Source organism: Salmo salar, chromosome ssa18, assembly GCF_905237065.1.
Source record: "Salmo salar chromosome ssa18, Ssal_v3.1, whole genome shotgun sequence".
NCBI lineage: Eukaryota > Metazoa > Chordata > Actinopteri > Salmoniformes > Salmonidae > Salmo > Salmo salar.
This window is the reverse complement of record NC_059459.1, coordinates 38,603,945-38,675,436: the sequence shown is the minus strand read 5'-3', so window position 1 is coordinate 38,675,436 and position 71,492 is coordinate 38,603,945. Positions and strand designations below refer to the sequence as shown.

The 71,492-nt window shown below is 43.0% G+C and overlaps 3 protein-coding genes across 5 annotated transcripts in view; 1 reads left to right on the top strand and 2 right to left on the bottom strand.

Moving 5' to 3' along the window:
• Positions 1–18,377, bottom strand: part of LOC106577419 (cytochrome P450 4F3) — a 20,079-nt gene extending 1,702 nt beyond the window's left edge. The window contains exons 1-13 of one of the 3 annotated variants that reach the window (XM_045701102.1): positions 17,952–18,377; positions 16,007–16,244; positions 14,901–15,045; positions 12,943–12,996; positions 12,301–12,428; positions 7,226–7,347; positions 5,444–5,590; positions 5,097–5,302; positions 4,076–4,205; positions 2,522–2,655; positions 1,297–1,361; positions 1,100–1,182; positions 1–920 (exon numbers count right to left, since the gene is read on the bottom strand). The exon at positions 1–920 is cut by the window's left edge and continues 1,702 nt beyond it. In XM_045701102.1, coding sequence (XP_045557058.1) covers positions 743–920; positions 1,100–1,182; positions 1,297–1,361; positions 2,522–2,655; positions 4,076–4,205; positions 5,097–5,302; positions 5,444–5,590; positions 7,226–7,347; positions 12,301–12,428; positions 12,943–12,996; positions 14,901–15,045; positions 16,007–16,244; positions 17,952–17,974 — 1,653 coding nt within the window. In that variant the 5' untranslated portion in view covers positions 17,975–18,377 and the 3' untranslated portion in view covers positions 1–742. Of the gene's footprint in view, positions 921–1,099; positions 1,183–1,296; positions 1,362–2,521; positions 2,656–4,075; positions 4,206–5,096; positions 5,303–5,443; positions 5,591–7,225; positions 7,348–12,300; positions 12,429–12,942; positions 12,997–14,900; positions 15,046–16,006; positions 16,245–16,856; positions 16,997–17,951 lie in introns of those variants that run through there. The other 2 variants (XM_045701104.1, XM_045701103.1) reach the window with 2 other exon arrangements.
• Positions 18,378–24,450: 6,073 nt separating this feature from the next.
• On the bottom strand, positions 24,451–44,665 carry LOC106595486 (myosin heavy chain, fast skeletal muscle). Its single transcript, XM_045701101.1, has 41 exons — positions 44,610–44,665; positions 44,086–44,131; positions 43,729–43,956; positions 43,235–43,381; positions 42,867–43,023; positions 42,281–42,308; positions 41,911–42,019; positions 41,704–41,796; positions 41,468–41,528; positions 41,229–41,327; positions 40,607–40,710; positions 40,032–40,170; positions 38,180–38,298; positions 37,858–38,007; positions 37,590–37,760; positions 37,061–37,364; positions 36,450–36,514; positions 36,269–36,356; positions 36,036–36,153; positions 35,764–35,887; positions 35,247–35,383; positions 34,352–34,607; positions 33,870–34,112; positions 33,394–33,570; positions 33,150–33,295; positions 32,868–32,958; positions 32,160–32,549; positions 31,936–32,062; positions 31,643–31,761; positions 31,313–31,509; positions 30,980–31,163; positions 30,678–30,843; positions 30,229–30,353; positions 29,744–30,052; positions 27,640–27,843; positions 27,365–27,490; positions 27,055–27,225; positions 25,610–25,714; positions 25,426–25,521; positions 24,830–24,961; positions 24,451–24,568 (listed from the first exon to the last, which is right to left on the bottom strand). The coding sequence occupies exons 3-41, from the start codon at positions 43,942–43,944 to the stop codon at positions 24,548–24,550; spliced, it is 5,814 nt and encodes a 1,937-aa protein (XP_045557057.1). The 5' UTR covers positions 43,945–43,956; positions 44,086–44,131; positions 44,610–44,665; the 3' UTR covers positions 24,451–24,547.
• Positions 44,666–66,681: 22,016 nt separating this feature from the next.
• Positions 66,682–71,492, top strand: part of LOC106594791 (myosin heavy chain, fast skeletal muscle) — a 17,854-nt gene continuing 13,043 nt past the window's right edge. Inside the window, exons 1-12 of the mRNA XM_045701100.1 lie at positions 66,682–66,725; positions 67,207–67,252; positions 67,380–67,607; positions 67,954–68,100; positions 68,312–68,468; positions 68,964–68,991; positions 69,253–69,361; positions 69,476–69,568; positions 69,744–69,804; positions 69,955–70,053; positions 70,843–70,946; positions 71,383–71,492. The exon at positions 71,383–71,492 is cut by the window's right edge and continues 29 nt beyond it. Coding sequence (XP_045557056.1) covers positions 67,392–67,607; positions 67,954–68,100; positions 68,312–68,468; positions 68,964–68,991; positions 69,253–69,361; positions 69,476–69,568; positions 69,744–69,804; positions 69,955–70,053; positions 70,843–70,946; positions 71,383–71,492 — 1,124 coding nt within the window. The 5' untranslated portion in view covers positions 66,682–66,725; positions 67,207–67,252; positions 67,380–67,391. The remainder of the gene's footprint in view (positions 66,726–67,206; positions 67,253–67,379; positions 67,608–67,953; positions 68,101–68,311; positions 68,469–68,963; positions 68,992–69,252; positions 69,362–69,475; positions 69,569–69,743; positions 69,805–69,954; positions 70,054–70,842; positions 70,947–71,382) is intronic.

The window sequence follows — 71,492 nt, the reverse complement described above, 5'->3', positions numbered from 1 at the left end:
ATATTAAATAGCTATTCCTATTTGGGAAACCAGCAATTTGAGCAGCGCGCATGGCATTAGGCCTGGTTGATTATTGAGTTGTGGCTGTCAGTGAAAAACATCTAAAATGTGTTTAAATAATGTGTCTGGAGACTAATTTAAAACGTTGCAACAAGAAGGGGAGGGGTGTGTGGCGAAAATATGGGGGTCTCTCTCCAGAATGTTCTCCCTGCTGTCTCCTGACAATTCTTGCACTTTCATTGTTGTGAATTGTTTGCTCTTCGATTGTTTGTTTTGTTCAATTCTCCATTATATATGTAACCAGTAGGTATAGTAGATGTACCGTTCATCCTGTCATTTGGTTCCATTCATTTCTGTTAATGCATGTATTACAGTCATTTACCGTTCTCCTTCCCGGAGTGGAAACGTTGTTTTCAGAGTTCACAACCTGATACACGTGTGAGAAACAACAAGTACCGGTCCATCTGAGAGAGCAATGAGCATGTATGTGGTTTCTCTGCCCTGATAACGTTGAGTCATAGCTCAAGTCTAGACAGATAGAAAGGGAGGCTGAGTAGAGAGATTCATGAGAACCTGCATTTTCATCAGGATATTTCACTGTTTTATTTGTCGGCTTTAGGCCTATGTATTTTACAGTTTTAAGGTGTTCTTAACGTTTCGTATACTCAGTGTATGTTTATACAGTAAAATCATAAACAGTTTCTCTATGTCTGATCCATAGAGGAGACATGGAGGTCAGGGGTTAGTCCTGGGGGGTGTCCAGGGTCTCCAGCGTCAGCCACAGCCCCCCCTCGGCCCTGAGCACCAGCTGGGGTAGCCTCCTCACCTCCACCCCCCCAGGGGTCAAACGGAACCTCCTCAAGGTCAGCGCCACCACCACACGCAGCTCCGCCATGGCAAACTTCTGACCTATACAGTTCCTATAGCACAGAATGATCGATGACGGTTAATACTGTATCATCATAGCCTGGTCTCCGGATCTGTTTGTATTGTCATGTCAGCACAAACGGATCAGGGAACAGGTTCTAAACATTAGGCTATGTTATGCCTGGGCTGTGATGATAATGTGTATAAAGATAATGTAAATTAGAAACCATACCTAGGTCCTGAAGAGAAGGGTATGAAGGCATGGGATGAACGGTCCTTTGAGTTCTCAGGGTCAAAGCGCATGGGGTTGTAGACCTGGAGAGAAGAAGAGTGAAATGCCATCAGACTAAAGTGAGCCTGTCAGCATCACTGTGACAGAATATAAGGAGCTAGTCAGAGCCCTGAGTGTAGATGGAAAACTGTACTAACATCTGGGTCAGGCCAGATCTCAGGGTTGTGATGGGTCCCATAGATGCTCACCAGACAGATGCTACCTGAGGTGGAAAGAGACATTAGACATTAGTATTAGCAATGCACATGCTCCGCCTACCTGAGGATCTGTCTTCCTCAGCTATTTCCTGTGTTTACGTTGCTATTCAGATAGGGTAGACGGAGCAGGTGGGGTAGACGGAGCAGGTGGGGTAGACGGAGCAGGTGGGGTAGACGGAGCAGGTGGGGTAGACGGAGCAGGTAGGGTTGACGGAGCAGCTGGGGTAGACGGAGCAGGTGGGGTAGACGGAGCAGGTGGGGTAGACGGAGCAGGTGGGGTAGACGGAGCAGGTGGGGTAGACGGAGCAGGTAGGGTTGACGGAGCAGCTGGGGTAGACGGAGCAGGTGGGGTAGACGGAGCAGGTGGGGTAGACGGAGCAGGTGGGGTAGACGGAGCAGGTGGGGTAGACAGAGCAGGTAGGGAAGAGAGCAGGTGGGGTAGACGGAGCAGGTGGGGTAGACGGAGCAGGTGGGGTAGACGGAGCAGGTGGGGTAGACAGAGCAGGTAGGGTAGACGGAGCAGGTAGGGAAGACAGAGCAGGTAGGGTAGACAGAGCAGGTAGGGTGGACAGAGCAGGTAGGGTAGACAGAGCAGGTAGGGTGGACAGAGCAGGTAGGGATGACAGAGCAGGTAGGGTAGACAGAGCAGGTAGGGTGGTCAGAGCAATTTGTTGGTGGTTGTAGCCCTGTCCCTCCCCTTTATGTTAATGTATTCAAATATGCAAATATACCCAAATACACCCTGTGGTCTGACCAGTCCCCCTGACCTCACCCTGTGGTATGACCCGTCCCCCTCCCCTCACCCTGTGGTATGACCCGTCCCCCCTCACCCTGTGGTATGACCCGTCCCCCTCCCCTCACCCTGTGGTATGACCCTTCCCCCTCACCCTGTGGTATGACCCGTCCCCCTCCCCTCACCCTGTGGTATGACCCATCCCCCTCCCCTCACCCTGTGGTATGACCCATCCCCCTCCGCTCACCCTGTGGTATGACCCGTCCCCCTCCCCTCACCCTGTGGTATGACCCATCCCCTTCCCTCACCCTGTGGTATGACCCGTCCTCCTCCCCTCACCCTGTGGTATGACCCGTCCCCCTCCCCTCACCCTGTGGTATGACCCGTCCCCCTCCCCTCACCCTGTGGTATGACCCGTCCCCCTCCCCTCACCCTGTGGTATGACCCGTCCCCCTGGCACCGTGATGTCCTTAGTATATTGTCTGGTGACAGCAGACACGGGGGAGTGCAGTCTCAGAGACTCTTTGATACACATGGTGGTGAAGGGGAGGCTGCTCAAGTCCTCCCTGCAGAAACACAACACACCAGTCACTCTTTTATGGATCATTCACACATACAGAAAGGACTGGTCTGTTTTGGGAGTCTTGGCCTACAGAGATCCCAGACTCCTCTTATTGAAGTGGTATCTTCTCCTTGTATCATCTCCTGGAAAGACCTAGACCGATGAGAACACATTCCTGCCTTTTTGAGATGAAGAGAGGATGGAACTTTACATTATTACAAATGTGACCTATTTGAGAAAAACCTGTGGTATGACCCATTCCCCTCCCCTCACCCTGTGGTATGACCCGTCCCCCTCCCCTCACCCTGTGGTATGACCCGTTCCCCTCCCCTCACCCTGTGGTATGACCCGTCCCCCTCCCCTTACCCTGTGGTATGACCCGTTCCCCTCCCCTCACCCTGTGGTATGACCCGTCCCCCTCCCCTCACCCTGTGGTATGACCCGTCCCCCCTCCCCTCACCCTGTGGTATGACCCGTCCCCCTCCCCTCACCCTGTGGTATGACCCGTCCCCCCTCCCCTCACCCTGTGGTATGACCCGTCCCCCTCCCCTCACCCTGTGGTATGACCCGTCCCCCTCCCCTCACCCTGTGATATGACCCGTCCCCCTCCCCTCACCCTGTGGTATGACCCGTCCCCCTCCCCTCACCCTGTGGTATGACCCGTCCCCCTCCCCTCACCCTGTGGTATGACCCGTCCCCTGACCTCACCCTGTGGTATGACCCGTCCCCTTCCCCTCACCCTGTGGTATGACCCGTCCCCCTGACCTCACCCTGTGGTATGACCCGTCCCCCTCCCCTCACCCTGTGGTATGACCCGTCCCCCTCTCCTCACCCTGTGGTATGACCCGTCCCCTTCCCCTCACCCTGTGGTATGACCCGTCCCCCCTCCCCTCACCCTGTGGTATGACCCGTCCCCCTCCCCTCACCCTGTGGTATGACCCGTCCCCCCTCCCCTCACCCTGTGGTATGACCCGTCCCCCTCCCCTCACCCTGTGATATGACCCGTCCCCCTCCCCTCACCCTGTGGTATGACCCGTCCCCCTCCCCTCACCCTGTGGTATGACCCGTCCCCCTCCCCTCACCCTGTGGTATGACCCGTCCCCCTGACCTCACCCTGTGGTATGACCCGTCCCCTTCCCCTCACCCTGTGGTATGACCCGTCCCCCTGACCTCACCCTGTGGTATGACCCGTCCCCCTCCCCTCACCCTGTGGTATGACCCGTCCCCCTCTCCTCACCCTGTGGTATGACCCGTCCCCCTCCCCTCACCCTGTGGTATGACCCGTCCCTCTCCCCTCACCCTGTGGTATGACCCGTCCCCCTCCCCTCACCCTGTGGTATGACCCGTCCCCCTGACAGAAACAAAGACAGACAGGCAAGCAGACAGACTGACAGACGGACAGACGGACGGACGAAGGTGCTGACCAGTCTAAGTCCTCTGTCTCTCGGTCTTGTAGCAGGTCGTTGACCTCGGCTCTACAGCGGTCCTGGTAGTCCTGATGCTGAGACAGGTTATACAGAACCCAGCTGATCCCGCTGGCCGTGGTGTCATGACCTGAGAGAGAATAAAGTCTCAAATAAAGTGGTTTATGATAGGATATACTGCCAGGGTGTAGACAGTAGTTTATGGTAGGATATACTGCCAGGGTAAATACAGTAGTTTATGGTAGGATATACTGCCAGGGTAAATACAGTAGTTTATGGTAGGATATACTGCCAGGATAAATACAGTAGTTTATGGTAGGATATACTGCCAGGGTAAATACAGTAGTTTATGGTAGGATATACTGCCAGGGTAAATACAGTAGTTTATGGTAGGATATACTGCCAGGGTAAATACAGTAGTTTATGGTGGGATATACTGCCAGGGTAAATACAGTAGTTTATGACAGGATATACTGCCAGGGTAAATACAGTAGTTTATGGTGGGATATACTGCCAGGGTAAATACAGTAGTTTATGGTAGGATATACTGCCAGGGTAAATACAGTAGTTTATGGTAGGATATACTGCCAGGGTAAATACAGTAGTTTATGACAGGATATACTGCCAGGGTAAATACAGTAGTTTATGACAGGATATACTGCCAGGGTAAATACAGTAGTTTATGACGGGATATACTGCCAGGGTAAATACAGTAGTTTATAGTAGTATATACTGCCAGGGTAAATACAGTAGTTTATGATAGGATATTCTGCCAGGGTAAATACAGTAGTTTATGATAGGATATACTGCCAGGGTAAATACAGTAGTTTATGCCAGGATATACTGCCAGGGTAAATACAGTAGTTTATGATGGGATATACTGCCAGGGTAAATACAGTAGTTTATGACAGGATATACTGCCAGGATATACTACCAGGGTAAATACAGTAGTTTATGATAGGATATACTGCCAGGGTAAATGTAGTAAAGGATAGGGTGGATCTAAACACTCGAGGATCACCTCCAAACATGAAAGTGTCTGCCTCTGCTTTTATCTCCTCATCTGTGAGACCATGGCCCTCCTCATCCTTTGACAGCAGTAACAAATCAATGAAGTCTGCTACTCTTTTCCTCTTCTCCTCCCCCCCTGTGGTGTCAGTGTGGCTCTCTGGCTCCCCCTGGTGGAGAAGCTGTGCTCTGCGCTCCTGGACAACAGTCCTGGTGAACCTGTGTATAGGGTTGTAGAATTTGAGTTACTTTCTGAAAATTCCCAAGTATTCCAGAAATCCTGTTTGGGGGAATCTTGGATTTACAGCTTCCAGGTATCTTCCAAAAGGAATTTCAGGGAAATCTTCAGCCAATTCCTACCTGTGTACTACATTGCAGGCCTGTTTGAAGCGCTGTCCCTCTGGGGACATCCAGTACAGCCAGTCCCAGTGATGCAGGATACGTCCTCTCCGCTCTATCACCAAGGTGCTCAGCTCAAAAATGGCTGCTATGTACTCACTGGAACTCCTGGACGAAAGGAAAGGAGCCATCAGACAGAGTTAGATAGAGGAGGAGGGTAGAGGGGAGTATGGAGACAGAGTTAGATAGAGGAGGAGGAGGGTAGAGGGGAGTATGGAGACAGAGAGACTTAGATAGAGGAGGAGGGTAGAGGAGAGTATGGAGACAGAGTTAGATAGAGGAGGAGGGTAGAGGGGAGTATGGAGACAGAGTTAGAGTTAGATAGAGGAGGAGGGTAGAGGGGAGTATGGAGACAGAGTTAGAGTTAGATAGAGGAGGAGGGTAGAGGAGAGTATGGAGACAGAGTTAGAGTTAGATAGAGGAGAGTATGGAGACAGAGTTAGAGTTAGATAGAGGAGGAGGGTAGAGGGGAGTATGGAGACAGAGTTAGAGTTAGATAGAGGAGGAGGGTAGAGGAGAGTATGGAGACAGAGTTAGAGTTAGATAGAGGAGGAGGGTAGAGGGGAGTATGGAGACAGAGTTAGATAGAGGAGGAGGGTAGAGGAGAGTATGGAGACAGAGTTAGATAGGAGGAGGAGGGTAGAGGGGAGTATGGAGACAGAGTTAGAGTTAGATAGAGAGGAGGGTAGAGGAGAGTATGGAGACTAGAGTTAGATAGAGGAGGAGGGTAGAGGAGAGTATGGAGACAGAGTTAGATAGAGGAGGAGGGTAGAGGAGAGTATGGAGACAGAGTTAGATAGAGGAGGAGGGTAGAGGAGAGTATGGAGACAGAGTTAGAGTTAGATAGAGGAGGAGGGTAGAGGAGAGTATGGAGACAGAGTTAGATAGAGGAGGAGGGTAGAGGAGAGTATGGAGACAGAGTTAGAGTTAGATAGAGGAGGAGGGTAGAGGGGAGTATGGAGACAGAGTTAGAGTTAGATAGAGGAGGAGGGTAGAGGAGAGTATGGAGACAGAGTTAGATAGAGGAGGAGGGTAGAGGGGAGTGAAAGAGGTGTTCTGCTGTACTAAACAGTTGTATTTGAGGATGAGCTGTATAAACCAATAGATGAAACACATTAATGTGCCCTGCTAAGAGAGACTGGCCAAAATGCTGCAACATACAACACACAACACATGTAAATAATGTGTCCTTGAGGTCACTTGAGGTCGCCCTTCCACAGTACAGTAAATATCACGTATATGATAGCCTTATATTACAGCCTGTATGGCAACTCTGATCTTATAGAATAGAAGTGGAGTGAGATGGGATCTTGTCTCAGTCAGTAACAGAGGTAGAAGGTTACTGGGCTCTTGTCTCAGTCAGTAACAGAGGTAGAAGGTTACTGGGCTCTTGTCTCAGTCAGTAACAGAGGTAGAAGGTTACTGGGCTCTTGTCTCAGTCAGTAACAGAGGTAGAAGGTTACTGGGCTCTTGTCTCAGTCAGTAACAGAGGTAGAAGGTTACTGGGCTCTTGTCTAGTCAGTAACAGAGGTAGAAGGTTACTGGGCTCTTGTCTCAGTCAGTAACAGAGGTGAAGGTTACTGGGCTCTTGTCTCAGTCAGTAACAGAGATAGAAGGTTACTGGGCTCTTGTCTCAGTCAGTAACAGAGGTAGAAGGTTACTGGGCTCTTGTCTCAGTCAGTAACAGAGGTAGAAGGTTACTCACTGCTTCTGTATCAGTCATATTAAACATAGACTACTCACTCCTGGCAGTTGCTGTTGTAGCTGAAGGTACATCTGAGCAGACTGTCCAGAGTCATCAGGCTGATGTGACTGAACATGTCCTGGCGGCTCTCTCCCTCGGCCACCAGGCGGCGCCACTTAAACTGACGCCAACCAACAGGGGAGAGACCATAGAGTTAGTTAGAGGAGTCATCTTTGTATCTGTCCCATTAAGGTGTCAGTGACAGTCTCAGCACGGGCAGCGTCACTATCTCCATTTTGAAGTAGTCTATTTTCTTAGTGTTTTTAAAAAGCATAAAGCTAAAAAGCTAATATTGGTGATTTACAGCAACCTGCAGTGCTGGAGTCCTGAATCATATCTTTTGTCATTCATTTATTGTGGCCACTAGATGGCAGTGATATAGCTTAAAGCCATTTACAAACAATGCAACCAGGCGACAATGCTCTGATATTTGGCTGATCACTTAGAACCTATAGGAATCCCCACCAAGTTGACTTCTTTAAAATGGTGGAATCCCTCAACGGCAATGTACATGCTAAAACAGGTTATGTCCATGATTAGTCCAACTAACTCTGGGTGAAATTTTTGTTGCCTACTTCACTGCATTGGATGAACCGTTTAGAAATTACAGCAGTTTTTTTACATAGTTCCTCCATGTTAAGGGGAACAAAGGTATTAAAGCAGTAAAATGTTTAGTATTTGGTCCCATATTCAGAGCACGCAATGATTACATTAAGCTTGTGACTTGGTTGTGTTTCAGATCATTTTGTGTCCAATAGAAATGAATGGTAAATAATGTATTATGTCATTTTGGAGTCACTTTTATTGTAAATAGAATAGAACATGTTTCTAAACACTTCTACATGAATGTGGACGCTACCATGATGATGGATAATTAAGCAATAAGGCCTGAAGAGGTGTCGTATACGGTCAATATACCACAGCTAAGGGCTGTTCTTAACTATCACAAACCACCGAGGTGCCTTATTGCTTAATAAATAATCATCATGGTAGTATCCACATTCATGTAGAAGTGTTTAGAAATATGGTATATTCTTATAAACTGGTTACCAACGTAATTAGAGCAGTAATGCTAAATGTTTTGACATACCTGTGGTGTACGGTCTGATATACCATGGCTTTTAGCCAATCAAAATTCAGGGCTCAAACCACCCAGCATATTATCCTGAATGAATCATGAATATTGATGAGTGAGAAAGTTACAGATGTACAAATATCATACCCATAGTCCCTGTGTTATAGTCCCTGTGCCCAAGAAAGCGAAGGTAACCTGCCTAAATGACATCCGCCCCGTAGCACTCACAATGATAGTGCTTTGAAAGGCTGGTCATGGCTCACATCAACACCATCATCCCGGAAACCCTAGACCCACTAATTCGCATACCACCCCCAACATATCCACAGATGATGCAATCTCAATGGCACTCCACACTGCCCTTTCACACCTGGACAAACGGAACACCATAGTGCCCACAAAGCTCATCACTAAGCTAAGGATCCTGGGACTAAACACCTCCCTCTGCAACTGGATCCTGGACTTCCTGACAGGCCGCCCCCGCAGGTGGTAAGACACATCCACCACACTGATCCTCAACACAGGGGCCCCTTAGTTGTGCGTGCTTAGTCCCCTCCTGTACTCCCTGTTCACCCATGGCTGTGTGGCCTAGCATGACTCCAACACCATCATTAAGTTTGCAGATGACAACAGTGGTAGGCCTGATCACCGACAATGATGAGGCAGCTTATAGGGAGGAGGTCAGAGACCTGTCAGTGTGGTGCCAGGACAACAACCTCTCCCTCCACGTGATCAAGACAAAGGAGATGATTATGGACTACAGGAAAAGGAGGGCCAAACACGCCACCATTCACATCAATGGGGCTGCAGTGGAGCAGGTCGAGAGTTTCAAGTTCCTTGATGTCCACATCACCAACAAACTAACATGGTCCAAACACACCAAGACAGTCGTGAAGAGGGCACGACAAAACCTCTTCCCCCTCAGGAGACTGAAAAGATCTGGCATGGGTCCCTGGATCCTCAAAAAGTTATACAGCTGCACCATCGAGAGCATCCTGACCGGTTGCATCACCGCCTGGTATGGAAACTGCTCGGGATCGGACCATAAGGCGCAACAGAGGGTAGTGCAAACGGCCCAGTACATCACTGGGGCCAAGCTTCCTGCCATCCAGGACCTATAAACCACGTTGTGTCAGAGGAAGGCCCTAAACATTTTCAAAGACTCCAGTCATCCAAGTCATAGACTGTTCTGTCTGCTACCACACGGCAAGTGGTACCGGAGCACCATGTCTAGGTCCAAAAGGCTCCTTAACATCTTCTACCCTCAAGCCATAAGACTCCTGAACAATTAATCAAATGGCCTCCCGGACTATTTGCGTTGACACCCCACCCCCCTTTGTATGTACACTGCTGCTACTCGCTTTTCATTATCTATGCATAGTCACTTTACCCCTACCTACTTGTATCAACCTGTACCACCGCAGATTGGCTCTGTTCTGGTATCCCCTGTATATAGCCTCATTATTGTTATTTTATTGTGTAACTTTTTCTTGTTTATTTTTTCTTGTTTAAACTTTAGTTTATTTAGTAAATATTTTCCTAACTCTATTTTGTAATGGTGAGAGGTTAGCATGTCTTGGAGGTATGATATAAAATGCTAACCTCCCCTGTTATTGTAATGGTGAGAGGTTAGCATGTCTTGGAGGTATGATTTAAAATGCTAACCTCCCCTGTTATTGTAATGGTGAGAGGTTAGCATTTTATATCATACCTCCAAGACATGCTAACCTCTCACCATTACAATAACAGGGGAGGTTAGCATTTTATATCATACCTCCAAGACATGCTAACCTCTCACCATTACAATAACAGGGGAGGTTAGCATTTTATATCATACCTCCAAGACATGCTAACCTCTCACCATTACAATAACAGGGGAGGTTAGCATTTTATATCATACCTCCAAGACATGCTAACCTCTCACCATTACAATAACAGGGGAGGTTAGCATTTTATGTCATACCTCCAAGACATGCTAACCTCTCACCATTACAATAACAGGGGAGGTTAGCATTTTATATCATACCTCCAAGACATGCTAACCTCTCACCATTACAATAACAGGGGAGGTTAGCATTTCTTGGGGGGTATGATATTTGAGCATTTGTAACTTTCTCACTCATTATTATTCACGATTCATTCAGGATTATCCATCATCATGGTAGCATCCACATTCATGTAGAAGTGTTTAGAAACATGTTCTATTCTTATTTACAACAAAAGTGACCACAAAATGACACAATATATTATTTACCATTAATTTCTATTGGGCACAAAATAATCTGAAACACAACCAAAACAAAAAGCAAATGCATCCAACAAATGTTTTGAGTCACAAACTTGATGTAGTCATTGCGTACTATGAATATGGGACCAATTACTTCACTTTTTACTAGTTTGCTCCACTAAAATGGGAGGACTATGTACAAAAACTGATGTCATTTCTAAACGCTTCACCCGATATGGATCCAAAGTTTTCAAGTATAGAGCCAAAATAAGTAAAAATGCTTCACTATCACAATACTTACAGAGGGCAGTTTAAAAACAGAGAAGCTGCTGCTGCAAAAAAAAGAATTTGTAAACTATACTACTTGTTTCTCTAACATATTTAATGTTACGGGCCAAATGAGTTGACTGGTTGATTGCTACTTAAATGAACCCACGAAATGGCTGCTGTTGCTCCATAGACTCACATGCATGATGTCGGAGGAGTGGTTGAACCCACGTAATGGCTGCTGTTGCTCCATAGACTCACATGCATGATGTCGGAGGAGTGGTTGAACCCACGTAATGGCTGCTGTTGCTCCATAGACTCACATGCATGATGTCAGAGGAGTGGTTGAACCCACGTAATGGCTGCTGTTGCTCCATAGACTCACATGCATGATGTCAGAGGAGTGGTTGAACCCACGTAATGGCTGCTTTTGCTCCATAGACTCACATGCATGATGTCAGAGGAGTGGTTGAACCCACGTAATGGCTGCTGTTGCTCCATAGACTCACATGCATGATGTCAGAGGAGTGGTTGAACCCACGTAATGGCTGCTGTTGCTCCATAGATTCACATGCATGATGTCGGAGGAGTGGTTGAACCCACGTAATGGCTGCTGTTGCTCCATAGACTCACATGCATGATGTTGGAGGAGTGGTTGAACCCACGTAATGGCTGCTGTTGCTCCATAGACTCACATGCATGATGTCGGAGGAGTGGTTGAACCCACGTAATGGCTGCTGTTGCTCCATAGACTCATAGACTCACATGCATGATGTTGGAGGAGTGGTTGAACCCCTATGGAGCTGTTGCTCCATAGACTCACATGCATGATGTCGGAGGAGTGGTTGAACCCACGTAATGGCTGCTGTTGCTCCATAGACTCACATGCATGATGTCAGAGGAGTGGTTGAACCCAGGTAATGGCTGCTGTTGCTCCATAGACTCACATGCATGATGTCAGAGGAGTGGTTGAACCCACGTAGTGGCTGCTGTTGCTCCATAGACTCACATGCATGATGTCAGAGGAGTGGTTGAACCCACGTAATGGCTGCTGTTGCTCCATAGACTCACATGCATGATGTCGGAGGAGTGGTTGAACCCACGTAATGGCTGCTGTTGCTCCATAGACTCACATGCATGATGTCGGAGGAGTGGTTGAACCCACGTAATGGCTGCTGTTGCTCCATAGACTCACATGCATGATGTCGGAGGAGTGGTTGAACCCACGTAATGGCTGCTGTTGCTCCATAGACTCACATGCATGATGTCGGAGGAGTGGTTGAACCCACGTAATGGCTGCTGTTGCTCCATAGACTCACATGCATGATGTCGGAGGAGTGGTTGAACCCACGTAATGGCTGCTGTTGCTCCATAGACTCACATGCATGATGTCGGAGGAGTGGTTGAACCCACGTAATGGCTGCTGTTGCTCCATAGACTCACATGCATGATGTCGGAGGAGTGGTTGAACCCACGTAATGGCTGCTGTTGCTCCATAGACTCACATGCATGATGTCAGAGGAGTGGTTGAAGATCTTCACATAGTTCTTGAGGATGTCGAAGTGGAATGCAGGAGTGAGTAGACGTCTACGACGAGACCAGTCCTCTCCGTTACTCAGGAGAAGACTCTGTCCTGTATGAGAATATTACTGTAACTGTGACCAGGATAGAGAATCTAAAAGTACTGTATATAGTATAGGAAATATTACTGTAACTGTGACAAGGATAAAGAATCTGAAAGTACTGTATATAGTATAGGAATATATTGTAACTTTGACTAGGATAGAGGATCCTAAAGTACTGTATATGGTATAGGAAATATTACTGTAACTGTCACTAGGACAGCGGATCTGAAAGTACTGTATATGGTATAGGAAATATTACTGTGACTGTCACTAGGACAGAGGATCTGAAAGTACTGTATATGGTATAGGAAATATTACTGTAACTGTCACTAGGACAGAGGATCTGAAAGTACTGTATATGGTATAGGAAATATTACTGTGACTGTCACTAGGACAGAGGATCTGAAAGTACTGTATATGGTATAGGAAATATTACTGTGACTGTGAGAGAGGATTTGATTTCAGAGTGTATTGTATAGTCCTGGGGAAAGTAAATGAAAGGTGTTCATGTTTTGTACTTACCCAGCCATGGTCTCAGGAACCCATAGAACAGCTCATCTTTGACTGTGATGGAAGCTGCAAGGATGGACAAATGGTGAAAGAGATTCAGAAAAAGAGTCACTGCAGGTCTACTGGCTAAGGAGAAAAGCAGAGAGCATGGCAACAGGAAATATGGGTGCAGAGGGTGTGAGTGAGACCTGTTCTAAATGACACGCTAGCAGTTAGGGGGGTTATAACCTGTTCTAAATGACATACCAGCAGTTAGGGGAGTTATAACCTTTTCTAAATGACACATTGGCCATTAGGGTGGTTATAACCTATTCTAAATGACACACTAGCAGTTAGAGGGGTTATAACCTGTTCTAAATGACACACGAGCAGTTAGGGGGGGTTATAACCTATTCTAAATGACACACGAGCAGTTAGGGGGGTTATAACCTATTCTAAATGACACACGAGCAGTTAGGGGGGTTATAACCTATTCTAAATGACACACTACCAGTTCATAAAAAAGCCTAAAATAGACGAGATGCATCTGTTATTCCAAAACTTGAGCTCGTGATTAGAACACATATTTCCCTCCTATAATCAAATCAGTACATTTTGAATTTGTGATAAGGCTGTCGTGATTTGGCAAGGAATGTAGCTTGTCTTGTTTGTGTATCCCATCAGTGTGTTTTTGTAGGCAGTCATGTCTGAAGACCTAATGGGAGCTTGGGTGAGCAGGACGTGTGTGTGTATGGGAGCGATCAGCACCCTCCTACTCAAAACATCTTGTCGCGGCTACGACAGACAGTCTATTAGTCTATGGGCCAGTGTAAAAATTTATCCACTTTAGGGTGACAAAGCTTTGATGGTATTCAATTGTTCTCCACAATTCCCTGATCAAATTAATATATAACCTCTCCAAAAAAAAATGTTTTCACACATTTATATATCTTGTTGAATGTGAGTCTAAAATGTTTGAAGGCTGATTAAAGAATGTGAAAGAGAAGTTGGAATGTTCACATGCTCGTTGAAAATGACTGTATCAAACAGCAATGGATACTCCTATTGGATGAATGTTATGTTAAAAACCATGGGATTGGTCAATGTTTGGCTGTTGTATCTAATGATTTACATCGACTGATTCAACATTGAAATAACAGTGTTTCAAATAGCAGAACAACATCTTTGTTTTAGGGAAGTTGGTCATGGAAATAAGTTGAAGAGATCCAGATCTGGTACCATGTTGTTTTTATAGTTGCCACAATACTCTGTTGTATATTAATACCCAGCATGCTAACATGAAAGGTGTGATCTGTAAGATACCACTTAAGTAGTACTTGAAAGTATTTTTACTTAAGTACTTTACACCTTTGTCACGTGGTAGCAGAACACACCCCTACACTGCCCGTTCTGTCTCCATGCACCACAAAATGAATGTGTGTATGACATTTGAAGCCCCAAGGTGGCCCCATAGACATGTCATTACCAATCCCAACTGTTTCATACCTTAAATAGTGTTGTATCATGAAGTTAATAAAATATCAACTGAGTTAGTATGAGAAGATTGTTCCCTGACAATACAAAACTAGATTCCCTCAGTCTATGACCCCTAACTAACTGCATAAGGGCTCATAACATATAATGTAGTGATAGCTACATTTAGCTACCTCTGATCAGTGTTATTCATATCGAAATATTACCCACAGACATGGACCTTACTGAAAATCCGTTGTTAGACTTTGCCACCTCAAAGTGAACAAATATGTGAAATGTGGCCCTCTGGTCCATGGACTAAATGAAGTGGTATTCTGTATACAGGGCACACTGTTCATTAGTGTACACAAATAAAAATGTTTTGAAACATTTAGCAATGGGAAATGAAAATGAGCACTTCCTATTGGACAATTCCAGTTAGTCCATCCCGGTTTCAGTTGGTTTTCTTCAGTTTGGTGGCCTAATGAACAGGACCCAGGAGTGAAAGATTGATGTACCTGGTGCCAGCAGCAGAGGCTTGATGTAGTCAGGGTGGAAGAGTCGTACCAGGGAGTAGAAGGGGCCCAGGAACCAGGAGCAGGAGTGGCTGTAGGTTCTTACCATCTGATCCACCGCCTGCAGACCCTCCTCCGTGCTCCGCATCTACACACACACACACACACACACACACACACACACACACACACACACGCAGACACACACACACTTTTGTTTCTAATATATGAAAGATAAAGATAAATCTATTTGATGAGGGAAACAAAGAAAGGCCTACAGTGAAGGCAACATTAGTGAGGCTGGGGGGAGGTTCCTCTAGCATTGGGACATTTGGAGGTAATGTTTCATGCTGTACTGTTGCTGAAACCAAACTTCCATGTGCAATATCCAGTCACGGGTGTCACAAAAAACACTGTTGAAACAACTGCAGGACTGATACAAAGCTACTCCTTTATAACCACAGGCTGGGGGATAGTGGTGTGCAATGAGTTGCCAATAAAGACTTTACAAGGAGATGTATTGTACTGTAAAGGGCAGGACGACTAGAGTTGTAAAGACAGACTTTAGTATTCAGTGTTGACAACTGGAGTTGTAAAAGACAGACTTTAGTATTCAGTGTTGACAACTAGAGTTGTAAAAGACAGACTTTAGTTTTCAGTGTTGACAACTGGAGTTGTTAAAGACAGACTTTAGTATTCAGTGCTGACAACTGGAGTTGTAAAAGACAGACTTTAGTTGAGTGTTTGTGGTGGAAGGGACACTTACTGTAGCTTACCCTTCTGAACCACAGGAAGAACCTTTTTCTGTGAACAAAGCACTGTTGCCTTCACTAGCCTAATACAAAATGGTGGTCACTGAGACTTAAAACATTCACTGAATTCACCCCAAAAAATGTTCCTTTCCATGGAGCAACATACATTTAAATTAATATTGGATCAGATTTATTAACCAATGTCCATTTATTTCAGCTCAACATGTAGGTTGTAGTGTAGGGGTTAATGTCCTATCAATTCCCTCCATTAATTCAGTCTGTGTACACAAACACACACAGACACACACACACACACACACACACACACACACACACAGAGAGAGTATGTTTTCTCACCTCTCCCAGGTGTCCCATTAGCCAGTTTTGTGTGGGGGGCTTACTGAAGCACTGGAGACGTCTGGTAAACTGAGCATGGCTCCACAGCAGACAGACAACACGAAGGGACAGGAGGAGGAGGACAACCAGAGCAGAGAGCTGGAGGAGAACAAAGAGGGAGTAGAGAGGAGACAGGAGACGACCCAGAGACAGGAGTCCATCTAGCAGACGATCCAGCACTGCATCAATAACAGCCATCCTGTATAGAAACAATACCACCAACCTTAAATCAAATAAAGCTATTCTATTCTACTCTACTGTTTTCTATTCTACTCTATTCTACTGTTTCTATTCTATTCTACTGTTTTCTATTCTACTCTATTCTACTGTTTTCTATTCTACTCAACTCTACTGTTTTCTATTCTACTCAACTCTACTGTTTTCTATTCTACTCCACTGTTTTATATTCTACTCTACTGTTTTATATTCTACTCTACTGTTTTATATTCTACTCTATTCTACTGTTTTCTATTCTACTCTATTCTAGTCTAATCCATCCTGGATGATAGAGAGTAGAGACACAACAAGGGTTGAGAACACATAGAAAGACGTCCCGCTTGGCCGACAGAAACAGCAGCTCTTCAACACGGTGTATCTCAACTGGTGTAATACTGTGCTCATAGACTGTGAAGTAGGCCTATACAGTGCAAAGAGAATACAATTCTATATATCACTTGAATCGGTGAATAACAATATATCCTAAACCAACTTAGTACTCTCGGTATGATGGCTTTTCTCGCTTCAACACATAAAGACTGACATCTATAGAAGTCCTAATTATAGCTGGTAGTCTGCACACACAGAAACTTGCCTTTCTTAGACGATCTGACTGGCCTGCATTGAGACAGTCTCACCCTTTCAACATCTCTTTATCTTAATCTCTTCCACCACAGACTGACTCAACACACAACAGGAACCTACATCAGGACATGCTCTAACCCTATGGGCCCTGGTCAAAAGTAGTGCACTATAAAGGGAATAGGGAGTCATTTGGGAGACAGTCACAGTCACAGTGTCACAGTGTTGATATTTTAAAGGATGTGTTACATTATACCGTTACATTGCATACTGTAGGCATGTAGGCTATTTTCTTCCCACTGACCTCCTTAAAACTATCTACTACTACTTACATCTATAATTTAGCCCAAACAACTACCTCTTCCCCTACTGTATTTATTTATTTTGCTCCTTTGCACCCCATTATTTATATTTCTACTTTGCACTTTCTTCTACTACAAATCTACCATTCCAGTGTTTTACTTGCTATATTGTATTTACTTTGCCACCATGGGCTTTTTTGCCTTTACCTCCCTTATCTCACCTCATTTGCTCACATTGTATGTAGACTTATTTTTCTACTATATTATTGACTATATGTTTGTTTTACTCCATGTGTAACTCTGTGTTGTTGTATGTGTCGAACTGCTTTGCTTTATCTTGGCCAAGTCGCAATTGTAAATGAGAACTTGTTCTCAACTTTGCCTACCTGGTTAAATAAAGGTGAAATAAAATAAATAAATACATTTATAAAACTACATCTCCCATATAGCCTACTTTGTGATTCTCCACTGCTCTCCCACTCTAGAGGTTTACCTTCAGGCATCATTTTTATCATAGCCCAAAGGTGCTTTATTCAATTCTTCCAATGTTTCATGACTTTGTCAATCAACTTGTTCTTAACAAAAAGGAATAATTGTTTAATGTTTCTGTATCAATATGGACTTTAAAAAAATCCTTTGGGGTCATCTTAATTCCACCTATAGTAATTTCATGAATATAAACTTTATTTCAGTCTCGGTTTCTCTGGATGTCATGCCTGCTTCTGCTCTTCCCTCCAGGCTCCCCAGCATTACGCACTCCAGCCACCATCATCACGGACACCTGCCATCACGATTATTGGACTCACCTGGACTCAATCACCTCTGTCATTCCCTCCCCTCTGTCTGTCTTTTCCCCGCGTCAGCATTCACTTCGTATGTCACTGTATACCCGTGCGCTGACGCTGTTCCTGTCCTGTTACCTGTCTGTTCCAATTAAACGTTCAACTCCCCGTATCTGCTTCTCATCTCCAGCGTCGGTCCTTACAGAATGTTGAAGCCACCAAACGAAGCATCGGGGAGTGCTTGCTTTCCGGTTGGTGGTGACGTCGTGGGGCCCGCCACCGATGGAACCGGGGATGTAAGCCAGCTCGCCGGGCTGTCACGCCCTAGCTGCCTCGAGAGGTTTCTTACCACGGTTGGCTCGGAAGGCGCCCATCCCACGTCAGTCCTCAGCCGGATCGTCAGGTTTTTACGCCCAGCCGGCTCGTCCGTACGCCTCCGCTGTTGTTGTGCTGAAAGTCTGCCGCCGCCAGAATTCGCCCCTTCACGTGGACGCGCACACACTAAATTTTTCATTGTTGCGACTTGCTTGCTAGTTGAGAATTCTGCTCTTCACTACGTTGTCAGCCCACATTTCACTGATCTTAGTAGCAGAAAGCATGTTTTATTTGTGTCCTTCAAGGCAGCCTAACATGATCATTGACAGCTGCATTTCCTTTTTTTTTTGTGTGTGTGTGGCGGTTTGATCGCGGGGGAGGCACAAGTAATGTCTGCAGTTTTCGGTTTGGATATTTGTTTTAAGTTTATTTGTCTATAAATCTCTTTGCCAAAATTCGTCATCTCGCCCATGTCTTATTTGACTAGTACTTCTGAAATGTTTTATTGCTTGTCTACATTTTACTCCCTCTGTTTTAATATAACACATACTTCAATGAATTTCGGTTGCCTATCCTGACTGAAGTTTATTCTATAGAAAGCATTTTGACTGTGCCACAGAAAGTATGACTCTGGTGACAAAATGTTGGGGACTTCGGCAAGGCCATCTATATTCTTTGTAGCTGTTTACATACCACCACAGTCAGAGGCTGGCACTAAGACAGCATTGAATGAGCTGTATTCCGCCATAAGTAAACAAGAAAACGCTCACCCAGAGGCGGCACCCATAGTAGCCGGGGACTTTAATGCAGGGAAACTTAAGTCAGGTTTACCAAATTTCTGTCAGCATGTTAAATGTGTAACCAGAGGGAAAATAACTGATCCTCATTGCCTCTGATAAGAGATTATATTTAAGTAGGGTTTTTTCTCATTGTTGTTTGTGGGTTGTTGTCTTTTGAGTAGTGTGTTGTCCTCGCTGCGTCATGGTTTGTTTTCAAGTTATTAGTGTATTGCATTCAGTTTCACTTTTAATAAATATGCGGAACTACGAAAACGCTGCATCTTGGCCTGCTCCTTATAACAACCGTGACAGCATCGATGATGTAGTCCCCACAGTGACCGTATGTACATACCCCAACCAGAAGCCATGGATTACAGGCAGCATCCGCACTGAGCTAAGGGCTACAGCTGCCGCTTTCATGGAGCGGAACTCTAACCCGGAAGCTTATAAGAAATCCCACTATGCCCTCCGATAAACCATCAAACAGACAAAGCGCCAATACAGGACTAAGATCGAGTTGTACTACACCGGCTGTGGCGCTCACCGGATGTGGCAGGGCCTGCAAACCATTACAGACTACAAAGGGAAGCACAGCTGAGAGCTGCCCAGTGACACGAGCCTACCGGATGAGATAAACTACTTCTATGCTCGCTTCGAGGCAAATAACACTGAAACATGCATGAGAGCACCAGCTGTACCGGAAGACTGTGATCACGCTGTCCGCAGCCAATGTGAGTAAGACCTTTAGACAGGTCAACATTTGCATGTCCGCAGGGCCAGACGGATTACCAGGATGTGTACAGCGAGCATGATTTGACCAACTCGCAAGTGTCTTCACTGACATTTTCAACCTCTCCCTGTCCGAGTCTGTAATACCAACATGTTTTAAGCAGACCACCATACTGCCTGTGCCCAAGAACACTAAGGTAACCTGCCTAAATGACTACCAACCCGTAGCACTCACGTCTGTAGCCATGAAGTGCTTTGAAAGGCTGGTCATGGCTCACATCAACACCATCATCCCAGAAACCCTAGACCCACTCCAATTTGCATACCGCCCCAACAGATCCACAGATGATGCAGTCTCTATTGCACTCCACACTGCCCTTTCCCACCTGGACAAAAGGAACACCTATGTGAGAATGCTATTCATTGACTACAGCTCAGTGTTCAACACCATAGTGCCCTCAAAGCTCATCACTAAGCAATGGACCCTGGGACTAAACACATCCCTCTGCAACTGGATCCTGGACTTCCTGACGGGCCGCCCCAGGTGGAAAGGGTAGGTAACAACACATCCGCCACACTGATCCTCAACACAGCGGCCCCTCAGGGGTGCGTGCTCAGCCCCCTCCTGTACTCCCTGTTCACTCATGACTGCACGGCCAGGCACGACTCCAACACCATCATTAAATTTGCCAACAGTGGTAGGCCTGATTACCGACAACGACGAGACAGCCTATAGGGAGGAGGTCAGAGACCTGGCCGTGTGATGCCAGGACAATAACCTCTCCCTCAACGTGATCAAGACAAAGGTGATGATTGTGGACTACAGGAAAAGCAGGGCCGATCAGGCCACTATTCACATCGACGGGGCTATAGTAGAGCAGGTTGAGAGCTGTTTCTTGGTGTTCCTTGGTGTCCACATCACCAACAAACGATCATGGTCCAAACACACCAAGACAACCATGAAGAGGGCACAACAAAGCCTATTCCCCCCCAGGAGACTGAAAAGATTTGGCGTGGATCCTCAAAGTTCTACAGCTGCACCATTGAGAGCATCCTGACTGGTTGCATCACTGCCTGGTATGGCAACTGCTCAGCCTCCGACCGCAAGGCACTACAGAGGGTTGTCAAAGACTCCAGCTGCCCTAGTCATAGACCGTTCTCTCTTCTACCGCACGGCAAGCGGTACTGGAGTGCCAACTCTAGGTCCAAAAGGCCTCTTAACTTGGGGCTAGGTGGGACGCTAGCGTGCCACCCGTGGTGCACTCCATCAACAGCAGGTGCATTTCAAGAGCGGCAAATTTGAATCCAAATAAATGTCAAAATTCAAATTTTTCAAAAATACAACTATGTTACACCATTTGAAAGATAAACATCTCCTTAATCTAACCACGTTTTACGATTTCAAAAAGGTTTTACGGCGAAAGCATAAATTTAGAGTATGTTAGGACAGTACATTTACAAGAGTTGTGTGTAATGTTTTGTCAAGTCAAAGACAGGGTCACCAAAACCATAAAACCAGCTAAAATGATACACTAACCTTTTACAATCTCCATCAGATGACACTCCTAGGACATTATGTTAGACAATGCATGCATTTTTAGTTCTATCAAGTTGATATTTATATCCAAAAACAGCGTTTTACTATGGCATTGATGTTGAGGAAATCGTTTCCCTCCAATAACCGGCAGTCAAGTCAGCGTCACAAATTAAATAATTAAAATTAGAAAACATTGGTAAAATATTATATTGTCATTTAAAGAATTATAGATTTACATCTTTTGAACGCAATCAACTTGCCAGATTTAAAAATAACCTTACTGGGAAATCACACTTTGCAATAATCTGAGCACTGTGCCCAGAAAAATACGCGTTGCGATACAGACTAGACGTCATGTTGGGGAGATCTAAAATCGAAAATACTATGTAAATAATCCATTACCTTTGATTCTCTTCATCAGATGTCACTTCCAGGTATCACAGGTCCATAACGAATGTAGTTTTGTTCAAAAAAGCTCATCATTTATGTCCAAAAATCTCCGTCTCGTTAGCACATGATGTAAGCCAGCCGGACTTCTCGTCATGAACGAGGGGAAAAAATATATTTCCGTTCGTTCAAACATGTCAAACGTTGTATAGCATAAATCATTAGGGCCTTTTTTAACCAGAACATGAATAATATTCAAGGTGGACGAATGCATAGTCTTTTATAACGTATTGGAACGAGGGTACCCAACATGAAGTAGCGCGCCAGGTGTCTAATGGGACATCACCGTTCCATGGCTCTTGTTCGGTCAGATCTCCCTCCAGAAGACTCAAAACACTTTGTAAAGGCTGGTGACATCTAGTGGAAGCAATAGGAAGTGCCAAAATATTCCTAAACCCCTGTGTTTTTCAATGGGATAGGTTTAAAGTCAATACAACACATCAGGTATCCACTTCCTGTCAGAAAATGTCTCAGGGTTTTGCCTGCCAAATGAGTTCTGTTATACTCACAGACACCATTCAAACAGTTTTGGAAACTTTAGAGTGTTTTCTATCCATATATAATAAGTATATGCATATTCTAGTTACTGGGTAGGATTAGTAACCAGATTAAATCGGGTACATTTTTTTTATCCAGACGTGCAAATGCTGCCCCCTAGACCCAACAGGTTAAGGGCTTGTAAGTAAGCATTTCACTGTAAGGTCTACACTCGTTGTTTTCGGTGCATGTGACAAATCAAATTTAATGTGACCCTAGATCAGCTAAATGCACGCAAGAGTATGCAAGGCTGTATTGAATGTGTCACTTTGATTACTCATGTCAGTTAATAACAAATTCTTATTTACAATGACAGCCTACCCCGGCAAACCCAGACGACACTGGACCAATTGTGCGCCACCCTATGGGACAACCAATCACAGCCTTATGTGATACAGCCTGGATTCGAACCAGGGACTGTAGTGATGCTTCTTGCACTGAGATGCAGTGCCTTAGACCACTGCTGCGCCACTCATGGAGGCCTCTTGACCTGTGCACCTACTTTGTAAACTTTCATTCATAGGCTAGGTTGTAGCAACCTCATGATGGTTCCAGGGGAAAATTAGAGTATCATGTAGTAGCCTAAACCTATCGACGTTACATAGAGCTGGGTGAATGGAATATGAATGACAGTCATCCAATATGCTGTAAGAGAAATAAGGCCACTCTAAAAATATATATCATTCTTCCTCATGTTAACGACCGACGCTGATGTACAGTGTTATTCAAAATGTATTTGATTGAAGAATTATAATCTTCAATTAAGATTTATAAATATTAATCTAGCTAATTATTTCGTTTTTAGTGTATTGTGTTCGTCAATCAAATACATTTTGAATAATTATAATCTTCAATTAAGATTATAAATATTAATCTAGCCAATATTTTAGTTTTTCATGACTTCGTGGGCACTAATAAGACAGTTTTATTTTCCTCATGAAAGGTCAATTCATCCATCTGAATTTGCAAAAGCCTGTTGTGTATTTATGTGTATCACTGTGTATTACCCTAATTTCACAACTAGAGGGCTGGAAGGAAACACTAATCATTATGGAACTTTTGTATTTCTGCCAAAAATCGGGAATTCAAATTTGCTAATGATAAATCAGTATCACAATTGACAGTGTTTATCCATTTATGTGCATCTGGGTTTTTAACCCAGACGTAAAATCTTGTGTAATTGGGTCAGATGCTCGATTACCATTTATATATGTTTACGTTGTCTGTCCACACCAGGTTATTGTATGCATAATCTGTGACAAAATTTGAATGCAGTAGTTCTCTCACCACACCCCGCTCCTCCGCTCTCTCCACTGGCTTCCAGTTGAAGCTCGCATCCGCTACAAGACCATGGTGATTGCCTACGGAGCTGTGAAGGGAACGGCACCTCCATACCTTCAGGCTCTGATCAGGCCCTACACCCAAACAAGGGCACTGCGTTCATCCACCTCTGGCCTGCTGGCCCCCCTACCTCTGAGGAAGCACAGTTCCCGCTCAGCCCAGTCAAAACTGTTCGCTGCTCTGGCACCCCAATGGTGGAACAAGCTCCCTCACGACGCCAGGACAGCGGAGTCAATCACCACCTTCCGGAGACACCTGAAACCCCACCTCTTTAAGGAATACCTAGGATAGGATAAAGTAATCCTTCTAACCCCCCCCCCACCCTTAAAAGATTTAGATGCACTATTGTAAAGTGGTTGTTCCACTGGATATCATAAGGTGAATGCACCAATTTGTAAGTCGCTCTGGATAAGAGCGTCTGCTAAATGACTTAAATGTAAATGTCTCTCGAGAACTTGTTCTAAGAATTTCCGCTCAATGTTTTCGCTCAATAGTTACCATGGTTACGCATATACCTATTTGTTTCTTTTCAAAACATTCCAATTTGGGCGTGTCCATATAGGTCAATTCCCCCGAGTGTAAAAGGTTATAACTATAACTATCATTTTTGATGTAATCTATTATCAGTCCTTGCATCCATAGCTCTGTTCAGGAATTTGAAAGTGGTTACATTTCTCTAGCCTCAACCCTCAGCTCTTAACCAAAACAAGTGACCGCTTTGTTAGATTGACCATTTTGTTGTGGTTTGAATCCCAGATTGCTCCTTTAGTTAAAGTACAATATTTTTATGGTAAGAAAAGCTGTTTTCTGAGTAAAAAGCCCACAGTCACAAAGGAAGTGTATGTTGGCCAACATGTTTTTAATCAATGATCAACATTTCACCATGAAAATCATATTTTATGAAACACAGGAAGTTGATAAGACTTTGGTCTTGTTTATTCAGCAGCTTCTTTTCCCTGTAAGAAGAAAGACATAACAGAATGGATCAGTATTAATAATGAACATGATAAATATATCAACACTTTGAAATAACAGAATGGATCAAGTATTTAAGACTCAGTGCTCAGCTTGTACCAACTAAATTTGTATAAGTTATTTATTTTATTTACCCTGTCCTGAAATGTGTTTCTCAGAAATCTTAAATACATTTGAGTGAGTGTAAAATGTCAGGATTGTCTACTGTGAAGTCAGGTGTAGGTTTAGCAGCAGTTCTGTACCTTTCCAGAGTCACGGCTCTTGGCTCTGAGCTTGTTGACCTGAGTCTCAGCGATGTCAGCACGCTCCTCAGCCTCCTCCAGCTCATTCTGAACTTTACGGAACTTAGACATGTGCTGGTTGGATGCTTCCTCCTGGGTGAGGAAAAGAGAGGAGAGCATAACATCAGTATTCAAAGTTTTAAGCTTCATGTCATTTAAAAAAAAATTCATATCATTTCTTTAAAGGTATTTTAAAAAGATTTAGGATAGCATTGTACAGTGTATATATAGGGAGATAGATGATATATCAGAGAACTTGAGTAGTGGAACAGAGGAGCGACCTGCTGCTTCCAGGGCCCTGTGATCCAGGAGAGTCAGCACTACCACCAGACGAGCCCCCGGCACAAAGCTAAATAATATTCAACACTCTCTACTGTACTTTAAATTGTTACACATAGGAAGAGGAGTCACTGTGTTTCTTCAGAAATTACTTGCACTATCAACTGAGTTAATGTTGATTGTTGTGCAGTAGCAACACTTAAATAAACTGTCTAGAAGTTTTGTAACGTCTACTAGGGAATGTAAGCTTTGAGGTTTTGACTAAGTCTGTGACTCACCGCTTCCTCAGCCTGCCTCTTGTAGGCCTTCACTTTCATCTGCAGCTTATCTACCAGGTCCTGAAGTCTGCCAACGTTCTTCTTATCCTCCTCAGTCTGTGGGAGAAGTTAAAAGAATCAATAGTCCATAGTTTAACACACAAACCAGTGTGCTTTAGTGTGTAAAGAATGCACTTTTTCTTACCTGGTAAGTGAGCTCCTTGACTCTGCGCTCATACTTGCGGACTCCCTTGACCGCGTCTACACCTCTTCTCTGCTCGGCCTCCACCTCAGTCTCGAGCTCACGCACCTTTGTGGAAGAAATAAACGTAGGCGTTTATGTGTGGTGATGAAATCAGACGTAACAAATCTTTGTAAAACAGAAATATATTATTCTACTAGTCAAGAAGTTTTGTCTGCTCCTATGTACTTTTACGATTTTAATTAAAGGGGTCTATAATGAAAAGAACTCATCATTACACAATAGCCCAGTGTAGGGTATATAACTCCCCCTGGGTAAAAAGCCCTCTGCCAATAACAGAAACCACTTTATGTCACCATTTTGCTTTTCAGCACTTTCCCTGGCTGTCACTGCCTTGACTTCACCTCGGGCCTAAGAACATCTCTTAGTCAGGAGTTATCACATGATAATCCCCTGGTTCTTGTTGGGGTTCATTTCCTTGTTCCTTGTCAATCATTGGCTCATTGGTGAAATTAGCATTATGACAATATCTTTAATTAAATCATTCTAAAACCTTTATTAATGCAATTGCAGACAGAAGTTGAGGAACATAGCATGCATGTTTCCGAGTAAGTTCTGCAAAATAGTCAAGGGTCCAAGTTATTTTATAAAACCCGAAGTCCAGCCTTAGTGATGTCACTGCCTATGTCATTACCTTCTATTCATGAGACCAAGCCCATGCATTCAGAGCTACACAAACATAGAGTTTCAGTGTTATCTAAAAGCTTAGCAGTAAATGTCCACACCCCATTTTGATTTATAGTGGAATGTTTGACAAGTCTCTTATCTCTTACACTCCCTGGGGAGTTATGTGTCTCTGCATCTCTTTTATCTTTTAGGCTCTTCTCACAGACTCCCTGAACTCACACATTTCTCAGACAGTTTCTTTATAAGAGGCAGAGACTAGAAAAGTACTGTGGAACAATTTTAAACCTCAATGTATATATATTGTTAATCTGTAGTCTAGGACCCTATAAATGTAAGGAGGGAGGGGTCTTATAACCCCTCCACTTCTATTAGTACAACATAAGCATAATCAATTATTATAATACATCAAACATTTGGGACAGCCCCTATCATGACCCCTAGGTGAACCTCTGACATTCTCATACCTTTCTGCTGAAATACCTAGACTTTAGCTTTTAAGAGTTAATTACTCAAAAATGTAATAATAAAACTTCTAAAATGTATTTAAACACAGTAATCTTCAGGGGGCACTTATTAAACATGTATTTTCCTACAAAATACCCAGTATGCCAATTTCAAATCTTACCAAATGTAGCTTTTTTGTGTGTGAGAAAATATAAATTTTCCTCAAGTGAGATATTTTCCCCCAACATACCTTATTTTTATATGATCAAATACATTTCCAGCAATCTGTTTTTCAATCCACCCTACTGTTAACTCACCCTGGACTCCAGTTTCTGGAGCTGCTTCTTGCCTCCCTTCATGGCCAGATTCTCAGCCTCATCCAGGCGGTGCTGCAGGTCCTTGACTGTGACCTCCAGGTTCTTCTTCATCCTCTCCAGGTGAGAGCTGGTGTCCTGCTCCTTCTTCAGCTCCTCAGCCATCATGGCCGCCTGGAATGGTAGTTAGTTTAATTTATGCACCAACTGGCACCAATCATAAAGCTCCGTTGAGATCTTTGGTGTGGTTAAAACAGCTCAGCTTCCACTGGCCCTTGGGGACAAATCTAGTTTATGTAATTCAAGGACTCACATCAGTGATGGCTTTCTTGGCCTTCTCCTCTGCGTTCCTGGCCTCCTGGACAATGTCGTCCACCTCTCCCTGCACCTGAACCAGGTCAGTCTCCAGCTTCTTCTTGGTGTTCGCAAGGCTGGTGTTCTGAAGGAGGAAACGAGGCGATTTGTTTGACTCTCAAGAGAACTTACAAGGCTAAAATTATGAAAATCTAAAAGCAAGCACTGTTGAATTCTATGTGTATAAACGGTTTGCTTGGTTGAGTTTCATTAGAAATGGCTTTTGACCCATACCTGGGAGTGCAGCAGTCCGACGCGCTCGCTGGCGTCCACCAGCTCAGTCTCAGCAACTTTGCGGCCTCTCTCTGTCTGCTCCAGAGCAACTCTCAGCTCCTCGATTTCAGCCACCATCAGACCGTTTCTGCGCTCCACCATGGCTGCCTGCTCCTTCATATCCTCTGCGGCGCGGACGGCATCATCAAGGTGCAATTGGGCATCCTGGGGTTCACAATGAATTAGGAATTGTGGAAGTAGGGCGATGCAATCAGTGAGAGAAATGATCATGAGTAAAAATTGTCCTAATATCCCTACCTTTCTACACTCTTAGAATTAGTGGTGACTCAAGGAACCCTGGAGATCCTCAAGGAACCCCTAGAGTTCCTCAAGGAACCATTGCTAATCAATGGTTCATATTTTCACATTTGGTTAGTTGAGGGGTTCTTGGATAAACCTTTAATGGTTCAATGTAGCAACGGGTTCATGGAGGATCCCTGGAGTGGAGGCATGGCTTAGTAGGGGCACGGCTTTAAGATAGATTTTTTTGGGCCGACGTTAGAGTAAATTTAATTCCTGTTCATCTGTTCTGTTGTATTGTCATCACATGTTAAGGTTGAGCACTAATAGCTCTGTTGCGTCAATGAGGCCAGTGGAGGTGTATCAATTCCTATAAAAGCAAATCCCAAAGTTGGAATATACGTTCTTATTGTATGTAATCAGCAATTAAAAAATTAAATATTGAAGGAAATATTGAATATATTAAATACTGAAGGAACATTTCAATTTGCAGTATACAAACTTAACATGATGAACAGGAATGACATTTATGCTAATGCATGACAAAAAATAACCCTCCAATAAGCAGACTCGACTTTGACTTTAACACCAATGACTCGTGACTTAACTTGGACTTGAGCCTTATGACTCGACCTGACTTGATACCCTCCCCAAGCCCAAATATGAAAAATTATGCTATTAGGAAAAAGTGTGCAGCGCATCAACTCTTCATTTAATGGATTACAGTTTGAATCGGACAGCAGCCAATCAAATTGTGCCAGCTGAGGAAAAAGTTGCACTTGGCAGTGCAGAGGAACGTCGGCAGGTGAATTCAGATGGAGCCCTTGGAAAGATGATACCCCAAATTATTATTTTCGGTATCAACAAAAAACAGATAGCAACATACAAAACATGTGGGAAGAAAATTACAGACGGAGGCGCAACACCTTCCAACTTTGCTCGACATTTGAAGCTGCACAAAGAACGATAAGTCGTGGCTAATATAGCCAACAGCTATATAATTTATATCTTTGCTAGTGTAGCATGTAGGCTAACGTAACGTTAAATCAATGAGCCTCCACACAGTCAGTGAGTGTGGGCACGTGAACATTGCACTGAAGATTGAGCTACAACTGGCTAGGCAGTTGGTAGCCTAAATCCTGCCTGATGTTACTGCTGTTCCTTAAACAATTGACATACGTTAGCCTTTCCATGGAAATATAAAGATTATTTGGAAAGTAATAAATATATATATTTTAAAAGCATTCATGATTTCCGTAAATGTAAAATACTAACTATTAACTCTTGTTAAAAATATGAAATGTTATTACATTTGGTGAAGAGCACATTATGACTTGTTTAGGACTCGAAACTCAAAGTTTAGGACTTGAGACTTGACTTGAGACTTGCCTGTCTTGACTTGGGACTTGAATTGGGACTTGAGTGCTAAGACTTGAGACTTACATGTGACTTGTAAAACAATGACTTGGTCCCACCTCTGCCAATAAGCCACGTCTCCAATCTGATAGAATGACACCTCTACAATATATTATTGAAAAGGTTCAACATTTAACCCCCCATCACAAAAAAGATAACAGTTTGAAGCTTTACACAGAGGTTTCTCAAAGATCCGTTTCAGAGGGGTTCCTCTAAGAACCTTTTTCAACTGGAAAAGTTCTGCCGATGCAGCAACCCAAAAGGTTCTTCCAGGCACCTTTACTTCTAAGAGTGTACAGTATATTAGTCCACTCTATTACATTCCACTGTTATATTCTTTTCTACTGATTCACAAAACAAATCCCTCCCCATGTTCAGGTTTTTGAGCCTGATGTCAAAGTCCCTTTACCTTGAGCTGTCCCTGGACGTTCCTCAGCTGTTTCTGGGCCTCAGCGGCCTGCCTGTTGGCATGGCTCAGCTGGATCTCCATCTCATTCAGGTCTCCCTCCATCTTCTTCTTCACCCTCAGGGCGTCATTCCTGCTCCTGACCTCAGAGTCCAGGGTGCTCTGCATGGAGTCAACCACCCTCTGGCTGTTCCTCTTGATCTGCTCCATCTCCTCATCCTTCTCAGCCAGCTTCCTGTCCACCTCACCCTTTATCTGGTTCAGCTCCAGCTGCACACGCAGAATCTTGGATTCCTCGTGTTCCAGTGTGCCCTGGACAAAGAGAAGCAGTCAAGCGAATTGTGCTCAATACATTTGGATGTGTATTACACAAGGAATAATATACTGTGTAAATGACGACAATATACACCAATACAGGAAGCATTGGATTGTAGTTGGCATTGGCAAGTGTAACACTGCTTTCCCTATCAAACAGCTGTAGTTTGTACCTCAGCCTCCTCCAGAGCGGTCTGGATCTCAGACTTCTCTGTCTCCACGGTTTTCTTGGCCTTCTCCAGCTCATGGATGCTCTTGCCAGTCTCTCCAATCTGCTCAGTCAGGTCAGAGATCTCCTCTGCACACACAAACACAGGAGCTGTTTAGACTTGGGAGATTTTCAGTGGATATCACCAATTCAATAAAGTTTATAATGAATCATAATAACAGTTCATTAATGAACAGCACTTCATACTGTCTTGCTAATCTAATTGCCCTCCACATCATTGGTTTGTTCAAAGGAATACCAATTACAAGTTCCAAAACAATATATTTTAAACTTCACATGAACATTCTGAGATTGTGTAATAGTAATTTTGACATAATGTTGATGATTTCAGTTGATTCCATTTTCAAACACTGGTCAAACATCAGGCAAAAATAACTGCTGTCAAATGCTCACGTTGCAAGTTCTTGTTCTCTCTCTTCAGAGTCTCCAGATGATCCAGAGCCTCCTCGTAGGAGTTCTTCATCTTGAAGAGTTCAGTGCTCATTGAGCGAGCCTCCTTCTGAGCTCCTTCCAGCTCAGCCTGGCCCTCCTCATACTTCTGCTTCCACTCTGCCAGAACCTGGGGAAATCCATGGGACTTTCATTACAACTCATTGATAGAGAGTTTTGAATCAGAAATATGCTACAATTATACTACAACTGATAAAATAGCAGACAGCAAATATCACCCTAGAGTGAGGTTTATAAATGTTCACCTTGTCAAAGTTTCTCTGCTTCTTGTCAAGGTTGGCGGCCATGGCGTTGGCTCTCTCAACGTCAATCATGAGGTCCTCCACCTCTCCCTGCAGTCTCTGCTTGGTCTTCTCCAGGGAGGCACACTTTGAGTTGGTCGCCTCAATGGTCTCCTCAGCCTCCTGCAGACGCTGGGCCAGCTTCTTCCTGTTGAAAATCAGAGGGTGGTGTTATGGTGAGTAATTTGTTGTGGAGCAAATGTTGCATTACATATTGAAGTAACATTTTCTCAGATCCCACTACCACCCTCACCATCCACACCGTTTATTTGAGTTTTTTTATTGTGTGCAACTCACTTGGCCTCCTCCAGCTCCTCTGTGCGTTGGATGGCATCAGTTTCATACTTAGTCCTCCACTGAGCCACCTCACTGTTGGCCTTGGACATGCCGCGTTGCAGCTCTGCCTTGGCCTCCTGCTCCTCTTCAAACTGCTCTCTCAGGAGGTCACAGTCATGGCGGGCAGACTGGACACCATGGGCCAGTGCGTTTTTAGCCTGTGAGAGAGAAAGAAAGAAAGACAAAGAGAGATTAGAGAGGGAGAGAAGTCTCTGAGGGTGGCGTAGAAACAGTCTATGTGAAGATAAAGCTCTAAACTGTGGTAGGTGGTTTCCATTTTGGGTCCCTTACCTTGACCTCCTCCTCAATCTGTCTCTTCAGCTCCTCCACCTGCTGGGTGAAGGCCTGTTTGCCTCTGGTCAGCTGAGACACCAGGGCTTCCTTCTCCTCCAGCTGGCGGCCAAACTCACCTGCAGGGAAAGAGTGACCTCTTAATGAGTTAATGAGTCATTCTTTCTAGATTGAAATTGTATTTTGAGGAATCATAGGGCAGAAACTATGTAGACTGAATTTACAGCCCTCAACATGTTAGTGTGTACTACTGAGGTGAACTATATTGGTTTGTTGTTCATTGTTGATGGTACCATTTTCTGTCAGGAGTCTGGCCCTCTGTGCGCTGATGTCGTTGACCTGGCGAGCATTCTCATCATTCTTAATCTTGATCTCACTCAGCTGGTCCTCAAGAGTACGGCACATCTTCTCCAGATTGCCCTGTTAGTGAAACATATGGGACTGTCAACTTCAGTTTATTGAATGGTAATGTAGTTGACCCTCCTCATCACTTCTTGACCAAAACATCACTGCTCACCTTAGCCTTGGCGACAGCCTCCATGTTGCTGGAGAGGTCATCAATCTCCATCTTGTACTCACTCTTCTCCTTCTCCAGCTTCTGTTTGACGCGCTGCAGGTTGTCGATCTGCTCCCCGAGCTCAGCCACACTGTCGGCCTGCTTCTTGCGCAGAGCAGCGGCTGTGGCCTCATGCTGCAGGGTGGACTCTTCAAGATCACGACGCAGCTTCTGGAACTCAGCCTCGCGCTTCTTGTTCATCTCAATCTGAGCAGCAGTGGCGCCTCCGGCCTCCTCCAGTCTCTCGCTGATCTCCTCAAGTTCCCTGGAGAGATCGGCCCTCTGCTTCTCAACCTTAGCCCTGGCAGCACGCTCTGCCTCAATTTCCTCCTCCAGCTCCTCAATACGGGCCTAGAACAGGGAGTAGGAACAGGGGGAATGAACACTACAATACAGTTGAAACAATTGAACCTAACTACATAATAATAGTACGTACTGTATATTTAGTATAAATGTGTTAATACTTTGCCAGTTACACTAACATATTTACTATATTCATTAGACAGTGTCCCATGCAGGAACCAAACTAACAACGGTAAGAAGCAACATCTTTACAAAGAAAGAAGCAGCAGCAAGAAGCACCATCTTCCATCTTACTGAGCCATCGGAATCCACCAGTAAGAATGTGTGCTACCAGAAGAATGTGTCAGTTATTTTCCTATACTGTACCTGCAGTTCCTTGATCTTCTTCTGCAGCTGAGCTCCCAGAGACTGCTCATCCTCTATCTTGCTGAGGAGCTGGGTGGTTTCAAACTCCTTCCTAAAAAACACAAACACGTTGATTGCAAAGTTTGTTTTGGTTAGACAGTGTAAAGGGAGCCTACATTACCATTCACTTTGCTTATAAGAATCATATACAAAGTGTAATTCATAATTATAAGAATGAGCCAAGAAGAACCATTATGTTGATCAAGATGGCAGGGAATACTGTAGTAATTTATTTGTGCTTACTTCTTGATTTTCTCATCAGACTGCTGCTTGTCATTCTCCAGGTCCATTATGGACTCCTGGGCCAGTTTCAGATCTCCTTCCAGCTTTCTCTTGGCTCTCTCAAGGTCCATACGGAGCTTCTTCTCTTGCTCCAGAGAACCCTCAAGCTACAAGAAAAAAACACATATATATTGGTAAAATCTAAACAACTGTAGATAATATCATCTTACATTCTATCATGTCCAAAATGTAAAACTCCACCCACGTCGTCCACTTGCTGTTCCAGCTTGGTCTTGGCCTTGGTCAGAGTGTTGACTTTGTCCTCCTCTGCCTGCAGGTCATCCAGTGTCTGCTGGTGGGCCTCTTGGAGGGCTTTCTTCTCCTTGGTCAGCTTGGCAACACTCTCATCCATAGACGCCATCTCCTCTGTCAGGTTTTTAACCTGAAAACGGCCACAACAAAATGGGAGAATTAGTTAAATTTATAATGTGTCAACAAGTTCTGTACTATAGATTCAACACTAGATGGCACTGTACTCCATACCAGTGTACTGAATGGAAATCATAAACGAGGGGGGAGCAGAACATGAAATGATTGTGGGGAGTACACCACAACTGAAATTCCACTTTTTTTCTTTCTTTTTTCCTGCACACACAAAAAGCCTTGAATTCCAATCCTGTTGAGCCATGTTTTGAGTTGATTATTCTTTGGATTATTGTTTGGTTGGACAGTCTACTAAACCTTGTTTTCAGTGGCGTGCTTCTCCTTCTCCACTTTGGCCAAGGTGAGCTCCAGGTCATCAATGTCCTTCTTCAACTCAGAGCACTCATCCTCCAGCTTCCTCTTCTTGGCAGTCAACTCAGCATTCATCTCCTCCTCATCCTCCAGCCTCTCAGTCGTCTCTTTGAGTTTGGCCTCCAGCTGGATCTTGCTCTTGATGAGCCCCTCACACCTTTCCTCAGCATCGTTCAGATTCTCTGAATCCTGGTTTCAGAACAGGAGAAAAAATCTGTAGCCTCACTTTGTGTATCAAAATAAAGACTTGATTTAGTCAAACAGGTCAGAGCAAATCAATTTAAATGTATGAGATATAAATATATACCATGGGCAATTTCTTGAGTTAGCCACAGTGTGCGTGTGTTCCTATGTGCAGATGTGTGTGCGATTGTGTCTGTGTACTTGTGTGTCTAAATGTGCTCTGATGAGGCCTGTTGCTCACTCACAGATGCGACTTGAAGCGCCAGGTCATTCTTCTCCTGCACCATGGCCACCATCTTCTCCTCCAACTCCTTCTTCTTGGCCAGAGCCTTGGCCAGGTCCGACGTCATCTTCTCATAGTTCTCCTTCATGTTGGCCAGCTCCTTCTCAGTCTCAGCGCTCTGCAGCAGGGGCTTGATCTTGAAGTACAACTTCATCCATGGCCAGGTTTTCACATTCATGAATGAACGGATGTTGTACTGGATGGAGAAGATGGAATCTCTGGTCCACAGAAAGGATAGAGTGACATGGTGAGTGACATGGTGAGTGACATGGTGAGTGACATGCTTAAAGATCTCCTCCAGTGTTGTTTTTTTACTTTTCCTGTGGAAAACGATATCCCAAGTATAAATACAGTGAAGTACAAACACTAAAGGGTAAAAATATATGTTTTGAGGAAAATAGTGTTTTTAGACACAAACTTCAAGGAGTAAGGCATTCCCAGCATTCCTTAACTGGAAAAGTAAAAAATAAAATCACTGGATGACGTCTTTAAAGCTATATTCTGCGATTCGAAGAATAACAAAACGGGGACCCCACCACTTTTTGAATACAGCTGAGGAATGGGGCTAGGGAAATGTAATCCCTCTTAAACTTATATACAGCGCTGTAGATGAAAGAACTGACAGGTAATGTTAAGATCATGAGGCATTTCATATTATTCCAGAGTTAATGGATAAATATCACTTATTTAAATAACAATTGAACAGCTTGCTAAATCCCAAACTGCTGCTTTAATAGAATATTATAACATGTACTTTCTCATCCTGAACAACTCACAGCATATTCACTATGTAATCATTATACATTACATACAGGTGGTTGACAGAAATGTTTGTCAAGATGTCTACTCTTCCTCACCTCCTCTCCATCATCTTGGTGAACTCTCTCCTCATGAGGAATCCACGGCTGAGAGCCTGGACCATGCCGACCAGAGAGGCCAGCTTCTCATCTCTCATCTCCTCCAGGACACCCAGCAGACCGGCTTTGAAGAACACCTGACACAGGTTGACATGGTCAATTATGGAACCAGTCAGGTGGTAACAGATAGAAAGGGTGAATCAAAAGAGAGGAACCAAACCACTAGATTGATTTGAACAACATAAACATTGTAATGCTTACAAACAAACCATGGGATAGGTTGTTTATGAGTTGTAAGTTATTGTATAGTTGTAGATTAATAATGTACACTGACATAGATAACTGCAGAGATACCATTCTGACATAAAGCACAAGATAATTGAGTACAATATTTTTTTTTTACATTTTTAAGGAATAATAAAAATAGATCAACTGGAGAGACATTGAATGGTTAGAGTTTACATTATCATTGAAGTTGTGTTTTGTTGTTAGCTTTGCTGGGGGGTATTTGACTGACCTTGGTGTGTCCAAACTTGTAGTCCTCGTGATTCACATCAATGGACCCAAGCAGCTTCTCAGAAGCCTTCTTGTTGTCCATGAACTGGCCCTCGGGGATGACACTGGCATTCAGTACTTTGTACCTGAATCAGGAGAAATGTTTAACATATGTCAAGTTTTTATCTGTGTGTGTGTGTGTGTGTGTGTGTGTGTGTGTGTGTGTGTGTGTGTGTGTGTGTGTGTGTGTGTGTGTGTGTGTGTGTGTGTGTGTGTGTGTGTGTGTGTGTGTACCTCTGCTTGAAGTCAGCATAGATGATTCTGCTGGGGAAGCCCTTCCTGCAGATCCTGATACCCTCCAGAACACCATTACACCTGAGCTGGTGGATAACCAGGAAGTTCTCCATCAGACCTGGAAACACAAACCAAGTCTCTTTTAATACTCATATACAGGTTAAAGACTGGTTTGTTAATGTTACTGATAAGGTACTGACAAGATGTCATATTTAACTCAACATCGATTGTACCTGGAGTCTTTGACTCGTTGGGGATCAGGCAGCGCACAAAGTGAGGATGAGTGCTCCTCAAGTTGGTCATCAGCTTGCCCAAGTTCTCCTGTAAGAGGGTTACAAACCATGTTCTCAGAAATAATTTCTGATAATCAATACACCTTTTGAAGGACTGAATATCCACATTTTAAAAGCTCACCCTGAACTGGGAGGACACAGTCTGCATGGAACCACCCTTCTTCTTGCCTCCTTTCTTGGTTGTATCTGTTGTAATGGAGAAAAGTTCAATATAAATGAGAGAATCTCAGGTTAACTTCACACGTATCTTAATGCAAATGCTGCCAATGAGATTGTGTAAAATAACAGCTATTGTATGAGTAAATTATCCAGTAAATTACCCAGAGAAATCATGATACACTTAAAGACTCTAAAGCAGCAATCAGCAGTTGAAACAATAACAAAGCATTCTCCCTGCCCCTGTTTCAATAAAAACTGGGAGATGGTCTGGAGAAATGTAACCACTCAAATTCATTGACAGAGCCATGAATTAAAGAACTGACCATCTTGTTTCCCTTTACTTTGTTTACAAACATTGGAGTAAAACAAGCTCATATTTTGGGTTCTAATGGGGTACAACGGCTGAACTAAGCTGATGTTCTTCAAGAAAGTTATTTCCTTCAAGAATGAATGGGTACATATCTTAATAAGTCCACAAATGGATGTAGCAACTGCAGACTGACCCTTTAAAGAAAATGGGACTGAGTTGTAACTAGTTCTTCATGAAATCTTTTGATGTGCTGCTAGTCTTACCTTCAGGTGGGGCAGCGACATACAGGGTAGCCATCAGTTTGACTGAGGACTTCCCGTACAGCTGAAGAACTGAGTCGTTCAGAGGGTCCTTGTTCTTCTCCAGCCAGCCAGTGATGTTGTAGTCCACAGTGCCGGCGTAGTGAACCAGGGAGAAGTGAGCCTCTGCCTTGCCTTTGGCAGGCTTGGGCTTCTCAAACGCCTTGTTTTTGCCAAGATGCTGGTCATACAGCTTGTTCTTGAAGGAAGTGTCTGAAGCCTTAGGGAACATGCACTCCTCTTCAAGGATGGAGAAGATGCCCAATGGCTTTACGAAAAGAGATGTACATCAAATTAGTGATATTTACATTTAGGATCACATTTATTCTTTTAGCAAACATGCTATTATCAGAGTATCTTCATTTAGGGGCTCATAATAGGAAACATTTTGAGTTCTCAACAGTCAGATACGTTGTACCATGTGATAATATCTCACACCACTCCATTTGAGCTTTGCTGTTGAGGTCCATTATAATCCTGACAGACAGTTTACCTTCTCAATAAGCTCAATGCAGGCAGCCAAGTCCATGCCGAAGTCAATGAAGGCCCAGACAATTCCCTCCTTCTTGTACTCCTCTTGTTCCAGGACGAACATGGTGTGGTTGAAAAACTGTTGCAGTTTCTCATTGGTGAAGTTGATGCACAGCTGCTCCATGCTGTTGTACTGTTGATGGAATTTCAGAAGGGATCATTTTATCATCATACAAGGCTGTAATCCCTCTCAATCACAACTAATTGTCTTGTTCTGGTCTCAGACTCACATCAAAGATCTCAAACCCGGCAATGTCGAGCACACCGATATAGAACTGCCTTGGATTCTTGGTGTCCAACATCTCGTTGATACGGATGACCATCCACAAGAACATCCTCTCATAGATGGACTTGGCCAGAGCCGAGACTGAGTTATTAACCTGCAATGATATTACCTCAAATGAATACATGAGATATTGACCATGTCTAGTGATAAGGTGAAAAGAGCTTGGAGAAAACAACATCACTATTCAAAACAAGCAATGCACTCATCAATCACCAAAAGATTTATGGCGCTCAGGAAATGGTAGATGCCGTGTTTGGCCATCGTACCTGAGGTACAGTCTGTCCCTTGGTCACATACTCGTTGCCGACCTTTACTCTGGGGTAGCACAGAGCCTTCAGCATCTCAGCTGAGTTCAGGCCCAGCAGGTAGCCGATTTTATCAGCCACTGGAGAGAAAACCAACAACAACAGACTCAGAAACACAAGATCACTTGATTCTGATGTCACACTGACAAAAGGGTTTGGCCAAGTTTTTGTGGGTTAGGTTTTGATTTTAACCCACTTTCATCAGTTTAAATCAAGTACAGATACTGGGGTGCAAAGGAGCAAGAAGATAAATAACAATATGGGGATGAGGTAGTTGGGTGTGCTATTTACAGATTGGCTGTATACAGGTACAGTGATCGTTAAGCTGCTCTGACAGCTGATGCTTAAAGTTAGAGATGGAGATAAGAGTCTCCAGCTTCAGTGATTTTTGCAATTCGTTCCAGTCATTGGCAGCAGAGAACTGGAAGGAAAGGCGGCAAAAGGAGGAATTGGCTTTGGGGGTGACCAGTGAAGTATACCTGCTGGAGCGCGTGCTACGGGTGGGTGTTGCTATGGTGACCAGTGAGCTGAGATAAGGCGGGTCTTTACCTAGCAAAGACTTATAGATGACCTGGAGCCAGTGGGTTTGGCGACGAATATGTAGCGAGGGCCAGCCAACAAGAGCATACAGGTCGTGGTGGTGGGTAGTATAAGGGGCTTTGGTGACAAAACGGATAACACTGTGATAGACTACATCCAGTTTGCTGAGTAGAGTGTTGGAGGCTATTTTGTAAATGACATCTCCGAAGTCAAGGATTGGTAGGATAATCAGTTTTACGAGGGTATGTTTGGCAGCATGAGTGAAGGAGGCTTTGTTGCGAAATAGGAAGCCGATTCTAGATTTAATTTTGTATTGGAGATGCTTAATGTGAGTCTGGAAGGAGAGTTTACAGTCTAGCCAGACACCTAGTTATTTGTAGTTGTCCACACAGAACCGTCCAGAGTAATGATGCTAGTCGGGCAGGCGGGTGCGGGCAGCAATCGGTTGAAGAGCATGCATTTAGTTTTAGGGGTTGGGCAAGTTGCTGCAGGGGGTGCAGAGCTGTTGCTCGGGGTAGGGGTAGCCAGATGGAAAGCATGGCCAGCCGTAGAAAAATGCTTATTGAAATTATCGTTTATCGTAGATTTATCGGTGGTGACAGTGGGCACCAGGGAGGAGGTGCTCTTATTCTCCAAGGCCTTTACAGTGTCCAATAACTTTTTGGAATTAGTGCTACAGGATGCACATTTTTGTTTGAAATAGCTAGCCTTAGCTTTCCTAACTGACTGTGTATATTGGTTCCTGACTTCCCTGAAAAGTTGCATATCGCGGGGGCTATTTGATGCTAATGCAGAACGCCACAGGATGTTTTTGTGCTGGTCAAGGGCAGTCAAGTCTGGGGTGAACCAAGGGCTATATCTGTTCTTAGTTCTACATTTTGTGAATGGGGCATGCTTATTTAAGATGGTGAGGAAAGCACTTTTAAAGAGCAACCAGGCATCCTCTACTGACGGGATGAGGTCAATATCCTTCCAGGATACCCGGGCCAGGTTGTTTAGAAAGGCCTGCTCACTGAAACGATCTCCTGCCATACTTTGATGAGGCTCTGGCCGTCTAAATTTTGTTTTTCTATGTTTGGGACTGGGAATGGGACTAATGCTTTACATATTCTATATCTATGAGTGGGCCTGGGAATGGTTATAATACTCTACATATTGTATATCTATGTGTGGGACTGGGAAAGGTTATATGCTCTACATATTGTATATCTATGAGTGGGACTGGGAATGGTTATAATGCTCTATATAATGTATATCTATGTTTGGGACTCACCCTCTGTGCCGTCTGGCTCAGCCTGCTCCTCACGCTGCTTCTGCTTGAATTTCAGGTTGCCATGGTGCAGTACAGCTCCTGTCAGCTTGTAGATGCTAACCTTCTCATCATTAGTGAAGCCCAGGATTGTAATGGCATCCTGGCATTAGACAGGAAGTACATCGGTGATGAACTGAACGGTAGTTTGCTCACATTCATTATACTACAGTTCTGTTCTCTCACCAGAACACATGGGATGGATGTATTTGACTGGCTTCTCAGATCCACGTGATTACACTTGGCCAACACTAGTTGACGACAGCACAAAATACATTTTACACAGTTCCACAGGGACTTAGTGGCACTCTCTTGTGGATGTCTTACATGTACAGTACGTGCCTCAAGGTGAAGTGTGAAGGTATGAAGAGTTCCTTGAGGCACATGCCTAACTAACTCAAGGAATTTAGAATCAAACAAAACAAAATACATGAAAATTCCCTGCTGCCACCAAGTTGGGATTGAACAGTGCATTCAGTGTGTATGGTGGTCATACCCATTCCATATATAAAATATGATTAACCCTTTGTTTTACTCACGTCTGTGGCATCCAGCTCTTCCTTGTCGTTGATGCTGGCCACTGTGATCTGACCCTGGCTGCACATGGGGAAGTCGTAGGGGTTGGTGGTGATGAGTGACATTTCTATGGACAACAGAGAATGTCTTCTCAGATAAATCTGTTAGATTTCTTCTGTCCTACCTTTACAGTATCTCTCTCTCCTTTACTCAATAGATAAATGATATTTCATGCTGAAACCCTCATATTAAACACCAATGGTATTCATTAAGTTGATGGTTTATATCTAGGATGTTTAACACCTTCGTCATTCTATTTTCTATTTTAAATCATAGTATTACGTTATTTAATATATTTGACATGTGATAATGTCACACAGAGGGTCAGAGATAATTACAGACCCCTGGGATCATCTGAAATACCCCAAAGGGCCACTGGATGTCGTATGATAGATTACATCAAATCCTTGAAAGATACATTCACAACACTTATCACAGTGCATTACTTGATACATCTTTCCCAAAGACCTGACCCATGTCTAGATGCCTTGTTACGTTGGATGTACTCATTGTAATAGTATTAATACAATGAATTCCACAGATGGGGGTGGGAATAATTGATCCTGTAACTCTACTTTGCCTTACCAACAATCTCAGGTTTGTGATTGGTCATCATCTGGAAGAAGATGTGGTAGCCTCTCTCATCGGGAAGCTGGAAGGACACTCTGGACTTCTCTAGCAGGTCTGAGAGAGAAAGAGAGAGACATTGACAGAGAGAGAGAGAGAGAGAGAGAGAGACAGAAAGAACATGAGATAAATATTATCTCCCCCAAAAATCTGTGTGAATTTAGTAAAGAATTGAGAAACAATGAAAATCAACTCACAGGTCTCAATGTCAGCTTTAGCCAGTTTGCTACCTTGGAAGTGAATCCTGATGAATTTACCCTAAAATAGAGCATGGGGTTAGAAAGAGGTTCACTAAATACATCTAACATTTTACTTTGATAGACCCCTTTAAATGTTACCGTTTGTTGGACATCTATTGATATAACAAAAGGGAAATACTGAAGTACATTTGTCCAATATAAGGTAACTTTCCCAGTGTGCCCTTCATACTTACAAAGCGAGACGAGTTGTCGTTCCTCACTGTCTTGGCATTACCGTAAGCCTCCAGCAGAGGGTTAGCAGCAATGATCTGATCCTCAAGAGACCCCTGATTGAGACAAACACAAGTTGCTCAGAAACTGGTAAAGTGGTAAATTTAGTTATTCTCGATTGCTTGATCACAGCCCACCAAACTGCAATGTGTTAGAAAGGTACAACCTACCTGCATTTTGCCTGGCTCTGCTTCCTTCTTGGCACCAGACACTGCAATGGTGGCAAAGTACTGGATGACACGCTTGGTGTTGACAGTCTTTCCTGCACCGGATTCTCCACTGGTTAATATGACAGAGAAACAGGGGTTTTAGTAACATGTTTGAATGTCAGATTGGCTGTCACTAAGAAATAATATTTAAAAATACACTGTTGACCTGTTTTCTTTCATAAGTAAATCGTTAACAAATATCCCACTCATTGACTCATTCCTATGCATAGCCTAATCCATTCATAATGTCATGTATTTTCATCACTCCCAAGCGACACAAGATATTACAGTAGAAACATTTTCTCAAGTGAGATTTTAGTAAACAACTTACGTAATCAGGACGGACTGGTTCTCCTGGTCTGTAACAAAACAACATATTGATTATCATATTACCAGCAAACTGTACTAACATAGACTAGAAAACAGTAGATACCTCTCTAAAGCATATTTTAACTTCCATCCATCCATCCACCCACCCATCCACCCATCCATCCATCCATCCGCCCACCCATCCATCCATCCACCCACCCACCCACCCACCCACCCACCCATCCACCCATCCATCCATCCATCCATCCATCCATCCACCCACCCACCCACCCATCCACCCATCCACCCATCCACCCACCCATCCCATCCATCCACCCACCCATCCATCCACCCATCCACCCACCCATCCATCCATCCACCCACCCATCCACCCACCCATCCATCCACCCACCCATCCATCCATCCATCCATCACCCCATCCACCCATCCATCCATCCATCCATCCATCCATCCATCCATCCATCCATCCATCCACCCATCCACCCATCCATCCACCCATCCATCCACCCACCCATCCATCCACCCACCCATCCACCCACCCATCCATCCATCCATCCATCCATCCATCCATCCATTAGATCTCATACCAATCTGCATGAACTGAAAGGCGTTGTCAGAGACGGAGAAGATATGGGGTGGAGCCTCCATTCTCTTCTTCCCTCTGTAGGCGTTAACAACCTCCATGTCGTACACAGGAAGCCACTTGTAGGGGTTCACCGTGGCACAGAACAGCCCAGAGTAGGTCTGGATGAAAGAGAATAAATTAAATTAGGGGATTAGAAAAATCAGATTGACGTTTACCTGGATTTATGTGAGGATGTGGGTGTACTATGGTATAGTAATGTAGGTCTACTGTATTGGTATGTTTTGGTTTCTACCATTACTTTATGTGTAGTACTGTATGTGTGTATCTCATGTTCTTGTACGTGTGTGTATGTTTATACAGTTATCTTACATAGATCATCCATGCTGCATAACGCTCTTTGAGGTTATACAACACAGATGCTTCATTCAGGTAGGTCATCATGGCCATGTCCTCAATCTTGTCGTACTTAGGGGGGTTCATCTGGTAGACATCTGCTTCTTTGAACTCTTTTCCTGCCTGAAACAGTCAGAAATATAGATTATACACAGATCAAACTGGACAGGACTGAATTCTGTCTGCTCATTAAATACAAGTTCAATCTTTAAAAAAATAACTGTTCTAACTCCATACCCCCCATCTTACCCAACTACTTTGTTATCAACCACCGACATATACATGGTGATTCTTAACTAGTCAATATAGAAAATGCCATGCTATTGTTAAACAGCAGCGATAAAATGTATGTGTTTGAAGGTTATATTCTGCTGTTGTTACTGATTTCATTTTGTCTATTGGCATGTTTTGATCATTCTGATGTTAATTTCAAGACAGAGTAATTTGAATGCATTTCAAATCAGGCTTACCTCCTTAGTGCCGTCCGGATGCGTGACTGTCACAGTACACTTTCCTTCAGCCCTTGCAGTGACCAAACCCTTAAGGTAAAGCTCCTTGGTGTCTGCGACATAGCAGGCGTTCTTTGAATCAAAGGGTGCAGTTTGTGCCTCCATCCTCTCCTTCTCAGGCTTACGGAGGTATATGGCAGCCTTGCCGTAGATTTGCATCTCCGCGTCCGTACTCATGGTGACGGATCACTAGGAAAGAGACGAAACAAGAAACATGATTGACTCTGTGGTGCTTCCTCCACAGTCAACAGACTTGTGAGGGGCATCTCTCACAGAACATTTGTCACTTTTCTTATGAAGACTCAAACTATGTCTCACCTTCTTTTTCCCCTCCTACAGATGAATTTGTACTTCTTGGAGGACCCTGGGAAAAATTAGGGTGTTGTGAATACGCACAAGTCTAAAGCCATATAATTTAACCCCCGAAGAGGTAGAAAACATTTAGAATGGTATAATTCAACACAATCATGACAGCCTTGAACAATTCAACTACAGGTGCAACTGGTAACTTTCATTTTCCTGTTGACAACTCACTTAACTACACATTCTGTCAAGAATTCAAATAAATACCCCTGAAAACACAGTTACATTATAGACCAACCCCTCAATTTACAAACAGGAGCACCACTTTGGCCTGTAAATAAAAGCTACAGGTTTCAAGTAAAACACATTTAAAGTAAAATGAAAGTCAGTTGATTGCATATTGTAAAATCTGACAATGCAGAAATAATGTAAATAACTAACTGCAGAAGTCAACTGAAACAGCGCAGTTAGCTACTGCCTCACATGCTGAGCGCTAAGATGACACAAATGTAAACATATGAGGAGGTGGAGAGTCTTACCACAGAGAAGGAAGGTATCTGACTTATGGATGCTGGGGTCTCAGCCTGCTTATATCTGGTTGAAACTGTCAACCAAGCAAAAGTTAATTATGGACCGCTCTGGTAAAGGAAATAGATTGGATGAGACCTCTGTATTTCTGTGTCTCACTAGCGCCACCAACTTGCAGGAGAACCACTCTCTCATTACATGACTTTTATATGTAATATTTGTCTCTAAATTGAATTGAGTTAACATTAATAAGAGATGTCATTACTAATAATTATGACAGTATCAAAAGTTTGAGTTATCAGATTGACTTCAATGTTTCTACCATTGCCCCTCAAATACTGTAATGTAGTTCCTGTTCACCCATTACCACTAAAAACATTTCAGAATAATCTCACCTTATTTAAATCAATTTTAGTTACATTCATCTTTATCAACAACTTAATAATATATATCCTCAGTCACCTCATACTTGTGATCTATCATATTAAAAACATATTTAAAAGTTGTGGTGGCAGGTAGCCTAGTGGTTAGAGTGTTGGACTAGTAACTCAACGGTTGCTAGATTGAATCCCCGAGCTGACAAGGTAAAAATCTGTCATTCTGCCCCTGAACAAGGCAGTTAACCCACTGTTCCTAAGCTGTCATTGTAAATAAGAATTTGTTCTTAACTGACTTGCCTAGTTAAATAAAATGATTTAAAAGCCACAACGGAACCATTTAAGCTTTCAATTACAGCTCATAAAAGTGTTAAATCAACTGTGTAGTTATTTGTCTACAGTTTGATTTATTGAAGATGCTGCAGGAGCTTTTAACAGTCTCACATTTCAGTTGTCTAAAACGGTCCAGGAGGATTCTTAAGGTTTACATAACATCAGTACAGTATTTCAATCATCTTATCCACTCATATTTCTGACAGCCATGTAGCTGCCTCAAACTTTTATTACACTCTGAGGTAAACCGTTTAGCAGCTGGCTTATATAAAACTGCTTTAAAATGAATAGGGGATAGTTACAATAAAATAACAGATTCCTTTCCATTTCCATTACATTTTAATTCATCCTTTACATTACAGTTTTCATATCTTTCTAAAAGACAGCTTGAACAAATCAAATCACATTGCATTGGTCACATACTGTTCACGTGTTTAGCAGATGTTGTTGCTGGTGTAGCGAAATGCTTGTGCTTCTAGTTCCGACAGTGTAGCAAGTAATATCTAACAATTTCACAACATACTGTATTTGATCAAGGTCTTCTTTATGGACAGGCATTTCACATTCTTCAATCTCTATCAAATCGTTTGTGTTTCAAAACCTCTGCATTTAATAGTTGTTTTAATGTTTTTTGTGTCTAATATGGTTCCAGCTAAATTAACATTCAATAGGGTGAATCTGTACATAACGTTCAGACAGAAATGTATTGTGAAGAACAGATATGACTGTCTGTCAGGTAGAATAGAGAATCATGTCAGCTCTATTCAATACATTTCTATCAGCAATGTTCAGAACATTTCACCTGAATACCTCCTGTTTGTTCTGTGAGCAGTGTCCACCCAGCACATCAGTACAAGAAGCCCCATAAGGGGGAGCTGCTGGATGCACTAGTTGAGCAGGGAACTGACCATCTGGATTGACCATCAAGGCCTTTTAATTCCTTGGACTGTGCTCTCGTCTTCACTTCACTCTGCCAACATTTCCTAAATCTGGCACCGATGCCACTGTTATTAGACAGAATATATTTACTTGGCGTGTTTGTGGGTGGAGAGAACATCAACACCATGCAGACTAAGAGTTTATGACATTCAAATTATTTTAATGTGCAAAGATCTGGCATGATATTGGACCTGTGTTTTTGTATCCGAGGGACATAGTGCTGGTGTGGAATAAGAGCCTGCACACCATGCGGATGGGCTGTCCAGAACAGGAGTTTCTGGCTTCTGACACACTGTTAACAACCAGATGCCATCAAACCGTTGAGTAAACTGTCTTTATAAAACTGTCATTGTACATATTTAACATATTTTGGCAGGACCTTGGGAGTATCGGACAGTAACTCTTGATCCAAGACATTTTAATGGTGCTTTCAACGACTTAGGCTATGCTCGCAAAGTAGTTTAATCACCACAGGCAGGAGCCTGAGACAACAGAGACACCCAAGAGGCTTGGCACTTTTAACATGGTTCAATCCATTAAAATGTCACAGCCAGTCAAAATCTATATCTGGATATGACATGTCACATGCTGTGGCATGGATCCACAAAACAACCAAGCTGGATTCGATTCCTTCAGCTCTTATTCAGATCTCAATTATCTCACTGTCGATCTATTATGGTGGCCAATGTCAGCAATGTGAGGACCTCGTGGTCGACCAATAAGGTGTAAATAATGTGCTGTTCTGTACCGGATCTCTCTGTGGTCCACATTACAGGTTATGAGGTCTTTTCAGCATGCAGTGTGAAGTCAGTGGAGGGCTGAATGTAATATTCATCTCAGACATTTACAAGGAAAAACACATGGATCAAATAGCTGTTGTGTTTTTCTAGCAAGTTTTACAGACCTGTAGGCAAACATACAATATGTTACAAGAAGTAGTCCAAATGATTACCCCCCTGTCGGTGAACTTCTCCAGCCAATGGCCATGTTCCAAAACTGGGTGTCAGAATTACATGCAGCCTAAAGTCGTTTTGGAATGTGACCCTCTGACATAGAAATGTCAAAGTATCAAACCCCAACTGCTGAGCTGTGGTTGACACTCCAATTTCATCCCATACAGTCGATGGCAGAGTTACAGGAAGTATACCAAAGCAACAGATGAGTTAGGAGCCCAATATGGCCATGTTCAGCGTCAGAAATACATTCAGCTTCCACAGCAATCTCTAAGGTAAATTAACATTGCTTCATTGCTTTGTTGGCAGATCTGCTGCCATTTGAGCCGTGTTCCAGAGGATACGGCCTGCTTCTTTATGGACCGCTTTATTTTTAGACTCACCAACTTGTTCAATGGAATTAGGATCAGGCCACACCGTCCCCACTCTCATCCTCCCAGAGCATGCCAACCTGTACACAGACACAGGGAAAATACTGGGCATTTAATGGTAAAACCCTGTCCTACTCTAACATCTAGCACCTGGAAATAATCCCAGTAGGTGAGACACGTCACACAGAGAACATACATAAAAGTGGGAATCCCACACACATAAGAGTCTGGGGGAGCAGGGGACTCGTCCTAGCCAAGCCTTTAGAAGAGTCAGGACAAGTGACAGCCCAATCCACTAGATGACCCGAGGCCAATGATCAACGTTTACAAGTGAAACACTTCACATCCAGTCACACTATTGGAAGACTGATTTAAATAATGGGGGAAATGGAAAGTGTTCCTGTCTGCCTGTGAATGAGTTGAATGGAAGGAGTTGAATAGAAGGTGTTGAATAGAAGGTGTTTAATAGAAGGAGTTGAATAGAAGGAGTTGAATAGAAGGAGTTGAATAGAAGGAGTTGAATAGAAGGTGTTGAATAGAAGGTGTTTAATGGAAGGTGTTGAATAGAAGGAGTTGAATAGAAGGACTTGAATAGAAGGAGTTGAATGGAAGGAGTTGAAGGGAAGGAGTTGAATGGAAGGAGTTGAATAGAAGGTGTTGAATAGAAGGAGTTGAATAGAAGGAGTTGAAAAGAAGGTGTTGAATAGAAGGTGTTGAATAGAAGGTGTTGATTAGAAGGTGTTGAATAGAATGAGTTGAATAGAAGGTGTTGAATAGAAGGAGTTGAATAGAAGGTGTTGAATAGAAGGTGTTGAATAGAAGGAGTTGAATAGAATGTGTTGAATAGAAGGTGTTGAATAGAAGGAGTTGAATAGAAGGAGTTGAATAGAAGGTGTTGAATAGAAGGTGTTTAATAGAAGGTGTTGAATAGAAGGAGTTGAATAGAAGGAGTTGAAGGGAAGGAGTTGAAGGGAAGGAGTTGAAGGGAAGGAGTTGAATGGAAGGAGTTGAATAGAAGGTGTTGAATAGAAGGAGTTGAATAGAAGGAGTTGAAAAGAAGGTGTTGAATAGAAGGTGTTGAATAGAAGGTGTTGATTAGAAGGTGTTGAATAGAATGAGTTGAATAGAAGGAGTTGAATAGAAGGAGTTGAATAGAAGGTGTTGAATAGAAGGTTGTCCAGTTTATCTGCCTGTTGTGGTAATATCCTTGACCTCTATGGCAGCTGTTATATCTGGGATGACTGATGATAGGAGCCTCTGCTTTATAGTCCTGCAACGTTTCCAACAGAAAGGGACATATTCTGAGGGATTTATGTCAAACTGTCATAATAACAGTCATCTTTAATATCACAATCATCTCAATAATGATCGGAATCAGCTTTCTTGTGTAGGCATATTTTTTTTGTAAGATTGTATATATGTATGTACAGTACCAGTCAAAGGTTTGGACACAACTACTCATTCAAGGGTTTTTCTTTATTTGTAATATTTTCTACATTGTAGAATAATAGTGAAGACATCAAAACTATGAAATAACACATATGGAATCATGTAGTAACCAAAAAAGTGTTAAACAAATCAAAATATATTTTAGATTTTAGATTCTTCAAAGTAACCACCCTTTGCCTTGATGACAGCTATACACACTCTTGGCATTTTCTCAACAGTCTTGAAGAAGTTCCCACATATGCTGAGCACTTGTTGGCTGCTTTTCCTTCCTTCTGCAGTCCAACTCATCCCAAACCATCTCAATTGGGTTGAGGTTGGTGATTGTAGAAGTCAGGTCATCTGATGTAGCACTCCACCACTCTCCTTCTTGGTCAAATAGAGCTTACACAGCCTGGATGTGTGTTTGGGGTCATTGTCCTGTTGAAAAACAAATGATAGTCCCAATAAGCACAAACCAGATGGGATGGCGTATCGCTGCAGAATGCTGTGGTAGCCATGCTGGTTAAGTGTGCCTTGAATTCTAAATAAATCACAGACAGTGTCACCAGCAAAACACCCCTACACCATCACACCTCCTCCTCCATGCTTCACAGTGGGAACCACACATGCGGAGATCATTCATTCACCTACTCTGCATCTAACAAAGACATGGCGGTTGGAACAAAAAATAAAACATTTGGACCAAAGTCTCTTCTCCTTCTTTTTGGTGTCCTTAAGTTATGGTTTCTTTGCAGCAATTCAACCATGAAGGCCTGATTCACACAGTCTCCTCTGAACAGTCGATGTTGAGATGTGTCTGTTACTTGAACTCTGCGAAGCATTTATTTGGGCTGCAATTTCTGAGGATGGCAACTCTATTGAAGTTATCCTCTGCAGCAGAGGTAACTCTGGGTCTTCCTTTCCTGTGGAGGTCCTCATGAGAGCCAGTTTCATCATAGCGCTTGATGGTTTTTTGCGACTGCACTTGAAGAAACTTTCAAAGTTCTTGAAATTTTCCGGATTGACTGACCTTCATGTCTTAAAGTAATAATGGACTGTCGTTTCTCTTTGTTTATTTGAGCTGTTCTTGCCATAATATGGACTTGGTCATTTACCAAATAGGGCTATCTTCTGTATACCACTCCTACCTTGTCACAACACAACTGATTGCCTCAAATGCATTAAGAAGGAAAGAAATTCCACAAATGAACACCTGTTAATAATTGAAATGCATTCCAGGTGACTACCTCATGAATCTGGTTGAGAGAAATGCCAAGAGTGTGCAAAGCTGTCATCAAGGCAAAGGGTGTCTTTCATAGTTTTGATGTCTTCACTATTATTCTACAATGTTGAAAATAGTAAAAATAAAGAAAAACACCTTGAATGAGTGGGTGTGTCCAAACTTTTGACTGGTACTGTATATCTTAAATGAGCGCATTTTCATGAATTTGTCGATGTAATCATCAAGCCCATTCAAAGGATTAGGGGACAGGACCCGGAAGTATGACTTACGACGACACAACTTGCACATCGTATTAAGAGCAGCTGCAATGAGGCTTGGGGGTGGCATGACGGTGCTGAAGGGACGACATGAATAGGTCTAGCATCACCATCAGCATCCCCAAGAAATAATGTGTTTTTCACGCATGAACTCCATATACTGCAAACACCCCTATGCAACGACCAAGCCCTCAGTTACCCTGCTGCCGTCACATCCTCACACACTCTCTGAGCCTTTTAATACACCAATGGTAATGTCTCAAAAATATTATCTTACCAAATGTAAATATGCACCGCCTTGTAACCATCATCACGTGTTCACAGAAGGCGTTGTTTTCATATATTGCTGGTCTACTGGTGTGAAAACCTGACTGCAGGGTGTTAGCAACGACATTCACAAGGTTTCTCCTATTCATCTGTGGCAAATGGTCTAGTCAAGAATCAATATAATGCAAATTCATTTACCACTGATTAATTCATTTAAACACTGAGTAATGCTATGCATTTCATGAAATATAGAGTTTCTCGTGCTGGTACAAATGTGCACTGCTCATGCTATTTAAGATACAAACATTTGGAAATATTTTTAATTGTGTTTCCTTCTACACACACCTGGGTCTACTGTGGAGATCTCCTGCCTGTTTCCTATAGAACACACACACACACACACACACACACACACACACACACACACACACACACACACACACACACACACACACACACACACACACACACACACACACACACACACAAACCATAGTAGTCCAGCCAGCCCATGGAGAAGCCCTTGCTGAGTCCTGCATTGATCCCTGTATCCTAAAACACTAACACACTTTGTCTATAAATAAATTAGCCAACCATCTGTAAGGGGAAGCCTTCCGTACATGTTGACTCACAGAGGTCAGGGTGGAGAGGTTAACTGTAGTTATTTAACTGTTTGTTTTGGACATTCTTCAGGCTCCTCCCATTTCCCTCCAGAATCTCTTTCAGGGATTCTACTAAACTGACATATGGAATTGTTTTAAGATGGTCATACCATGGATAATTTAGCTATTTGATTTTGAATTTTAGGAACCCTTTAGGAACCCTTTAGGTATACAAAATATATTTAAAATTTGGCCTCTACTACAGTACAATAGCCCGTAGATGCGGAAGTGCGACATAGTCGGATGTGGTGGATTGAGACACGTCCAATGCAAAAACCCCCAGATATTTCTAGATTAAATTGACTGATTTTTATGGGTAGTTTTTTATTATGCTAATTATATTGAATCGGGGGGCAGGGACATCGACCTCAGGGTGTAAACAATCTAGTTTGCTAGCACATTTTCTTGGCAAATTGTCAACTGAGTAGCTAGCGCCCAACACATAAGAGACAAAAAAATCTTGAGAGCAAATAGATAAAATTTAACCGTTCATGACCATGAATTTGATTTGTTTCTGATTTCAAACCAGCTATGAATGTGATTAAAATCATCTGTGATATCCAGCATCCTTGGGACGTCCCTAATCCCAATGAAGTTTAAATTTAAAATGGTTTAAGTTAAGAGTTAAGGTTAGGGTTAGGGTTAGGGTTAGATTTAGGGTAAGGAAAAGGGTAGGGGTTAGGGTTAAGGTTAGAGTTTAGGGTAGGGACATCCCAAGGACCCCAGGTAGCACTGACCATTGAACATGTCAGATTCTATGTGCTTTTGGGCTTTTCAGACTACAAGAAAAAGATCAGATTCGTGTCAGATATGCAAACAAATAGGATTATGGAGTGCGAGGGCAAATTGAGCAGACACATTGGACCCACATTGATGCCATTTCAATGTTCAGATTTTTTTGATAGTTTCAGATGTAGTGTGGATTATGGATTATGTGGATTAAGTGGATTATGAAAAGGTTCTGAAAGAGGAAAAAACTACCTGAGAAAGGAAGGTTGTATGCCACATTATTGTAGCTATTACAAAGCTATACATACATACATACATACATACATACATACATACATACATACATACATACATACATACATACATACATACATACATACATACATACATACATACATACATACATACATACATACATACATACATACATACATACATACATACATACATACATACATACATACATACATACATACAGTGGGGGGGAAAAGTATTTGATCCCCTGCTGATTTTGTATGTTTGCCCACTGATAAAGAAAGGATCAGTCTATAATTTTAATGGTTGGTTTATTTGAACAGTGAGAGACAGAATAACAACAAAAATATCGACAAAAACGCATGTCAAAAATGTTATAAATTGATTTGCATTTTAATGAGGGAAATAAGTATTTGACCCCCTCTCAATCAGAAAGATTTCTGGCTCTCAAGTGTCTTTTGTACAGGTAACGAGCTGAGATTAGGAGCACACTCTTAAAGGGAGTGTTCCTAACCGCGGCTTGTTACCTGTAAAAAAGATACCGGTCCACAGAAGCAATCAATCAATCAGATTCCAAACTCTCCACCATGGCCAAGACCAAAGAGCTCTCCAAGGATGTCAGGGACAAGACTGTAGACCAACACAAGGCCGGAATGGGCTACAAGACCATCGCCAAGCAGCTTGGTGAGAAGGTGACAACAGTTGGTGCGATCATTCGCAAATGGAAGAAACACAAAAGAACTGTCAATATCCCTCTGCCTGGGGCTCCATGCAAGATCTCACCTCGTGGGGTTGCAATGATCATGAGAACGGTGAGGAATCAGCCCAGAACTACATGGGAGGATCTTGTCAATGATCTCAAGGCAGCTGGGACCATAGTCACCAAGAAAACAATTGGTAACACACTACGCCGTGAAGGACTGAAATCCTGCAGCGCCCGCAAGGTTCCCCTGCTCAAGGATACATATACATGCCCGTCTGAAGTTTGCCAATGAACATCTGAATGATTCAGAGGACAACTGGTGAAAGTGTTGTGGTCAGATGAGACCAAAATGGAGCTCTTTGGCATCAACTCAACTCGCCGTGTTTGGAGGAGGAGGAATGCTGCCTATGACCCCAAGAACACCATCTCCACTGTCAAACATGGAGGTGGAAACATTATGCTATGGGGGTGTTTATCTGCTAAGTGGACAGGACAACTTCACCGCATCATTTGACGGGGCCATGTACTGTCAAATCTTGGGTGAGAACCTCCTTCCCTCAGACAGGGCATTGAAAATGGGTCGTGGATGGGTATTCCAGCATGACAATGACCCAAAACACACGGCCAAGGCAACAAAGGAGTGGCTCAAGAAGAAGCACATTAAGGTCCTGGAGTGGCCTAGCCAGTCTCCAGACCTTAATCCCATAGAAAATCTGTGGAGGGAGCTCAAGGTTCCAGTTGCCAAACATCAGCCTCGAAACTTAATGACTTGGAGAAGATCTGCAAAGAGGAGTGGGACAAAATCCCTCCTGAGATGTGTGCAAACCTGGTGGCCAACTACAAGAAACGTCTGACCTCTGTGATTGCCAACAAGGGTTTTGCCACCAAGTACTAAGTCATGTTTTGCAGAGGGGTCAAATACTTATTTCCCTCATCAAAATGCTAATCATTTTATAACATTTTTGACATGTGTTTTTCTGGATTTTTTGTTGTTATTCTGTCTCTCACTGTTCAAATAAACCTACCATTAAAATTATAGACTGATCATTTCTTTGTCAGTAGGCAAACGTACAAAATCAGCAGGGGATCAAATACTTTTTTCCCCCACTGTACATACATACATACATACATACATACATACATACATACATACATACATACATACATACATACATACATACATACATACATACATACATACATTATTAGATCCTTGATAAAAATTTGCAAAAAAGACTGTATAAAATAAATAATACAAATACTGATCTGTATTCTATGCTCCAAATTATATTATTTTACACTAATACAATTGCTCAGATAAATAAAGTGTTGGACCCCCTGTTTGCAATACACCAGCAGCCTCCCCTTGTGAGGAAAACGACACTGAGCATTTTTCTAAAATATTTTATGAGGTTGAAGAACACATTGGAAGAGATCTTAGACTAGGTATTCCAAAACTGGGGTACGCACAATGCCGTCGGGGGTACGCCAACTAAAAATGTGATTCGCATTTTTTTTGTAAAAATTTTACGAAATGGACTGTTTGAAAATTATTCACATTTTCAAACAGTCCATTTATATTTTCCAACGGGGCTATACATTTGGGTGAGGTTTTTTTCTCGTCTGAGTAGCCTCGTTTCACTGCCAAAAATACAATTACAATCTAGTGTTCAGCGAAATAGCAACACAATGTCAAATACAGGTAGACTAGTCAAATAGTTAACATCCAATCACATTAACCGTTACTCTCTCGCAGGAATTCCACTACCGGTCCGTATGTAGCCAAGCGTAGCTGCTGCTCATTCCGTTATCTTGAAAATTGATTAATGGTTAAAAAAAGTAAGACCCGCATCCATAGAGACACATACCAGCTCTACAGGTAGTGCTGCTACTACCAGCAGTACTACACCTGCTACTACCAGCAGTACTACACCTGCACCTGTCGACGACACAAGTTGTTCTGCTTCCACAAACACATCCAATGCTAGCATCAGTAATTCTACTTCTAGACAATGCCTTCATCAAACAACACCGTTTCATGACGTATCAGTGACATGGCAGGAGATGTTTTGAAACAATTACTGCTTCGCATACAAGCCAGTGAATTCTATGCGTTACAGATAGATGAGTCAACAGACGTGGCGGGCCTGGCACAGCTCCTGGTATATGTCCGTTAAGTTTATGGGGTCAATTAAGGAAGACATCCTCTTCTGGAAATGAGGACAATAGGAGAGGACATTTTTAAAGTACTGGGCAGCTTTGTGAAATCAAATGGACTTTGTTGGTCAAGATGTGTTGGTATCTGTACTGATGGCGCAAAAGCCATGACAGGGAGACATAGTGGAGTGGTAACGCGCGTGCAAGCAGTTGCTCCCGACGCCACTTGGGTACACTGCAGCATCCACCAAGAGGCTCTTGCTGCCAAGGGAATGCCTGACAGCTTGAAAGACATTTTGGACACTACAGTGAAAATTGTTAACTTTGTTAAAGAAAGGCCCCTGAACTCTCGTGTATTTTCTGCACTATGCAATGATATGGGCAGCGACCACGTAACGCTTTTACAACATACAGAAGTGTGCTGGTTATCAAGGGGCAAGGTACGGAAACATTTTTTTAAATTGAGAGACGAGCTTAAAGTTTTCTTTACTGACCATAATTTTACTTGTCTGACCGCTTGCATGATGAAGAGTTTCTCATACGACTGGCCTATCTGGGTGGTGTTTTTTCTCGCCTGAATTATCTGAATCTAGGATTACAGAGACTCTCCACACTTATATTCAATACGTGGGACAAAATTGAGGCTATGATTAAGACAGAGAAGTTTGTTAACCCTTTCATGCCCTGCCTCCAGTCCACTTACCGATATCTGAAAAAGAGAGCCTCGTCAAAATTGCAACAAGTGGTTCTGTGAAAATTGAATTTAATCAGAAGCTACTGCCAGATTTCTGGATTGGGCTGCACTCAGAGTATCCTGCCTTGGCAAATCGTGCTGTTAAGACACTGATGCCCTTTGCAACCACGTACCTATGTGAGAGTGGATTCTCAACCCTCACTAGCATGAAAACTAAATACAGGCACAGACTGTGTGTGGAAAATGATTTAAGACTGAGACTCTCTCCAATACAAGCTCCCTCACGACGCCAGGACAGCGGAGTCAATCACCACCTTCCGGAGACACCTGAAACCCCACCTCTTTAAGGAATACCTGGGATAGGATAAAGTAATCCTTCTACCCCCCCCCTTAAAAGATTTAGATGCATTATTGTAAAGTGGTTGTTCCACTGGATATCATAAGGTGAATGCACCAATTTGTAAGTCGCTCTGGATAAGAGCGTCTGCTAAATGACTTAAATGTAAATGTAATGTAATGTATTTTCTACATTGTTCTTTCGAAGGCCCAACCCATCTCTGGTGTGAATATCCAAAGAGCTTTATTTTCATGTTATCTGGCCATAGCAACGCCTGGAGTTTGGTAAACCGTATTGGCACTTGGACTGTAACCGGTGCTATGGTCATATGACACAAAAATAGAGGTCTTTTGCCACACAATCCAGGTGGTTTTGGCATTCGAAAGAACAATGCATATACAGAAAGTACCTTATCCCTACTGTAAAATATGGTGCTGAGTCTTTGATGTTATCGGGCTATTTTGGTTCCACACAAAGTGTTTGGAGATATTATTTCATGTTATGGAACCAACTTAATATTTTCATTAACAAGAAATTGATTGAATTCCTTGTAACCTAGTTGAATACATTTGTATAGGTAATTACAAAGTAAAAAATCTACTTAAAAAATGGGTTTTATATATACACTGAGTATACCAGACATTAGGAACACCTTCCTAATATTGAGTTTCCATCTGGGCATGGACTCTACAAGGTGTTGAAAATGTTCCACAGGGATTACTCCAAAGCTTCCCACAGTTGTGTCAAGTTGGCTGGATGTCCTTTGGGTGGTGGACCATTCTTGATAAACATGGGAAACCCAGCAGCCATGCAGTTCTTGACACAAAATGGTGCGCCTGGCACCTACCATATCCTGTTCAAAGGCACTTAAATGTTTTGTCTTGCCCATTCACCCTCTGAGTGGCACAAATACACAATCCATGTCTCAATTGTCTCAAGGCTTAAACATCCTTCCTTAACCTTTCTCCTCCCCTTCATCTACACTGATTGAAGTGGATTTAACAAGTGACATCAATAAGGGATCATAGTTTTCACCTTGATTCACCTGGTCAGTCTATGTCATGGAAAGAGCAGGTGTTCTTAATGTTTTTTATACTCATCCTTGTATATATTTAAGTTATTTATTAGGTTTAACCAAAGGGGAAAAGTTATTTATTAGGTTTAACCAAAGGGGAAAAGTTATTTATTAGGTTTAACCAAAGGGGAAACGTTATTTATTAGGTTCAACCAAAGGGGAAAAGTTATTTATTAGGTTTAACCAAAGGGGGAAAAGTTATTTATTAGGTTTAACCAAAGGGGGAAGAGTTATTTATTAGGTTTAACCAAAGGGGAAACGTTATTTATTAGGTTTAACCAAAGGGGAAAAGTTATTTATTAGGTTTAACCAAAGGAGAAAAGTTATTTATTAGGTTTAACCAAAGGAGAAAAGTTATTTATTAGGTTTAACCAAAGGGGGAAAGAGTTATTTATTAGGTTTAACCAAAGGGGAAACGTTATTTATTAGGTTTAACCAAAGGGGAAACGTTATTTATTAGGTTTAACCAAAGGGGATACGTTATTTATTAGGTTTAACCAAAGGGGATACGTTATTTATTAGGTTTAACCAAAGGGGAAACTTTATTTATTAGGTTTAACCAAAGGGGAAAAGTTATTTATTAGGTTTAACCAAAGGGGAAATGTAAGTTGAGTGTTGAAATAAATAGGTTGCAACTTGAAATATACCGTAGGTTGGTTAACATAATAAAATATGTTTTGTCACACACCAGATAGGTGCAGTGAAATGTGTTGTTTTACAGGTACAGCACCCCTGAAGCAGATGAATGCCTTGCTCAATGTCACTTTGACCGTTTTCAACCTTGTCAGCTAGGGTATTAGAACCAGCGACCTTTCAGTTACTGGCCCAACACCCTAACTGCTAGGCTACCTGCCGCCCCAGATGGCATTGAATCATATATTTGGATTCAACAAACATCATTTTTTCAACTGAGAAAACCCAATTCATTTACTTCTAACCAGTTGACAGGTTGATTCAAAGAGTCATTTTTTACATATCCTATTATCCTATCATCAGGTCTTCAGTCTTCCCAAATATAATAGCTGCCATAGAGGTCCAGGATATTACCACAACAGCAGATAAACTGGACAAACTTCTATTCAACTCCTTCTATTCAACACGTTCTATTCAACACGTTCTATTCAACTCCTTCTATTCAACTCCTTCTATTCAACTCCTTCTATTCAACTCCTTCTATTAAACTCCTTCTATTAAACTCCTTCTATTAAACTCCTTCTATTAAACTCCTTCTATTCAACTCCTTCTATTCAACTCCTTCCATTCAACTCATTCACAGGCAGACAGGAACACTTTCCATTTCCCCCATTATTTAAATCAGTCTTCCAATAGTGTGACTGGATGTGAAGTGTTTCACTTGTAAACGTTGATCATTGGCCTCAGGCCATCTAGTGGATTGGGCTGTCACTTGTCCTGACTCTTCTAAAGGCTTGGCTAGGACGAGTCCCCTGCTCCCCCAGACTCTTATGTGTGTGGGATTCCCACTTTTATGTATGTTCTCTGTGTGACGTGTCTCACCTACTGGGATTATTTCCAGGTGCTAGATGTTAGAGTAGGACAGGGTTTTACCATTAAATGCCCAGTATTTTCCCTGTGTCTGTGTACAGGTTGGCATGCTCTGGGAGGATGAGAGTGGGGACGGTGTGGCCTGATCCTAATTCCATGAACAAGTTGGTGAGTCTAAAAATAAAGCGGTCCATAAAGAAGCAGGCCGTATCCTCTGGAACACGACTCAAATGGCAGCAGATCTGCCAACAAAGCAATGAAGAAATGTTAATTTACCTTAGAGATTGCTGTGGAAGCTGAATGTATTTCTGATGCTGAACATGGCCATATTGGGCTCCTAACTCATCTGTTGCTTTGGTATACTTCCTGTAACTCTGCCATCGACTGTATGGGATGAAATTGGAGTGTCAACCACAGCTCAGCAGTTGGGGTTTGATACTTTGACATTTCTATGTCAGAGGGTCACATTCCAAAACGACTTCAGGCTGCATGTAATTCTGACACCCAGTTTTGGAACATGGCAATTGGCTGGAGAAGTTCACTGACAGGGGGGTAATCATTTGGACTACTTCTTGTAACATATTGTATGTTTGCCTACAGGTCTGTAAAACTTGCTAGAAAAACACAGCTATTAGATCCATGTGTTCTTCCTTGTAAATGTCTGAGATGAATATTACATTCAGCCCTCCACTGACTTCACACTGCATGCTGAAAAGACCTCATAACCTGTAATGTGGACCACAGAGAGATCCGGTACAGAACAGCACATTATTTACACCTTATTGGTCGACCACGAGGTCCTCACATTGCTGACATTTGTCACGTTCGTTATAATAATGATCGGACATAGGCGCAGCGTGAGTAGCGTTCCACATCAATTATTAGAAAGTGAAACTTTAGAAAAAATACAAAACAAAATAAGAATAAACAAACCGTGACTACAAAGCAACTACACAAACAATATCCCATAACCCCCCAAGTGAAAAACAAGCTACTTAAGTATGATCCCCAATTAGAGACAATTACCAGCTGCCTCTAATTGGGAATCATACCCAATCACCAACATAGAAAAACAAACCAAGAACCCCACATAGAAATAATAAACTACACTAAAACCCCCAGTCACGCCCTGGCCTACTCTATCATAGAAAATAAGAGCTTTCTATGGTCAGGACGTGACAGTACCCCCCCTCCCCCCAAAGGTGCGGACTCCGACCGCAAAACCTGAAACATAAAAAAGGGAGGGTTATGGGGGGGTGTCTAGTGTCGGTGGCGGCTCTGGTGCAGGACAAAGAACCCTCTCATCCTGCGAATCCGCCACCATCGCTGGAGGCTCCGGACCGCCAACCGTCGCTGGAGGCTCTGGACCGCCGACCGTCGCTGGACCGCAGACCGTCGCTGGAGACTCTGGACCGCAGACCGTCGCTGGAGACTCTGGACCGCAGACCGTCGCTGGAGACTCTGGACCGCAGACCGTCGTTGGAGACTCTGGACTATGGATCATCCCTGGAGGCTCCGGGCTGCGGATCATCCCTGGAGGCCCCGGGCCGCGGACCATCCCTGGAGGCCCCGGGCTGCGGGCCGTCCCTGGAGGCCCCGGGCCGCGGGCCGTCTCAGGAGGCCCCGGGCCGCGGGCCGTCTCAGGAGGCCCCGGCCGTCTCAGAGCCGGGCGCTAGGCCCGGCCGCGGGCCGTCTCAGGAGGCCCGGGCTCAGGGCCGGGCCGTCTCAGGAGGCCCCGGGCCGCGGGCCGTCTCAGGAGGCCCCGGACCGCGGGCCGTCTCAGGAGGCCCCGGACCGCGGGCCGTCTCAGGAGGCCCCGGACCACGGGCCGTCTCAGGAGGTTCCGGACCGCGGGCCGTCTCAGGAGGTTCCGGACCGTGAAACGTCGCCAGAAGCTCCGGATTGGAAACTGTCACCGGAAGCTCTAGACTGGAAACTGTCACCGGAAGCTCTAGACTGGAAACTGTCACCGGAAGCTCTAGACTGGAAACTGTCGCCGGAAGCTCTGGGCTGGGTACTGTCACCGGAAGCTCTGGACTGGGTACTGTCGTCGGAAGCTCTGGACTAGGTACTGTCGCCGGAAGCTCTGGAACGGGAAGGCGCACTAGAGGCCTGATCCGTGGGGCCGGCACAGGTGGCGCCAGACTGGTAACACGCACCTCAGGGCGAGTGCGGGGACCAGGCCCAGGACGTACCTGACTGAGGACACGCACTTCAGGAAGAGTGCGAGGAGGAGGCACAGGACGTACTGGACTGGGAATGCGCACTGGAGACCTAGTGCGTGGAGCCGGCACAGGTGGTGCCAAACTAGTGACACGCACTTCAGGGCGAGTGCGGGGAGCAGGCACAGGACGCACTGGGCTGTGGAGGTGCACTGGAGACCTGGTGCGCAGAAACGGTGCAGGATATACTGGACCGTGGAGGTGCACTGGAGGTCTGGAGCGTAGAGCTGGCACAACCCGTCCTGGCTGAATGCTCACTTTAGCCCGGCAAGTGCGGGGCGCTGGCACAGGACGCACTGGGCTGTGAAGGCGCACTGGCGACACAGTGCATAGAGCTGGCGCAGGATATCCTGGACTGTGAAGGCGCACTAGAGGCCTGATGTGTGAGGCCGATACAGGTAGCACTGGACTGGTGACACGCACTTCAGGGCGAGTGCAAGGAACAGGCACAGGACGCACCGGACTGGGAAGGTGCACTTGAGGGAGAGTGCGAGGAATAGGCCCATGACATACCGGACTGGGGACACGAACTTCAGGGAGAGTACGAGGAGGTGACACAGGACGCACTGGGCTGTGAAGGCGCACTGGAGACCTGGTGCGTATAGCCGGCCTCAATTGTACCGGAACTTTAACCTGTTGAGGACAGACGTTCCGCTAGCGGAACCCCGTTCCGCCTGCGGAACCCCTAGCCAACAGCCAATGGCATCGCACGGCGCGAAATACAAAACCAACTAAAATACCACAATTCAATTTTCTCAAACAATCAACTATTTTACACCATTTTAAAGATAAGACTCTCGTTAATCTAACCACATTGTCCGATTTCAAAAAGGCTTTACAGCGAAAGCAAAACATTAGATTGTGTCAGGAGAGTACCCAGCCAGAAATAATCACACACCCATTTTCAAAGCAAGCATATATGTCACAAAAACCAAAACCACAGCTAAATGCAGCACTAACCTTTGATGATCTTCATCAGATGACACTCCTAGGACATTATGTTATACAATACATGCATGTTTTGTTCAATCAAGTTCATATTTATATCAAAAACCAGCTTTTTACATTAGCATGTTTTGTTCATACTAGCATACCCACCGAAAACTTCCGGTGAATTTACTAAATTACTCATGATAAACGTTCACAAAATACATAACAATTATTTAAAGAATTATAGATACAGAACTCCTTTATGCAATCGTGGTGTCAGATTTTAAAATAGCTTTTCGGCGAAAGCACATTTTGCAATATTCTGAGTACATAGCTCGGCCATCACGGCTAGCTATTTTGACACCCACCTAGTTTGGGACAACCTAAACTCAGAATTACTATTAGAAAAATTGGATTACCTTTGCTGTTCTTCATCAGAATGCACTCCCAGGACTTCTACTTCAACAACAAATGTTGTTTTGGTTCCAAATAATCCATAGTTATATTCAAATAGCTCCGTTTTGTTCGTGTGTTCAGGTCACTATCCAAAGGGTGACGCGCGAGCGCATTTCGTGACAAAAAAAATCGAAATATTCCATTACTGTACTTAGAAGCATGTCAAACGCTGTTTAAAATCAATTTTTATGCTATTTTTCTCGTAAAATAGTGATAATATTCCAACCGGGCAACGTTGTATTCATTCAAAGGCTGAAAGAAAAAAATGGAGTAGTCTCGTGACTGCGCATCTCCAGTGTCACTGTCCCCAGGCTGACCACTTCCAAATTCTCCTGCTGTTCTTCGCCCAGAGACAGCAGACACCCCATTCCACTTTCTGGCGGCTTTAGAGAGCCAATGGAAGCCTTAGAAAATGTCACGTTACAGCACAGATGTATTTTCGATAGAGATGCAACAGAAGGACAACAAATTGTCAGACAGGGCACTTCCTGTATGGAATCTTCTCAGGTTTTGGCCTGCCATATGAGTTCTGTTATACTCACAGACACCATTCAAACAGTTTTAGAAACTTTAGAGTGTTTTCTATCCATATCTACTAATTATATGCATATTCTAGTTTCTGGGCAGGAGTAGTAACCAGATTAAATCGGGTACGTTTTTTATCCGGCCGTGAAAATACTGCCACCTATCCCAAAGAAGTTAACACACTTCTCAGGACGAGTACGGGGAGCTGACACAGGTGGCATTGCTCCTCAGGGCGAATGCCGTACATACTACACCAAACCAACAGCTCTCTTTCTTCACTCTCCTCCAATTTATCCAACAATTCCTTGAAAGTCTAAATCTCCCCTCCGTTCACTCTCCTCCAATTTATCCAATAACTCCTCAATGGACTCTGACTCACCCCAATATTCCTCTTCGCTCCCCGACTCGCCCCTCGGCCTCGCCGACCAACCCATGTGCCCCCCTCAAAAAATATTTTGAGGTTGCTTCTTGGGCTTGTGTCATGGCCGCGAACCCTGTCGTCATCGCTGTGCTTCCTTCACCACTTGCGTCTCCCGCCATGGAAGGCGATCATGTCCTGCCAGGATTTCTTCCCAAGTCCAGGATCCTTTCCCATCCAAAATCTCTTCCCAAGTCCAGGACTCCTTCACCTGGTCACGCTACTTGGTCCTGGTCGGATGGGATATTCTGTCATATTTGTTATAATAATGATCGGACCAAGGCGCAGCGTGAGTAGGGTTCCACATAGTTTATTAGAAAGTGAAACTTTTGAAAAAATACAAAATAAATAAAGAATATACGAACCGTGACTACAAAGCAACTACATATAACCAATATCCCATAACCCCCCAAGTGAAAAACAAGCTACTTAAGTATGATCCCCAATTAGAGACAACGATTACCAGCTGCCTCTAATTGGGAATCATACCCAATCACCAACATAGAAAAACAAACCTAGAACCCCACATAGAAATAATAAACTAGACTAAAACCCCCAGTCACACCCTGACCTACTCTATCATAGAAAATAAGAGCTTTCTATGCTCAGGACGTGACAACATTGGCCCCGATAATAGACTTACCATGATATATTAGAGGCACATATCTCCCTGAGATTACACAGACCCACAACGAATTTGAAAACAAATCCAATTTTGACAAACTCCCATATCTATTGGGTGAAATACCACAGTGTGCCATCACACCAGTAATATTTGTGACCTGTTACCACAAGAAAAGGTTAACCAGTGAAGAACAAACACCATTGTAAATACAACCCATATTTATGTTTATTTCTTTTCCCTTTTGGACTTGAACTATTTGCACATAATTACAACACTGTATATAGACATAATATAACATTTGAAATGTCTTTATTATTTTGGAACTTTTGTGTGTGTAATGTTCACTGTTAATTTTTTATTGTTTATTTCACTTTTGTTTATTATCTATTTCACTTGCTTTGTCAATGTAAATATATGTTTCCCCATGCCATTAAAGCCCTTTGAATTGAACTGAACTGAATTGAATTGATTTGATATGTGACCTGAAAAATAAGACCTGAATGAAGTCCAGCTTGGTTGTTTTAGGGATCCATGCCACGGCATGTGACATGTCATATATTTTGACTGGCTGTGACATTTTAATGGATTGAATCATGTAAAAAGTGCTGCCGTGTGCCAAGGCCCTTGTGTGTCTCAGGCAAACTCCTGTCTGTGGTGATAAAACGACTTTGTGAGAACAGCGTAAGTGTTGAAAGCACCATTAAAATGTCTTGGATCAAGAGTTACTGTCTGATACTCCCAAGGTCCTGCCAAAATATGTTAAATATGTACAATGACAGTTTTATAAAGACAGTTTACTCAACGGTTTGATGGCATCTGGTTGTTAACAGTGTGTCAGAAGCCAGAAACTCCTGTTCTGGACAGCCCATCCGCATGGTGTACAGGCTCTTATTCCACACCAGCACTATGTCCCTCGGATACAAAAACACAGGTCCAATATCATGACAGATCTTTGCACATTAAAATAATTTGAATGTCATAAACTCTTAGTCTGCATGGTGTTGATGTTCTCTCCACCCACAAACACGCCAAGTAAATATATTCTGTCTAATAACAGTGGCATCGGTGCCAGATTTAGGAAATGTTGGCAGAGTGAAGTGAAGACGAGAGCACAGTCCAAGGAATTAAAAGGCCTTGATGGTCAATCCAGATGGTCAGTTCCCTGCTCAACTAGTGCATCCAGCAGCTCCCCCCTATGGGGCTTCTTGTACTGATGTGCTGGGTGGACACTGCTCACAGAACAAACAGGAGGTATTCAGGTGAAATGTTCTGAACATTGCTGATAGAAATGTATTGAATAGAGCTGACATGATTCTCTATTCTACCTGACAGACAGTCATATCTGTTCTTCACAATACATTTCTGTCTGAACGTCACCTTATTGAACGTTAATTTAGCTGCACCATATTAGTCACAAAGAACATTTAAATAACTATTAAATGTAGAGGTTTGATAACAGCAAAGATGAGATAGATATTGAAGAATGTGAAATGCCTGACTTGAAAGAAGAACTTCCTGATTTGATTTATTAGGATCCCTATTGGCTCACGCCAATGGTGACAGCTAGTCTTACTGGAGTCCAACACATAACCAAATCAGACATTACAGACAAAAGACTTTACAATTTCCATACATTAAAATACATTAACATCTAGTGTGTGTGTGCATTACATTGCTGAATTACATGTATTAAAAATAGTTTAAAGAAATGTCTCTGCTGATGGTGGCTCCCTCACAAGTTGCTAGAGCTGTCTGTTAGAAAGATATTAAAACTGTATTGTAAAGGATTAATTAAAATGTAATGGAAATGGAAAGGAATCTGTTACTTTATTGTAACTATCCCCTATTCATTTTGAAGCAGTTTTATATAAGCCAGCTGCTAAACGGTTTACCTCAGAGTGTAATAAAAGTTTGAGCCAGCTACATGGCTGTCAGAAATATGAGTGGATAAGATGATTGAAATACTGTACTAATGTTATGTAAGCCTTAAGAATCCTCCTGGACCGTTTTAGACAACTGAAATGTGAGATGATTAAAAGCTCCTGCAGCATCTTCAATAGATCATTCTGTATAAAAATAACTACACAGTTGATTTAACACTTTTATGAGCTGTAATTGAAAGCCTAAATGTTTCTGTTAAAGCTTTTAAATATTTTTAATATGATAGATCACAAGTATGAGGTGACTGAGGAGACAGTTCAGATTTGTTTACAACAAAATATAAAATTGGTCAAAATACAAATATTAAGTTGATGACAAAAATGAATGTAACTAAAATTGAATAAAATAAGGTCAGATTATTCTGAAATGTTTTTAGTGGTAATGGGTTAACATGAACTCAATTACAGTATTTCAGGGTAGAAACATTGGAGTCAATCTGATACCTCAAACTTTTGATACTGTCATAATTATTAGTAATGCCATCTTTTATTGATGTTAACTCAATTCAATTTAGAGACAAATATTACATATAAAAGTAATGTAATGAGAGAGTGGTTCTCCTGCAAGTTGGTGGCGCTAGTGAGACACAGAAATACAGAGGTCTCATCCAATCTATTTCCTTTACCAGAGCGGTCCATAATTAACTTTTGCTTGGTTGGCAGTTTCAACCAGATATAAGCAGGCTGAGACCCCAGCATCCATAAGTCAGATACCTTCCTTCTCTGTGGTAAGACTCTCCACCTCCTCATATGTTTACATTTGTGTCATCTTAGCGCTCAGCATGTGAGGCAGTAGCTAACTGCGCTGTTTCAGTTGACTTCTGCAGTTAGTTATTTACATTATTTCTGCATTGTCAGATTTTACAATATGCAATCAACTGACTTTCATTTTACTTTAAATGTGTTTTACTTGAAACCTGTAGCTTTTATTTACAGGCCAAAGTGGTGCTCCTGCTGTTTGTAAATTGAGGGGTTGGTCTATAATGTAACTGTGTTTTCAGGGGTATTTATTTGAATTCTTGACAGACTGTGTAGTTAAGTGAGTTGTCACCAGGAAAATGAAAGTGACCAGTTGCACCTGTAGTTGAATTGTTCAAGGCTGTAATGATTGTGTTGAATTATACCATTCTAAATGTTTTCTACCTCTTCGGGGGTTAAATGATATGGCTTTAGACTTGTGCGTATTCACAACAACCTAATGTTTCCCAGGGTCCTCCAAGAAGTACAAATTCATCTGTAGGAGGGGAAAAATAAGGTGAGACATAGTTTGAGTCTTCATAAGAAAAGTGACAAATGTTCCGTGAGAGAAACCTCTCACAACTCTGTTGACTGTGGAGGAAGCACCAGAGTCAATCATGTTTCTTGTTTCGTCACTTTCCTAGTGATCCGTCACCATGAGTACGGACGCGGAGATGCAAATCTACGGCAAGGCTGCCATATACCTCCGTAAGCCTGAGAAGGAGAGGATGGAGGCACAAACTGCACCCTTTGATTCAAAGAACGCCTGCTATGTCGCAGACACCAAGGAGCTTTACCTTAAGGGTTTGGTCACTGCAAGGGCTGAAGGAAAGTGTACTGTGACAGTCACGCATCCGGACGGCACTAAGGAGGTAAGCCTGATTTGAAATGCATTCAAATTACTCTGTCTTGAAATTAACATCAGAATGATCAAAACATGCCAATAGACAAAATGAAATCAGTAACAACAGCAGAATATAACCTTCAAACACAGATTGTTATCGCTGCTGTTTAAAAATATCATGGCATTTTTTATATTGACTTGTTAAGAATCACCATGTATATGTCGGTGGTTGATAACAAAGTATTTGGGTAAGATGGGGGGTATGGAGTTAAAACAGTAATTTTTTTAAAGATTGAACTTGTATTTAATGAGCAGACAGAATTCAGTCCTGTCCAGTTTGATCTGTGTATAATCTATATTTCTGACTGTTTCAGGCAGGAAAAGAGTTCAAAGAAGCAGATGTCTACCAGATGAACCCCCCTAAGTACGACAAGATTGAGGACATGGCCATGATGACCTACCTGAATGAAGCATCTGTGTTGTATAACCTCAAAGAGCGTTATGCAGCATGGATGATCTATGTAAGATAACTGTATAAACATACACACACGTACAAGAACATGAGATACACACATACAGTACTACACATAAAGTAATGGTAGAAACCAAAACATACCAATAAAGTAGACCTACATTACTATACCATAGTACACCCACATCCTCACATAAATCCAGGTAAACGTCAATCTGATTTTTCTAATCCCCTAATTGAATTTATTCTCTTTCATCCAGACCTACTCTGGGCTGTTCTGTGCCACAGTGAACCCCTACAAGTGGCTTCCTGTGTACGACATGGAGGTTGTTAACGCCTACAGAGGGAAGAAGAGGATGGAGGCTCCACCCCATATCTTCTCCGTCTCTGACAACGCCTTTCAGTTCATGCAGATTGGTATGAGATCTAATGGATGGATGGATGGATGGATGGATGGGTGGGTGGGTGGATGGGTGGGTGGGTGGATGGATGGGTGGATGGATGGGTGGATGGGTGGGTGGATGGGTGGATGGGTGGGTGGATGGGTGGATGGGTGGGTGGATGGGTGGGTGGGGGTGGATGGATGGATGGGTGGGTGGATGGGTGGGTGGGTGGGTGGGTGGGTGGGTGGGTGGGTGGGTGGGTGGGTGGGTGGATGGATGGATGGGTGGGTGGATGGGTGGGTGGCTGGGTGGGTGGGTGGGTGGGTGTGTGGATGGGTGGAAGTTAAAAATGTTTTAGAGAGGTATCTACTGTTTTCTAGTCTATGTTAGTACAGTTTGCTGGTAAAACTGATTTCACTGGCCTTGAATGGAAAATGTTCCAAAATGAAATTGATGATGATGCTATGAATTCAATAATGTCCCCATAATGTTGCTTGAGTATGATAATCAATATGTTGTTTTGTTACAGACCAGGAGAACCAGTCCGTCCTGATTACGTAAGTTGTTTACTAAAATCTCACTTGAGAAAATGTTTCTACTGTAATATGTTGTGTCCTATGGGTGTGATGAAAATACATGACATTATGAATGGATTAGGCTATGCATAGGAATGAGTCAATGAGTGGGATATTTGTTAACGATTTACTTATGAAAGAAAACAGGTCAACAGTGTATGTTTCAATGTTATTTGTTAGTGAAAGTCAATCTGACATTCAAACATGTTACTAAAACCCCTGTTTCTCTGTCATATTAACCAGTGGAGAATCCGGTGCAGGAAAGACTGTCAACACCAAGCGTGTCATCCAGTACTTTGCCACCATTGCAGTGTCTGGTGCCAAGAAGGAAGCAGAGCCAGGCAAAATGCAGGTAGGTTGTACCTTTCTAACACATTGCAGTTTGGTGGGCTGTGATCAAGCAATGGAGAATAACTAACTTTACTACTTTACCAGTTTCTGAGCAACTTGTGTTTGTCTCAATCAGGGGTCTCTTGAGGATCAGATCATTGCTGCTAACCCTCTGCTGGAGGCTTACGGTAATGCCAAGACAGTGAGGAACGACAACTCGTCTCGCTTTGTAAGTATGAAGGGCACAGTGGGAAAGTTACCTTATATTGGACAAATGTATTTCAGTAGTTCCCTTTTGTTATATCAATAGATGTCCAACAAACGGTAACATTTAAAGGGGTCTATCAAAGTAAAATGTTAGATGTATTTAGTGAACCTCTTTCTAACCCCATGCTCTATTTTAGGGTAAATTCATCAGGATTCACTTCCAAGGTAGCAAACTGGCTAAAGCTGACATTGAGACCTGTGAGTTGATTTTCATTGTTTCATTGTTTCTCAATTCTTTACTAAATTCACACAGATTTTTGGGGGAGATAATATTTATCTCATGTTCTTTCTGTCTCTCTCTCTCTCTGTCTCTCTCTCTCTGTCAATATCTCTCTCTTTCTCTCTCAGACCTGCTAGAGAAGTCCAGAGTGTCCTTCCAGCTTCCCGATGAGAGAGGCTACCACATCTTCTTCCAGATGATGACCAATCACAAACCTGAGATTGTTGGTAAGGCAAAGTAGAGTTACAGGATCAATTATTCCCACCCCCATCTGTGGAATTCATTGTCCACACTATTAATACTATCCCAATGAGTACATCCAATGTAACAAGGCATCTAGACATGGGTCAGGTCTTTGGGAAAGATGTATCAAGTAATGCACTGTGATAAGTGTTGTGAATGTATCTTTCAAGGATTTGATGTAATCTATCATACGACATCCAGTGGCCCTTTGGGGTATTTCAGATGATCCCAGGGGTCTGTAATTATCTCTGACCCTCTGTGTGACATTATCACATGTCAAATATATTAAATAACGTAATACTATGATTTAAAATAGAAAATAGAATGACGAAGGTGTTAAACATCCTAGATATAAACCATCAACTTAATGAATACCATTGGTGTTTAATATGAGGGTTTCAGCATGAAATATATTTTTTTACACATTTGGTTTGATTATATGTTTGTTGTTAATGTTTAGGCATCAAACTGGGGGCAGTTTTTAAACAAAAGTAAATATTTTGAAGAATTGTATATATAAATACATTTTTTTAAGTTATTAAAATTTGAATTACCGAAGTTACGATATGTTGCCATAGATTTTCTGTTAATTGACAAAATTACTGAAGATTACGGGAACTTTGGTAAATTACCGCCGATAACTTTGAAACCCTAACAGCAATATAAAATACTTGAATCCATCTATTGGGTAAAGAAGAGAAAGAGATACTGTAAAGGTAGGACAGAAGAAATCTAACAGATTTATCTGACAAGACATTCTCTGTTGTCCATAGAAATGTCACTCATCACCACCAACCCCTACGACTTCCCCATGTGCAGCCAGGGTCAGATCACAGTGGCCAGCATCAACGACAAGGAAGAGCTGGATGCCACAGATGTGAGTAAAACAAAGGGTTAATCATATTTTATATATGGAATGGGTAGGACCACCATACACACTGAATGCACTGTTCAATCCCAACTTGGTGGCAGCAGGGAATTATCATGCATTTTGTTTTGTTTGATTCTCAATGCCTTGAGTTAGTTAGACATGTGCCTCAAGGAACTCTTCATACCTTCACACTTCACCTTGAGGCACGTACTGTACATGTAAGACATCCACAAGAGAGTGCCACTAAATCCCTGTGGAACTGTGTAAAATGTATTTTGTGCTGTCGTCAACTAGTGTTGGCCAAATGTAATCACGTGGATCTGAGAAGCCAGTCAAATATATCCATCCCATGTGTTCTGGTGAGAGACCAGAACTGTAGTATAATGTATGTGAGCAAACTACTGTTCAGTTCATCACCGTTGTACTTCCTGTCTAATGCCAGGATGCCATTACAATCCTGGGCTTCACTAATGATGAGAAGGTTAGCATCTACAAGCTGACAGGAGCTGTACTGCACCATGGCAACCTGAAATTCAAGCAGAAGCAGCGTGA

Excerpts from the sequence above, each read along its gene's own strand:
- LOC106595486 (XM_045701101.1), bottom strand. The coding sequence starts at position 43,944 with ATGAGTACGGACGCGGAGATGCAAATCTACGGCAAGGCTGCCATATAC. Across the intron at positions 36,154-36,268 it reads CAACGAGTCAAAGACTCCAG|GTCTGATGGAGAACTTCCTG; the intron begins GTACAATCGATG and ends TTGTGTTTCCAG. Across the intron at positions 35,888-36,035 it reads TATGCTGACTTCAAGCAGAG|GTACAAAGTACTGAATGCCA; the intron begins GTACACACACAC and ends CTCCTGATTCAG.